Source organism: Babylonia areolata, chromosome 16 (genome assembly GCF_041734735.1).
Source record: "Babylonia areolata isolate BAREFJ2019XMU chromosome 16, ASM4173473v1, whole genome shotgun sequence".
Classification (NCBI taxonomy): domain Eukaryota; kingdom Metazoa; phylum Mollusca; class Gastropoda; order Neogastropoda; family Buccinidae; genus Babylonia; species Babylonia areolata.
In genome coordinates, this window is record NC_134891.1 from 10,083,526 (window position 1) to 10,151,609 (window position 68,084).

Consider the following 68,084-nt stretch of genomic DNA (forward strand, 5'->3'; position numbering starts at 1 on the left):
TTGCTTGATTTTTATCAGCTGTTAATACCGTGGGCCGGGAATCGCTTCAATTCAAGACTTCACTGAGTCAGAACACGATATTTCAATCTGAGAGTGAAGTACAAACCCTTTCTTTTTGATCAAATCGATACTGTGCCGAACCAGACGTACACCTACCCGAGATTCATCCGCATTATGTATGTATTGCCGGAAATATTTAGCCCCCACCCCCCTCCCTCCCCACCCGCTCCCTCCATACGAGCGTGCGTCCCACCCCAACCCCCACCCCTCCCCTGACTGACTGACTACGAGGTGAAGACCATATTTGTTTTGTATTTGTATTTGTATTTCTTTTTATCACAACAGATTTCTCTGTGTGAAATTCGGGCTGCTCTCCCCAGGGAGAGCACGTCGCTACACTACAGCACCACCCTTTTTTTTTTTTTTTTTTTTTCTTTTTTTTCTGCGTGCAGTTTTATTTGTTTTTCCTATCGAAGTGGATTTTTCTACATAATTTTGCCAGGAACAATCCTTTTGTTGCCGTGGGTTCTTTTACGTGCGCTAAGTGCATGCTGCACACGGGACCTCGGTTTATCGTCTCATCCGAATGACTAGCGTCCAGACCACCACTCAAGGTCTAGTGGAGGGGGAGAAAATATCGGCGGCTGAGCCGTGATTCGAACCTGCGTGCTCAGATTCTCTCGTTTCCTAGGCGGACGCGTTACCTCTAGGCCATCACTCCACATCATATGGAATGACGAGAACATTGCACTCAGCTCCAAAATGATACTGATGCGTTCCTTGGTCATCTCGACCTTCCTGTACTGGTACGCATGTGAAACGTGGACTCTAACGGCAAAGTTAGAAAAGAGGACACATACCATAGAAATGAGATGTAGAAAAGAGGACACATACCACAGAAATGAGATGTAGAAAAGAGGACACATACCACAGAAATAAGATGTAGAAAAGAAGACACATACCACAGAAATGAGATGCAGAAAAGAGGACACATACCACAGAAATGAGATGTAGAAAAGAGGACACATACCACAGAAATGAGATGTAGAAAAGAGGACACATACCACAGAAATGAGATGTAGAAAAGAGGACACATACCACAGAAATGAGATGTAGAAAAGAGGACACATACCACAGAAATAAGATGTAGAAAAGAAGACACATACCACAGAAATGAGATGCAGAAAAGAGGACACATACCACAGAAATGAGATGCAGAAAAGAGGACACATACCACAGAAATGATATAGAAAAGAGGACACATACCACAGAAATGATATAGAAAAGACACATACCACAGAAATGAGATGCGGAAAAGAGGACACATACCACAGAAATGGGATGCGGAAAAGAGGACACATACCACAGAAATGAGATGTAGAAAAGAGGACACATACAACAGAAATGAGATGTAGAAAAGAGGACACATACCACAGAAATGAGATGTAGAAAAGAGAACACATACAACAGAAATGAGATGTAGAAAAGAGGACACATACCACAGAAATGAGATGCAGAAAAAAGGACACATACCACAGAAATGAGATGTAGAAAAGAGGACACATACCACAGAAATGAGATGTAGAAAAGAGGACACATACCACAGAAATAAGATGTAGAAAAGAGGACACAAACCACAGAAATGAGATGCAGAAAAGAGGACACATAAGAGGACACATACCACAGAAATGAGATGTAGAAAAGAAGACACATACCACAGAAATGAGATGCGGAAAAGAGGACACATAAGAGGACACATACCACAGAAATGAGATGTAGAAAAGAGGACACATACCACAGAAATGAAATGCGGAAAAGAGGACACATACCACAGAAATGGGATGTAGAAAAGAGGACAAATACCACAGAAATGACATGTAGAAAAGAGGACACATACCACAGAAATAAGATGTAGAAAAGAGGACACATACCACAGAAATGAGATGCAGAAAAGAGGACACATACCACAGAAATAAGTTGTAGAAAAGAGGACACATACCACAGAAATGAGATGTAGAAAAGAGGATACATACCACAGAAATGAGATGTAGAAAAGAGGACACATACCACAGAAATGAGATGTAGAAAAGAGGACACATACCACAGAAATGAGATGTAGAAAAGAGGACACATACCAAAGAAATGAGATGTAGAAAAGAGGACACATACCACAGAAATAAGATGTAGAAAAGAAGACACATACCACAGAAATGAGATGCAGAAAAGAGGACACATACCACAGAAATGAGATGCAGAAAAGAGGACACATACCACAGAAATGATATAGAAAAGAGGACACATACCACAGAAATGATATAGAAAAGACACATACCACAGAAATGAGATGCGGAAAAGAGGACACATACCACAGAAATGGGATGCGGAAAAGAGGACACATACCACAGAAATGAGATGTAGAAAAGAGGACACATACAACAGAAATGAGATGTAGAAAAGAGGACACATACCACAGAAATGAGATGTAGAAAAGAGAACACATACAACAGAAATGAGATGTAGAAAAGAGGACACATACCACAGAAATGAGATGCAGAAAAAAGGACACATACCACAGAAATGAGATGTAGAAAAGAGGACACATACCACAGAAATGAGATGTAGAAAAGAGGACACATACCACAGAAATAAGATGTAGAAAAGAGGACACAAACCACAGAAATGAGATGCAGAAAAGAGGACACATACCACAGAAATGAGATGCAGAAAAGAGGACACATACCACAGAAATGAGATGTAGAAAAGAGGACACATACCACAGAAATGAAATGCAGAAAAGAGGACACATACCACAGAAATGAGATGCAGAAAAGAGGACACATACCACAGAAATAAGATGCGGAAAAGAGGATACATACCACAGAAATGAGATGTAGAAAAGAGGACACATACCACAGAAATGAGATGTAGAAAAGAGGACACATACAACAGAAATGATATAGAAAAGAGAACACATACCACAGAAATGAGATGTAGAAAAGAAGACACATACCACAGAAATGAGATGCAGAAAAGAGGACACATACAACAGAAATCAGATGTAGAAAAGAGGACACATACCACAGAAATGATATAGAAAAGAGGACACATACCACAGAAATGAGATGTAGAAAAGAGGACACATACCACAGAAATGAAATGTAGAAAAGAGGACACATACCACAGAAATGAGATGTAGAAAAGAGGACACATACAACAGAAATGAGATGTAGAAAAGAGGACACATACCACAGAAATAAGATGTAGAAAAGAGGACACATACCACAGAAATGAGATGTAGAAAAGAGGACACATACCACAGAAATAAGATGTAGAAAAGAGGACACATACCACAGAAATGAGATGTAGAAAAGAGGACACATACCACAGAAATGAGATGTAGAAAAGAGGACACATACCACAGAAATGAGATGTAGAAAAGAGGACACATACCACAGAAATGAGATGTAGAAAAGAGGACACATAAGAGGACACATACCACAGAAATGAGATGCAGAAAAGAGGACACATACCACAGAAATGAGATGTAGAAAAGAGGACACATACCACAGAAATGAGATGTAGAAAAGAGGACACATACCACAGAAATGAGATGTAGAAAAGAGGACACATACAACAGAAATGAGATGTAGAAAAGAGGACACATACAACAGAAATGAGATGCTTTCGAAGACTCTTGGGCAACACGCATAGGGGTCACATAACCAACGAGGATGCTGAGGAACAGAATCAAGCAAGCCATCAGGCCCTATGAAGATCTTCTCACCACTGTGAAAAAAAACAAAAACACCGCTAATTATCTATCACAAGCGTATAATTTACGCCAGAAAACACTGATCATCTCATCAAACTTGATGTAATACCTCCGATATCCATACTTGCTGTACGTTGTGATGTTTGTCAATGTATTGGATGGTCGCGTAGTTACTCGTTTGTTTATTTGTTTATTTAATTTTTCTTCTTCTGTTGATGTTTTATCATAATTGATATGTGGATTCAGTTATGTTGCCTTTTGTGTACGATACTGATTTGTACCCCCGTGACAGAAGGGCTATTTGATGTTGTCAATAAAAAATATGTCAGTGTCAGTGTCAGTGAAAAAAACGCAAATTGCGGTGGTATGGGCACATCACAAGATCAACAGGACTTGCAAAGACGATCCCGCAGCGCACTGTACAATGAGGGAGAAGGAGAGGCGGACAGAAAAAGAGATGGGAGGACAACATCCCAGAATGGACAGGTCTGAGGCTGAGCGAGGTCCTTAGGGAAGACAACACCCCAGAACGGACAGGTCTGAGGCTGAGCGCGGCCCTTAGGGAAGACAACATCCCAGAATGGACAGGTCTGAGGCTAAGCGAGACCCTTAGGGAGGACAACATTCCAGAATGGACAGGTCTGAGGCTGAGCGAGGTCCTTAGGGAAGACAACACCCCAGAACGGACAGGTCTGAGGCTGAGCGCCGGAGACCCTTAGGGAGGACAACATCCCAGAATGGACAGGTCTGAGGCTGAGCGAGGCCCTTAGAGAAGACAACATCCCAGAATGGACAGGTCTGAGGCTGAGCGCCGGAGACCCTTAGGGAGGACAACATCCCAGAATGGACAGGTCTGAGGCTGAGCGAGACCCTTAGGGAAGACAACACACCAGAATGGACAGGTCTGAGGCTGAGCCCCGGAGACCCTTAGGGAGGACAACATCCCAAAATGGATAGGTCTGAGGCTGAGCGAGACCCTTAGGGAAGACAACACACCAGAATGGACAGGTCTGAGGCTGAGCCCCGGAGACCCTTAGGGAGGACAACATCCCAGAATGGACAGGTCTGAGGCTGAGCGAGGGCCTTAGGGAAGACAGCACCCCAGAATGGACAGGTCTGAGGCTGAGCGAGGCCCTTAGGGAAGACAACACCCCAGAATGGACAGGTCTGAGGCTGAGCGCCGGAGGCCCTTAGGGAGGACAACATCCCAGAATGGACAGGTCTGAGGCTGAGTGAGGCCCTCAGGGAAGCAGGAAACAGAGAAGGATGGAGGAAGGTGGTTGACAGGTTGTGCCCCCAAAAGATCATCCAGACTAAGGGACTGAAGTGAAGTGACACTGACGGTTGTACATTTCTGGAATCACTTTCAGTCAGGCCGGTCGCCATTCTACTGACACTCGCACTGACAAACGGCAGCTGATCCGGACACTCCATGAGACTTGCTTCAAAACCATAAAGGCACAGAAATTGGCCATGGGATTGGTACGCTGAATTTGAACTGCATGAAAGGTTAATGAAACGTGGGTGTGTATGTCATTGCAACTGAAGTGCACACAAGAACACAGCAATGCCACACGTGCGTCCCGGCGAAGCACGGGGACGGAGGGGGATGTCAAGGTCAAGTGCGAAGGGGTGTGGGTGGAGGGGGTGGGGGGTGGGCGTAGGATAGGGATGTGTGTGACACTCCAAAATGAACAAACTGAAACCTTTACAAACCTGTGGCCCGACAAAGAGACAAGTATGGACAAGACAAATGAAAACACACACATACGCACGCACAGACACAAACACACACACACACACACACACACACTGTCACCTGAACTTCACGTGACGAACAACATTACATCCTCAGTACAACAGATGTCCCAGAAAAAAAAAAAGTGAAGTGAAGGGGGGTTGGGGAGGGGGGGGGGGGTAGAGAGAGAGAGAACAAACTGGAGAGATAGAGAGGGTAGGGAGGACACACACACACACACACACACACACACAAGCCAGTTGGTAGGTAGGGACAGAGGGTGGAGTGTTTGGTGAAGTGGAGGGGGGTGGGGGGAGCCGAGGGGACTCGAGGTATAGTTGGTGGCAGGTATAGGTTTGCCGGTGAGCAGAGATGCTGCTAACAGACTGATCATCAACTGGATGCGGCAATCAATGCTTATTGTTTGTCACTAACTAACGAGAGACCAGCGCGGCCCCTAGTCACTTTCCATACATGTACAAGCTTCAGCGCTCCGGCGGGCCGCAGTCACTTGAGTGTGAACGTTTCTGTCCGTTTTAGTGGCGGATGACGATGACGATGACGATGACGAGGAGTGTGTGGTGGTTGGTGGTGGTAGCGGTGTTTGTGTCTGTGTGTTGGAGGGTTTGTTCGTGTTCTAACACAGAGGCGGCGACGGGTGTCGACAAAGGTAAATGGGGAAAAAAGTTTTAGTTTGGTGTGTGTGTGTGTGTGTGTGTGTGTGTGTGTGTGTGTGTGTGTGTGCGCGCGCGCGCGCGTGTGTGTACCGGAGGGGGGTCAGTGGGGGGGGAGAATGTGCCACTTCAGTGATAACCGTATGCGTGTTTATGTGCATCAATCAGAAAGAGAGAGAGAGAGTGTGTGTGTGTGTGTGCCAGTGTGTGTGTGTGTGTGTGTGCTAGCGTGTGTGTGTGTGTGTGTGTGTGTGTGTGTGTGTGTGTTTGTGTGTGTGTGTGTAAATATTTGTTCAGTTTATATATGTGTGTGTGTGTGTGTGTGTGTGTGTGTGTGTGTGTGTGTGTGTGTTAATATGTAAACGGCGCTTGCGTGTTAATGAATGTACGATGAAAATATTACGTAGACCTACTCAGTTGACACTTCACGGGGTAGCGCTATGATAAATTCTAACGTTTTGCCTACCTGAAACAAACTGCAAAAAAAAAGTTGTCAATACAGAACTACATTATTCCCGGCCGAATACAAATAGCCCTGTGTATGTGTTGATCGATTGCTTGACAATCAATTTCAGTGTGCATTACTGATCAGGCTATATATAATTATGGAAGCGTGAAGGCCGCCGATGTGAAACTGACAGGTTTCAGTGTGACTGAGAAAGTAAAGGGAATTATACAAAACTTCCGCACTTGGAAATGTGCAGGAAGCCAGTTTATAGTGATCGACGGCCAAACGGACTGAATCGCAAGGTCACTACGCACACACACGGATATACTCTCTCTCTCTCTCTTTCGTTCACAAGCACACACACTACTACACACACATACGCGCTCACACACACACACACACACACACTCAGCTCTACCCCCACACACACACACTCACACACACACTTAATTGCTCACTCCCGGCAGTGCTGAGCGGGTAGACTGCTCTTTAATGTTCGCCATCGTTCTCTGCGGGTAACTGTGGGCACTTAAAAACGGCCAAGGCCGCTGAAAACAGTCACACATGGGGTAATGATATGATTATAGATACTGATAACCGCGGGGGCGGGGGTTTGGGGTGGGGGGGGGGGGTTTGTGTTCGGATGGAGGGAGCAAGAGGGGCAGTGGCCGGGTTGGGGTAGTGAGGTTGGCTTGCTTCAAGTAGAAAAAAAACCCATCAATATATGTAACTTATATGAACTGAAATGGCAACTATATAGAATAGTAACAGATTTCCTTTAAAAAAAATCTTCTGTTTTGTGGTTTCTTGGGTTTTTTTGTTTTTTGTTGTTGTTTTTTTTGTTTTGTTTTTTTCTGCCCCATCATCTGCACCGTTTCAGTGGCATTACTCCCCCGCCGCTCATTTAGATTCCCCCATACAAGGCCACACCCGGGTTCGTCCGTTGCAGTTCCAGCGTCGGCAGTCCACAGGGAACCATCGATGTTAGGTCGCCAGGAGTTTTCTTGTTTCTCACTCAGGAAGTTTTTTGTTGTCCCCTGTGTGTGTGCGTGTATGTTTTACGGTTCGAAAGTCTGTTTCGCTATATTTTACCGTCAATCGATTCGACGAAGTCAGTTTTCTCACTTTACACTTATTTTGTGTGCCAGGAGTGTGTGTGTGTGTGTGTGTGTGTGTGTGTGTGTGTGTCTGCCAGTGTCTGTGTTCACTAACAATTACACTATGATTAGACAGCGTGGGTTTGTGCGTGCGAGTGTGCATCAGTGTTTCAAGTGTTGGTGTGTGTCACGGTATGTTTTTGGTTGTCAGTTGGCATGTGTGTCACTGAGTGTGTTGTGTGTGAGTGTGTGTACAGCTATGGGGGGAGGGGTGGGGGGCTAGATTTTTTGGGTTTTTTTTTAGTTATCTTTTTTTCTAATCTTGATCACCTTATTCCAGCGCAATGAATTTTGACACACATCATTGTGAAATGAACAGTTTTGTGTGAAAAACCTGATTAGATCGAATTTCACAACCAGCACTGAAAATTATGTCAGAGTTGTGACTAGAGAAAAGACCAATCCCGGCATCCCAATCCAGTCCAATGCAACACGACTGACACAACACGACACAGCCGGACTGAAGAAAATAAAGGCCACAATCAGATGGTCTGACGTCAAAATGTAAAGAGACCTCACGCGCTATCTGACCATGAAACAATTCTTAAACTATTTGACGGCGGTTAATCATTTCATCTCCTGGCCTCATTGTCTGTTAATTTCCAGTTGAAAAACCACCGAGGCTACCATGTGTTTGTTCTGTATTGTCCATGTGTTCTGTGTGGCTTGTTCAGGATTAAATAAAAGCTTATTTGTGTTTGCACATTTCTTCTGTCCTTACTGCTGTGTGCACATGTCAGATGATCGGTATAAGGACAGGCCCGGCGCTTCCTTTTTCGAGGAAGTGTCTGGGTTTGTTCCAATGTACCCGGTTTTATTTACCTGTGTGCTAGCTGAATCGGTAGCGTAAGCAGCTCTGACTTGACTTCAAGTTGTGTACCATGTGAATGGAGAGAGTTATTACTCTTTACTATTTGTTAATCATTTCATCTCTTGGCATCATTGTTCGTTAATTCTTTAAACATGCAATGCGGATGAATCGTTGATACATCCGGCTGTCTCGGTGTATACCCACTGATCCTCCATTAAAAAAAAAAAAAAAAAAAAAATTTAAATCTTTTTTCAGATTAGTGGTGTCAGTGTACCAAACGACATATTTCCCTAGCAGATCTAAATAGGTTAACGTGCATAGGCTGTATTTACTGCAGCTATGAAGCGCCAGGATACTCTTTGTAGTAGCCACATTATTGGCTGACGAATTTCAACAAAAAGGAGATTGTTTATTTTCTTTATTCATCTCTATATTGCAAGTTGCAAAAGGGCGATTGTGCCGTGTGCAGCGATATACCAACATGGCTGTCACTGAATGAACAGCAAGTTCACTGGATTCGCGAAAGCGACTCGATTCATGTTCTTGCTGATGTCAGTATTTTGTTCAAAGGCAAGTCTGGGAATAGTCGCACATTAGCATCCTAAATTCAGCTCCAGGAATTTAGGATGCTGTACTTGCGACCTGACACACTTACCGTTCATTCCGTCCCCGCCACTTTAGAATCCTAAATTCAGCTTAAGTGCGACATCAAGTTACCGCAAGTCTGTACATACAGGTTATGATTTATATATGGGAGCCAAATTCTTTTGATCAAGTTGACAGACTCTTATCCAAGTGCGCGAGTTGCATAAGAATATGAGCCTCGATTGATCAGATTACGTATTACATTTCGCTACGAGATCTAAATGGCGTGTGTGGAAGTCATGAAAATAGGTCAGGGACGTTTGGCTGATTGCAGCATTCCGACATTTTATTTCACCAAATGGTGCAGATTCCTGACAAAAGACTTTCTGGTTCTTGTCCTCTGGTGTCACTTCATAGATTTACCCCCGTCTTCATTGTTCGAAACGCCATGTTAGGATGCATGCACGCCCATCGTCAACATCATGCAGACACCAGGAATTTTGCTGTATTGATGAAGTCACCTGGATTTCATTATTCTTGGCCGTCTGAAAATGTGATGCACTTTCAAAGTATTTTAGCCTTTTTTTGTGTGAGTTCAGCGGATGGTGATATTGAGCTTCCCATATCATTGGTTGCTTCTCTTCTGAACGTTCTTTTGAAGTATTGCCCCCCCCCCCCTTTTTTTTTATACAATAATAACTAAAGGATACCAGATAACATTGTCATAATTATAGGGCCTATAACAACAAAAACAATAATAGTGATGATATAATGATGATACTAGGAATGATGATTATGATAATAACAATAAAGATGATACTACTGCCACTACTACTATTAATGATAATAATAATAATCTTTACAGTGACCAGGCTGACAGTGTCCGCAGGGGACAACAAAGAACTGCAACTTCCAGAAGAAAATTCAGCCATCTTGTCAGCCTTTGCTCTGCCGCAGCCTGAGGAAGGCAAGTGTCTTATGTGTGTGGTCATTATTATCAAAGACCTTCCATACCGGATAACAGTCTTTGGTATTATGGACAGCTTGGACAATAAACTGATAAAATAAAATAGAACAAACAGGTAGAGTTGCGTTTAATGACCTATTGGCTTGTGTCCAAAAAATCAAGTTGTTAAGTTCAGTCTTGATGTGAAGGTTCTGTGGTGTTCCAAGGGGTGGGGAAAGGGAGTCATGGTGGTGCCCGTCAGGGTGGGAGATACATCTAACGTTCCAAGGGAGAGATCTGGATGCTCAGTAAAGAACTCATGTCTGTTTTACCAGTAAGTGCATATAGAGCTAAAACTAAAAGCGCTACAGATGGTCAGAGATGGATTGAAATGTGCACTTCTAACCATCTGTTGTTGAAATGCCCATTCTGACCACCTGCTGTTGTGTTTGTTATTTTATTTTAACCCTTTCACTGCCAAGCTCACATTTATGCACAGGCATGGTAGAGGACCCATGTCACTGAAAGGTGAACATTCATTGGTCTGTTATCCATGAACCTACTGCTCTTAATGTTCGGTGTTAGGATAGGCAATATTTTCTATACATCGCAGGGGGAATCCCCAGCTATTCTTAGCCACTGTCTTTTCTGTGTTTATACCACAAGAGAATTGTTTACTCTAAATTGACTGGCGGTGAAAGGGTTAAAAAAAGAATTTTGTTGTTGTTGGTATAATCAGATAATTTAGGTGGTTTATTTTGAAACAGAAGAACAAATATAAAGAAGGAATGTCACAAAATAGCCCCTCTCTTTCCACCCTACCATCTCTTTCCATGCAGTAACAGGAAGAGAGGGACTGGGGGAATTATTTCACACTTAAGCAGTCCAAAGATTATCAACTTCAAAACGCACACAGGCAGATGTTCAGACACACACACACAAACGCACACACACATGCACACTCACACACTCTCTCTCTCTCTCTCACACACACACACACACACACACACACACACACACACACACACACCAGAAATTGTCATGATATCAACATCAAGTCAAAACCAGCCAAACCAACAAACACAAAATCAGCTGAATTTCCTTTTTCTGTGCCTCATCCGAATCGGCTGTTACATTATTTTACTACAATTATAAAAAATGATCCAGTTTTCTCATGTGTTACTGATTTGCTTTCATGTCCTCATTTTGTCACTTTAATGACTGTATGATTTTTGTTCCCCAGAGTTTGATTTTTTTTTTAAACAAAATATATATATATATATATGTGTGTGTGTGTGTGTGTGTGTGTGTTTTGGGTTTTTTTCCCAGCGTCAATACACATGATGACATAATTTTCTTTCTGTTATTTTGACTTAAAACAAAGTGTACCTCATTGTAATGAAACGTGTGAAATGTGTTACTTGAATGATATGCTTTTTTGTTTGTTTGTTTTCTGTTTTTTGCTTGTTTGCTGTTTTTTTTGTGTGTGTTTCTCTGTCCTAAAAAAAAAAAAAAAAAAAAAATTGTGATGCATGTTTTTATGTTGAGAAATATAACCTTCTGTGCAAGGGGGAAAAAAAAGCATGACACACTATATTGCTTGGCACTCTGAAATAGCCCAATAATGTTTTGATGTTGGCTACAACTGAACCACAGAGGTGCCCAAATTAGAAAGAGAATAATTTGAACATGACAGCAGGTGTTGGTGTTAGTACATGCACAAACAGAGATGGAAATCTGAAGGTGTTTTTGTTTGTTTGTTTGTTTTTAATGTGTACAGTGATGAAACGGTAGGCCTATGCTATGGCCCAGTCCACACACATGCACAATGGAACTGGTTATCTTTTTTTCTTTGACACTGGGGTACACAGACGGGTTAGCCAATCAATATTGATCCCTTTTGTACCTGCAGGGTCTGAGTGAATTAACGGGCACTGAGCAGGTGATGTAGTGTCATGTCATCTGTCAGCTGTCAGTGAAAGTGTCACTGTGCTTGTTCAGTGGTGGCATCTGTATTGCTGTGTGTTCTGTTATTTGTCACCAGGGCAGTGTGGTGTCACACACATCTGTTTGCCTGTGTGTATGTGTGTGTATCTCTCTCTCTCACTTTCGAAAATTCTGCATGTAACTTACACTTATGCATGCACATAATCGGGTACACACACACACACACACACACACACACACACACACACACACACCTTTATGACACCTGTTATCATTGTTTGATATTAGCTGGTTGGTTAGGATATATTTGTTTGTTGTTGTTAAGAATTGCTCTTATATTCCATGTTTTTCCTTTGAGTTTGAGAACACTTTTTCCACACAAACAAAAATGTACGCACACACACACACACACACACACACACACACACACACACACACATACATACATACAGATGTTCGAAAAAGGGATGATTAAACAATAAAGGAGTGACAAAGAAGAAAAGATGATCACAATGGTGGCAGTACAGAAGATAACATGAACAGCGAGCGACAGATGGTGTGCGTATGGCTGTTCAACCAAACATACTGATTTATGATATGTCTGTCTCATTGAAATGCAACGCATATATGAATGTCGCTCCCTCCGTGGACTTGTAAAACAATCCGTTGCATTAGTTTATAAAATAAGATATATAAGAAGGGTTCTTATCAACGCCATTCAAACCCACCTGTACACTAATGGATTTAAAAAAAAAAAAAAAAATTCTTTGTTTTGAGTGAGCTTACACAAACAAAAAGAAAATGGCAAGGGGGCTGTTTGTTAGCCTTTGAATATGATAATCAGAATGAAATCATTCACATAATTGTTGAATTGACTGTCAGTGACGGGCGCAATAGCCGAGTGGTTAAAGCGTTGGACTTTCAGTCCGAGGGTCCCAGGTTCGAATCACGGTGACGACGCCTGGTGGGTAAAGGGTGGAGATTTTTACAATCTCCCAGGTCAACATATGTGCAGACCTGCTAGTGCCTGAACCCCCTTCGTGTGTATATGCAAGCAGAAGATGAAATACGCACGTTAAAGATCCTGTAATCCATGTCAGCGTTCGGTGGGTTATGGAAACAAGAACATACCCAGCATGCACACCCCCGAAAACGGAGTATGGCTGCCTACATGGCAGGGTAAAAACGGTCATACACGTAAAAGCCCACTCGTGTGCATACGAGTGAACGCAGAAGAAGAAGAAGAAGAAGAAGACTGTCAGTGATTTCAAAGAACAATCAAAGCAAAAAAATATTCTTTTTTTTTTTTTTAATTTTAAAGAAAAGGGTTCAGGGTGGGAGAACAACAGTGAGAGAAAGAGAGGGGGTGGCAGACACAGGCAGAGAGTCAGAGGTGAGATTTGGACAGAACTACCAGTCAGATGACAGATTGTTTAACAACCAACCAATTTCCTGCTCCATCTGTCTGTTTCTGTACACATGGGGAAAAAAAATGATACATGCGTGTATGTATGTGTGTGTGTGTGTGTGAGTTTGTATATGTGTGCATGAGTGTGAGTGTATGTCACACTTTGTCTGAGTGTCTGTGTGTGTGTGTGCAGTGTGTGTGTGTGTGTGTGTGTGTGTGCATGTGTATTAGTTTGTATCTATATGTGTGTGCATGCTGTGTGTGTGTGTGTGTGTGTGTGTACATGTGTGAGCTTGTATGTATATGTGAGTGTATGTCACAATGAACATGTCTGTGCACGTTTGCATGTGTGCGGCTGTGTGTGTGTGTGTGTGCATGTTGTGTGTGCGTGTTTGTATGTGAGCATATGTGTTTGTGTGTACATGCTGTGTGTGTTCATGCATGCATGTTTGTGTGTGTGTGAGTGCATTCTGAATTGTATGTATGTGTGTGTGTTCCACAGGGGAGCAGTACCATTATGTGTGGACACCAGTCAGCCAGCCTGAGGGGTCAGACCAGTTGGCCACCATGCAAGGAGCCAACAGCGACACTCTCACTCTGTCCAATGTCAGTTTATACTGTCTGTCTGTATCTCTCTCTCTCTCTCTCTCTCTCTGTGGGTCTCTCTCTGTCTCTCTGTCTAATATCCCTCTGTGGCATGTGTCAGTGTGTACGCTCACTCACTTGTGACAAATGCATTGTTCGGGTTTGTGCTTTGCAGGGTGGTGGTGGAGGGTGGGAAAATCCTACCTTCCCTATCACACACACACATCCTGCAACTGGTATGGTCAGTGATGCTTGTTGGGAAAAGGGGGGCTTGGGTTTGACAAAAAATGAGAGGGTGTGGGAGGAATGAAAGAAAGCGGAGGGGTGTGGGGTGGGTTGTGAAAGTGAGAGTTAACAGGAGGGGAAGAGTGGTGGGGAGGGGGGGTGTGGAGGGGGGGGGGGGGGCACAGACCACAAACCGGCATCATCAAACCACATACACACAATGTACATGATCTGTGGCTGGTAGGGGAAGGACAGTAAGAGGAGTGAGGGAGACTGGGCGCAATAGCCGAATGGTTAAAGTGTTGGACTGTCAATCTGAGGGTCCCGGGTTCGAATCACGGTGACGACGCCTGGTGGGTAAAGGGTGGAGATTTTTCCGATCTCCCAGGTCAACGTATGTGCAGACCTGCTAGTGCCTGAACCCCCTTCGTGTGCATATGCAAGCAGAAGATCAAATACGCACGTTAAAGATCCTGTAATCCATGTCAGCGTTTGGTGGGTTATGGAAACAAGAACATACCCAGCATGCACACCCCCGAAAACGGAGTATGGCTGCCTACATGGCGGGGTAAAAACGGTCATACACGTAAAAGCCAACTCGTGTGCATACGAGTGAACGCAGAAGAAGAGGAGTGAGGGGAGGGGGAAATGAGAGGGAAGAGGGGTGGGGGGGGGAGTCTGAGAGAAGGAGGGGAGTGGAAGGAAAGGGTGTGCTGCGTGCCTGCCTGCCTGCATGGCTCACTTGTTCAGTTTACTGGATAGTCGAGTCAACTGCGGTCAAAATGTTGTGTGAATTTGAATCACACAAACACACAACACTTGAAAACCAGCAACAACAACAAAACGTGGATTCCCAGCTGCCTGATGGACATGTTGTGTCATAGTTCTCTCATGGTGGTGTCAGAACAGTGTAGTTGTGTAAGATATAGGTTCCTTCCTGCACAGTATATCATTTTCTTGGAGTGGCTTTTTTTTTTAAGTCTTCTGTCGGCCAGTGATAACAGTTGAGGTGGGTTGAGTCAGGCCGGGTGGAGTCTGCTGACATAGGTCAGTCACATTGAACCCCGAATGTAATGTCCAGTTGAGGGAACGGGTCACCAACTGAGTTACCTCAGTGCCCTTGGTGCCAGTGACTGAATATCGATAGAAAAGGGGGAAAGGGTGTGGAGGAGGGGAAGAAGATTGTGTGTGTGTGTGTGTGTGTGTGTGTGTGTGTGAGCCAGTGCGGTGTCAGTGCCATGTGTGTGTGTGTGTGTGTTACACAGTACATACCAATGTCAGTATGCAAGCACACATGTACATACTGAAGTGTTTGTGTGTGTTATACAGTACATACCAGTGTCAATCAGTACACGCGATTGTCAGTGCAAGCACACATGTACATACTGATGTGCGTGTGTATGTGTTTTTGTGTGTTATATAGTACATGGAATTGTCAGTACGCATGATTATCAGAGCAAGCACACATGTACTTACTAATGTGTTTGTGTGACGTGCCGTGCGTGTGTGTGTGGTTAGTATGTGTGTTAGTTGTGCATGTGTGTGTGTGTGTGTGACTGAGTGTGTGTGTGTGTGTGTGTCCACGTGTGCTTGCAGCTTGTGATAGCAGGTGTGTACAGACTGAAGGTACAAGTGACAGGAGACAACAAGTTGGGAGAGGCTGACGTCAATGTCACCGTGCTGCCACGTCAGTATATATATATATATATATATATATATATATATATATCCTTCCTCCATTCCATCTCTTCTTTTCTTCGTCTTTCTAGCTTTTCTTCTCAGTTGTTCATCTTGACAAAGGACCAGGATTTTTTTTATCCGCACTCCTCACCCCTGCCCCTTCCATTACTGAGTCCTTGAGTCAGTGGGCAATAGTGCTTCAGGTGCTAGTCTTTTGCTGATGGGATGACTGCCTGATAAGGCCAAAGGTGGCATATTTGTATTTGTATTTCTTTTTATCACAACAGATTTCTCTGTGTGAAATTCGGGCTGCTCTCCCCAGGGAGAGCGCATCGCTACACTACAGCACCACCCTTTTTTTTTGGTATTTTTTCCTGCATGCAGTTTTATTTGTTTTTCCTATCGAAGTGGATTTTTCAGCAGAATTTTGCCAGGAACAACCTTTTGTTGCCGTGGGTTCTTTTACGTGTGCTAAGTGCATGCTGCACATGGGATCTCGGTTTATTGTCTCATCCAAATGACTAGCGTCCAGACCACTACTCAAGGTCGAGTAGAGGGGGAGAAAATATCGGCGGCTGAGCCGTGATTTGAACCAGCACGCTCAGATTCTCTCGCTTCCTAGGCGGACGCGTTACCTCTAGGCCATCACTCCACATCAGCATGCACTTAGCTACAAGGTGTAAAAAAAAAAGAAACATGGCAACAAAGGGGTTTTGCCTGGAGTAATTCTATAGAAAATTCCTTTTTGATAGTGAAAGTAAAACCCATTCAATTGCAGATAGAAAAAAAACAACATGTATATATGTATATACACAGGCCTATTGGTGGCACAGCACAGTGGTGATACGCTCTCCCCGTGGAGAGCAGCCCTGATTTCACACGTAGAAATCTGATGTGACAAAAAGTAATACACTGTGGGTATGATGCAATCATGTATTGTTAATTCTCTTCTGTTTAAAACATTTACAAAATATGTTGTTGCTCTTATATGTTTTTTTTTTTTGGGGGGGGGGTTGTTTTTTTTTTAAGTTGTTAAATTTCCTGATGTTAGTGTACTTGTTGTTTTTCTTTTCTTTCTTTTTTTCTTTCTTGATGTCCTCCTTTTTGGGTTTTTAAATATTTTTTTTATAATTTATTTTTTATAATTTATTTATTTGTTCAGTCCTTGTTTTGTGGCAGTCGTCACCTCTGGATCTCTCAAAGTTAAACAGACAAATAAGATATGCACATGTGATACAGTCTTCAGGCATCTTACACAAGGTGTATTTTGTGCTGTCTTCATCTCTTCCACCTCCTCCCGTCAGGGAGAAACGCGGCAGACTGGTTGAGGCGCTTATCTCCACACACAGTGTCCATGAGGGTGTGGGTTCGATTCCAGCTCTCATCCTCTCTTCCAAGGTTGACTGGAAAATCAGACTGAGCGTCTGGTCACTCGGATTTGTATTTGTATTTGTATTTCTTTTTATCACATCAGATTTCTCTGTGTGAAATTCGGGCTGCTCTCCCCAGGGAGAGCGCGTCGCTACACTACAGCGCCACCCATTTTTTTGTTTATTTTTTTCCTGCGTGTAGTTTTATTTGTTTTTTCTATCGAAGTGGATTTTTCTACAGAATTTTGTCAGGAACAACCCTTTTGTTCTTTTACGTGCGCTAAATGCATGCTGCACACGGGACCTCGGTTTATCGTCTCATCCAAATGACTAGCGTTCAGACCACCACTCAAGGTCTAGTGGAGGGGGAGAAAATATTGGTGGCTGAACCGTGATTCGAACCAGCGCACTCAGATTCTCTCGCTTCCAAGGCGGACGCGTTACCTCTAGGCCATCACTCCACTGATGAGACGATAAGTCAAGGTCCTGTGTGCAGCTTGCACTGGGCACACGAAAAAGAACTCATGCAACACACATGTTGCCCTCTGGTTAAATTCTGTACACTCTGATAGGAGCAGAAACATGATTATATACAGGCATGCATTTGAGGCCTGACTAAGCCCATTGGGTGATGCTGCTGGTTAGTTATCTGCCCAGCAGATGAGGCACGTTCATAATTTAGTGTCATATACTGTACCATGTCAAACTGCTGCAAATCGGGGCTGTTGGCCATACAGGGGTGTGCACCTCATGCATTCTGGGTTGCCGGGAGGGTTGGAAATGACCCCAGGTCCTATCCTCCGCAGACAGCCCTGCACCCCTTACCAACTTGTGACATCCTGGTGCCCCACTGGGGATGTGCACTGTTTCTTCTTCTTCTTCTTCTTCTGCGTTCGTGGGCTGCAACTCCCACGTTCACTCGTATGCACACGAGTGGGCTTTTACATGTATGACCGTTTTTACCCCGCCATGTAGGCAGCCATACTCTGTTTTCAGGGGTGTGCATGTTCGGTATGTTCTTGTTTCCATAACCCACCGAATGCTGACATGGATCACAGGATCTTTAATGTGCGTATTTGATCTTCTGCTTGCATATACACACGAAGGGGGTTCAGGCACTAGCAGGTCTGCACATATGTTGACCTGGGAGATCGTAAAAATCTCCACCCTTTACCCACCAGGCACCGTCACCGTGATTCGAACCCGGGACCCTCAGATTGACAGTCCAACGCTTTAACCACTCGGCTATTGCGCCCGGCGTGCACTACTTCAGCTGGAGGGACCAAGCTGGTGTCGGTCAGGGTGACCTACGTGGTCACCAGTGCATCCCACTCTGGACATAGCACCTCTGGGTTAGTGTGCCCAGGCTGGGGAAGCTGGCAGTCTCCGCTCCCTCAGTCATCAGTTCTGTCAGGAGATCAGTGGGTGTTGGGGCCCTCTTCTCATGAGGTGTAAGACTGATACGTTGGGTTTGCATCAGGTTGACAGCATTTGACACCAAATTATGGTTTGGTGTGGTATACTGTGCCTTGTCAAACTGATGCGAACCAAGCCTATCTGTTTGCTCTTCTCAGCCAAAAATTTTTGTGGCAACTCAAGTGATGACATCTCACCATTATACCACCATCTGCAAGCCAATGAAATGCCGAATTACGGATGTGTCTGAATGCAGTGACGCTTTCTTGAGATGACATCTCACCATTATACCGCCATCTGCTAGCCAACGAAATGCTGAATTATGGATGTTTCTGAATGCAGTGACGCTTCCTTGAGAAACTGAAACTGAAAGTCTCTCGCCTTTTCTTCCCTCCCTTTCCCTTCCACTCATGTGTTGGACACAACCAGTTCAGCGCTAGCAGCTTACCCGTAACACCAGCCCAGCTGTGGCCACCATCCTGAGGACTCCCCCCTCCCTTCCCTCTCTCTCACAGTGTGTCAATCTGATGTGATGTTCTATTTGCGCCAAACTTCAAACCCACAAGCCTTTTGTTAGGGCAGTGATAGGTTCTATCGCTTTTATGTCTCTGTCTCTTGTGTTTCACTTCCATGTGCCGACGGGCACAATAGCTGAATGGTTAAAGTGTTGGACTTTCAATCTGAGGGTCCCAGGTTCGAATCACGGTGACGGCGCCTGGTGGGTAGAGGGTGGAGATTTTTCCGATCTCCCAGGTCAACATATGTGCAGACCTGCTAGTGCCTGAACCCCCTTCGTGTGTATATGCAAGCAGAAGATCAAATACGCACGTTAAAGATCCTGTAATCCATGTCAGCGTTCGGTGGGTTATGGAAACAAGAACATGCCCAGCATGCACACCCCCGAAAACGGAGTATGGCTGCCTACATGGCGGGGTAAAAACGGTCATACACGTAAAAGCCCACTCGTGTGCATACGAGTGAACGCAGAAGAAGAAGAAGAAGACTTCCATGTGCCATTGATGTATAGGATGTATAGTCACCTACATACCCATGCATGTATGGACACGTATGGATACATCTGGATAATGGTTTCACAAAGTTATCAGCTTTCGCCTTATGTGGGTCTGTGCCAGTCATCATTTTTATGTCAGTATTCGTCTCTTATGTTTCTCCCATGATATACTAGCACGTCAAGATGTGCGGTATGTCTTGGAACACTGAAAGGTGTGTACCCACTCTCTCTGGTCTCCGGTTGTTGTTGTTTTTTTTTTTTTGTTCTTCTTTCTCTGTCTGCATTACCCACCCACCCACCCTCCAGTTCTCCATCCCTGATCTCTCTCTCTCTCTCTCTCTGTGTCTCACTCTGTGTGTGTGTGTGTCTGTGTTCGTTCTTTAGTTTAACGTCTTTTCTCTGTAAGTGATATTAGACGAGGGTATGAAAAAAAATCGAGGGGGTGGGGGAATTACTGTGTATGCATGCGAGTAAGTGAAAGTGTGTGTGTGTGTGTGTGTGTGTGTGTGTATGTGTTACTCTGTCTCTCTCTTTTTCTCTCACTCACTATATTTATATGCGTACATGTTTGTGTGTCTCTTAGAACAACGGCAGATGTGTAAGTCGTCCAAAGTGCTAATATCTTCACCGTTGGAAAATAAAGATTCATTCATTCAATTCATTCATTCATTCACTCAACAATGGTCTCTCCCACTCTCTGGTGTAGTGTTGTTTGTTCTTCCTCTTCTCTCTCAGTCTGGGTCCCCACCCCCGTCCTCACACCACCCAACCCTTCACATCCCCAGATCTCTCTCTTCTTACCCCCATCCTCACACCACCCAACCCTTCACATCCCCAGATCTTCTCTTTTCTTTCTCTCTGTCTGTCTCTTCTGTCTCCCTGGGCCCCAACCCCCATCCTCACACACCCAACCCTTCACATCCCCAGTCTCTCTTCTTTTCTCTCTTTCTCTCTGTCTGTGTCTCTCTGTCTCTCTGGGCGCCCCACCCCCATCCTCACACCACCCAACCTTCACATCCCAGATCTCTCTTTCTTTCTCTTTCTCTCTGTCTCTGTCTGTCTCTCTGGGCCCCACCCCCATCCTCACACCACCCAACCCTTCACATCCCAGATCTCTCTTCTTTCTTTCTCTCTGTCTGTCTCTGTCTGTCTCTCTGGGCCCCACCCCCATCCTCACACCACCCAACCCTTCACATCCCAGATCTCTCTTCTTTCTCTCTTTCTCTCTGTCTGTCTCTCTCTGTCTCCCTGGGCCCCCACCCCCATCCTCACACCACCCAACCCTTCACATCCCCAGATCTCTCTTTCTTTCTCTCTTTCTCTCTGTCTCTGTCTCTGTCTGTCTCTCTGGGCCCCCACCCCCATCCTCACACCACCCAACCCTTCACATCCCCAGATCTCTCTTTCTTTCTCTCTTTCTCTCTGTCTCTGTCTCTGCCTGTCTCTCTGGGCCCCCACCCCCATCCTCACACCACCCAAACCTTCACATCCACAGATCTCTCTTTCTTATATCTTTCTCTCTGTCTCTGTCTGTCTCTCTGGGCTCCCACCCCCATCCTCACACCACCCAACCCTTCACATCCCCAGATCTCTCTTTCTTTCTCTCTTTCTCTCTGTCTGTCTCTGTCTGTCTCTCTGGGCTCCCCACCCCCATCCTCACACCACCCAACCCTTCACATCCCCAGATCTCTCTTTCTTTCTCTCTTTCTTTCTCTCTGTCTGTCTCTCTCTGTCTCCCTGGGCCCCCACCCCCATCCTCACACCACCCAACCCTTCACATCCCCAGGTCTCTCTTTCTTTCTCTCTTTCTTTCTCTCTGTCTGTCTCTCTCTGTCTCCCTGGGCCCCCACCCCCATCCTCACACCACCCAACCCTTCACATCCCCAGATCTCTCTTTCTTCTCTCTTTTCTCTGTCTGTCTGTCTCTGTCTCTTTTGGGCTCCCACCCCCATCCTCACACCACCCAACCCTTCACATCCCCAGATCTCTCTTTCCTTCTCTCTTCTCTCTGTCTGTCTCTTCTGTCTCTCTGGGCTCCCACCCCCATCCTCACACCACCCAACCCTTCACATCCCCAGATCTCTCTTTCTTTCTCTCTTGTCCTCGTCTGTCTCTGTCTGTCTCCTGGGCCCCACCCCCATCCTCACACCACCCAACCCTTCACATCCCCAGAGTCTCTCTTTTTTCTCTCTTTTCTCTCTGTCTGTCTCTCTCTGTCTCCCTGGGCCCCACCCCCATCCTCACACCACCCAACCCTTCACATCCCCAGATCTCTCTTCTTTCTCTCTTTCTCTCTGTCTTGTCTCTCTCTGTCTCTCTGTGCCCCCACCCCCACCCTCACACCACCCAACCCTTCACATCCCCAGATCTCTCTTTCTTTCTCTCTTTCTCTCTGTCTGTCTCTCTCTGTCTCTCTGGGCCCCCACCCCCATCCTCACACCACCCAACCCTTCACATCCCCAGATCTCTCTTTCTTTCTCTCTTTCTCTCTGTCTGTCTCTCTCTGTCTCTCTGGGCCCCCACCCCCATCCTCACACCACCCAACCCTTCACATCCCCAGATCTCTCTTTCTTTCTCTCTGTCTGTCTCTCTCTGTCTCCTGGGCCCCACCCCCATCCTCACACCACCCAACCCTTCACATCCCCAGATCTCTCTTTCTTCTCTCTTTCTCTCTGTCTGTCTCTCTCTCTCTGTCTCCCTGGGCCCCAACCCCCATCCTCACACCACCCAACCATTCACATCCCCAGATCTCTCTTTCTTTCTCTCTTTCTCTCTGTCTGTCTCTGTCTGTCTCTCTGGGCTCCCACCCCCATCCTCACACCACCCAACCCTTCACATCCCCAGATCTCTCTTTCTTTCTCTCTTTGTCTCTGTCTGTCTCTGTCTCCCTGGGCCCCCACCCCCGTCCTCACACCACCCAACCCTTCACATCCCCAGATCTCTCTTTCTCTCTTTGTCTCTGTCTGTCTCTGTCTGTCTCTCTGGGCTCCCACCCCCATCCTCACACCACCCAACCCTTCACATCCCCAGATCTCTCTTTCTTTCTCTCTTTCTCTCTGTCTGTCTCTGTCTGTCTGTCTCTCTTTCTCTCCAGTGATGTCTCCTGTGGTTCACACTGCTTAGTGTGGGAACATGTCACCTTTGCCCCTACCCCACCCCCTCTCCCTCTCCTCTCGCTCTCTCCTTCTCTCTCTTGACCTCTTTCTATCCAGTGACGTGCTCTGAACACGTTTCAGCTAAGGGCCAGAACCAAGTCTGGTGTGCCCCCCAACCCCACCCAATCTGTCTCTGTTTATACTTCTTTGTCTCCGCCTCGTGTGTCTGTCTGGCTGTCTTTTCTGTCCGCTGATGTGCGCTCACTAAACGTGTGTCACACAGCCAAACACCAGAACCAGCCTCCAGTGGCAGTCATCACACCTTCCTCCCAGCGGGTGACCACTGGACACTCTTTTATCCTGGATGGCTCAGGTACTTCTTTTTTTTGTGTGTGTGTGTGTGTGCATGTCATGTGAGCATGTGTATGTGTGTGCGTGAATGCAAGCATGTGTGTGTGTGTGTATAAGTGTTCTTGTAATTCTTAGAAGAAGACAAACAGAAAGGATTGATAAAATGATATTGCATTGTATTATATTGAAAAGTATGGTACTGTATGGTATGGTATTGTAATGGTGTGATAATTCGTGCCTGTATGTTTTTATGGTTAGTGTTTCTGTGATTCTTAGGAGCAGACACAAAAATTTTGAATTCCCCGGTGAGAGATTAATATGAAAAAGGGATATTAGGTAGAATGTTGAATAGCATTGTATTGTAAGATATTGTACGGTAAGGTGCTGGATTGTATGGTGTGATATTATGTATTGTGTTGAACAGTATTGTGAGGTATTGGATGGTATGATATGATGCTGTATTGCATGGTGTGTTAATGTATTGCATTGTGTTGAAGGGTATTGTAAGGTATCGTATGGGATAGTCTAATACTGCATTGTATGGTGTGATAATGTATTGCATTGTGTTGAAGAGTAGTGTAAGGTATCGTATGGAATAGTCTAGTACTGTATTGTATGGTGTGATAATGTATTATGATTGTGTTGAGCACTGTCGTAAGGCATGGTATGATATGGTACTGCACTGTGTGGTGTGATAACGTGCTGTGTGAGAACAGAGAGTACTGATGATGAAGGAATCACATCCTACCACTGGGAAGAAGCAAGCGGCCCTCTGCAGGATCACCACACTGATAGCAACACACAGGTCTTGAAGCTGAAAGACATGGCCCCTGGACACTACATCTTCACGTATGTGCTTGAAGGAGGGAGAGAGACAGATAGGGAGAGAGAGAGAGACTCTGTGTGTGTGTGGTTGGGGTGTGGGAGTCTTTATATGTGTGAGTCAGTGTATGTCTGTGTGTGTTTGTGTTCAAGCGAGTGTCTGTGTGTGTGAGTGTGTACACATGTGTGCAAATTAGTAGCCTAAGTGGGTAGGTGCATAAAAATGTGCATCTCCGCATGAATTAATGGGTGTGTGTAAATGTAACTGAGTGAATGCATGCTTGTGTGTGTGTGTGTGTGTGTACGTTGCCCATGTGTGAGTGTGTATGTGCGTGTGAATGCAAGCATGTGTAAGGATCTATTATGTGAGTTTCTCCGCTGAAGGACTATTGTTGGTTCTGTTAATCAGAAAGATGATATTTTCGTTGGGTCATGGTGCTTAAAAAAAAAAAAAAAAAAAAAAAAATCATCATATGATTTCAGACTGACAGTTACAGACACAGATGGCACCACCAATTCCACCTCTGCTGACGTCACTGTTGTCAAAGGTAAGGAAGATCCACAGCTTGGCATCCACTTACATTTTTATCCGCATCTTATTTTGGTTGCTTGATCCATTATGAGATCGCTGTCATCACTTTAGATGTTTGTTCTGTGACCGTTTGTTGTGGGGGTTGAGGTTGTGGAGGACATTATTATTATTGTATGGTTCAGTTTTCTGTTTTCTTCCCATGAATGTGTACATTATTATTGATGGTTTGTAAATATCTGGTGTGTGTTGTAACAACAGTTCTGTTTCCGTTTCTTCTGCTTCTGCTTTTATTGTCGTTGCTGTTGTTAGAAAGCGATAGAATCTGACTGCACTGGTTCGAATCCCACGTCAGTCATTTGGATGAGATGGTAAACCGAGGTCCCGTGTGTAGTATGCACTTAGTGCACGTAAAAGAACCCACGGCAACAAAAGGGTTGTCCCTGGCAAAATTCTGCAGAAAAATTCTCTTGGATAGGAAAACAAATAAAATTACAGGCGGGGGAAAAATACAAAAAAAATGGATGGGGCTCTCAGTGTAGCGACGCATTCTCCCTACGGGGAGCTGCCCGAATTTCACACAGAGAAATATGTTGTGACCAAAAGAGTAATACCATACCATACAATACAATACTGTACCGGACCACACACGTTCATCAGAACCCAGTGCAAGCCAAAGAAGAAGAAGAAGAAGAAGAAGAAAACACTTGACACTTATGTGCACACAGAAGCAAGCTTGTGCAGTATAGCAGGGTACACAGGCCTCTGACGTGATGCCAGTGGGTTGGTGTCCCCCAGAAATGGACTACCCCCCAGAAGCGAACGCAGGGTCCGACGTGATCGTCCACCTGCCTCAGAACTGGGTGGTGCTGTGTGGCAACGGCAGCACAGACGACAAGGCCATCGCCAGTTATGAGTGGATCAAGACGTCTGATTCTCTCACTGCCGACATGACTGTATGTACCTTTTATTTGTTTGTTTGAGATTCTTATATCAAAACACAGATGCATACAGAGATACATACACACACACACACACACACACACACACACACTCACACATATACAAGAACACAGACATACACGCCTTTGTATATATATATGTGTGTGTGTGTGTGTGTGTGAGCTCAAAAGCGTAGGAACTTGTGCAGCAAAGTTCTTTGTGTACGTGTGTGCATGAGTATGTGTCTATTTTGTGCATGTCTATGTGATTTGTACACACACACACACACACACACACACACACACACACACAAGAACACAGACATGCACACATGTATATGTATATATCTATCTGTCTATCTATCTATCTATCTATCTATCTATCTATATATATATATATATATATATATATATATATGTGTGTGTGTGTGTGTGTGTGTGTGTACAAATCACATAGACATGCACAAAAATAGACACACACTCATGCACACACGTACACAAAGTAACTTTGCTGCACAAGTTCCCACACTTTTGAGCTCAGAGTGTGTGTGTCTGTGTTCTCTTTTTTCACTTTATGCAGCACCACCATTAATATTTTTATTTTTATGTGTCTGCAAGTGTATTTGTTTTTTACAGTCCCAGAATATGTTTCTGCAGGATTTTTGACAGGGACAAGTCTTTTGTTGCTGTGGGTTCATTTAATTGCACTGCCTAAGTGCATGCCGTACACAAGACCTTGCTTTATCATCTCATAAGAAAGACCACTACTCAAAGTCTAGCAGTAGAGGCTTGGACAGTTACAAAAAAAACCCCACCACAGTCCATAATAGGACATGAACATGTGGATGCTGGCTTCCTTGTCAAGCGCGTTACCACTATAAGCTGCCGCTCTACTTCTACTTCATATACCTGTGACATTGAGAGCGTTGATGTTTTTTTCAGGGTGTGAGGACAAAGTGTCTTCACCTGAGCAACCTGGAGCTAGGAGATTACACCTTCACTCTTCAGGTGGAGGACACAGGGGGCAACACAGCCTCTGCGGACGTTCATGTCTACGTGAAGCCAGGTGACGAAAACGTTAGGACTGGATGAAATAAAATGGTAGAGCTAAATGACCTGTACCTGTTGGTTTTCGTCCTTGAGGTCAAGTCATTCGGTGCTAGGGGGATCTTGGAGCTGTGAAGGTTTTGATGTCCGAGGGATGTTGAATCCTGGAAATGACGGGCGCAATAGCCGAGTGGTTAAAGCGTTGGACTGTCAATCTGAGGGTCCCGGGTTCGAATCACGGTGACGGCGCCTGGTGGGTAAAGGGTGGAGATTTTTCCGATCTCCCAGGTCAACATATGTGCAGACCTGCTAGTGCCTGAACCCCCTTCGTGTGTATATGCAAGCAGAAGATCAAATACGCACGTTAAAGATCCTGTAATCCATGTCAGAGTTCGGTGGGTTATGGAAACCAGAACATACCTAGCATGCACACCCCCGAAAACAGAGTATGGCTGCCTACATGGCGGGGTAAAAACGGTCATACACGTAAAAGCCCACTCATGTGCATACGAGTGAACACAGAAAGAAGAAGAAGAAGAATCCTGGAAATGATAACGAAATGAGCTTGGTTTGTGTGTGGGTCATTGTTCAGTGTTGGTCAGCCAAAGTGGGAACTGGAGGCAAAAATTAAGACAAAAAAGTTTCCACAAGTTCATGTGTGTGTCCACAATGCCACAGTCCTCTCCCCCCCCCCCCGCCCCCCATCCTCCTTTATCACCCACACATGAGCACCCAGAAATAGAAACAAAAAAATCCCCCCCAAAAATCCCTAATCAAATGCCTACACAGCAGAGAACCCACACCCACAACCACTGCGAACACCCCACCCCCTCCACACATACATACCTGTACACAGAGGGAGAGATAAACCATTATTGGAAATTTGTCTTTGAGTATAACGTAACAATCAACAAATTTATCAACATTTTTTTTTTTTTTTTTTTAATTTCACACACTTTTTATATTTTTTTTAGTTAGGTGGTGAAACTCCGTGTTGATAGAAAAACCTTTCAAAATTATTAAAGAGCAAAGCGTTTCACTTGATTGTTTTTGCTAATGAAAGCCCATTGAAAGACCACCGCAGTGCCTTTTGGAATTGCCCTCTGCCTCACCCTACCCCTCTCTTGCTCATTCTCTGTTCCTCATTCTCACTTTAGTTTTTCTTTTTTGTTTTCTAACTGAATAATTAACATTCACGTCTTAATTCCACAACTGAAAACTGTGACATTTTGAGTGTAGACTTATTACAAACCTGAATGAATAGATTATTTGTAAAATTGATCAACTCACTTTTGGTCTGTATTTCTTTCCCTCTCTCTCTCTCTCATTCTCTAACTCTCACTTTGCATTCTTACATCTGTTTTGCATTTCTTTTATATTTCTATATATTCATTGACCTTTGATGCTTTTACCACTGTCACAAATCAAACACTTGCATCAAAGACATCTAAGGGTATGATGCATACTTAGCTGAAATAGACTGTATCTGTATGAGAGACCTCGCAAAAGGTTTTCAGTGACTACTGTTTATATCATCCAGTTTCTGTTCCTCCAAAGTGGAGGCCACCAAAACCACTAGGCCTGGCAACAGATGTTTCATTCTGTACATATATATATATGTACACCCACAAAAGTACTGAAAGGGCAGTCCGCATAAACACACAGCCATGTGACAGTTGTTTCACTCTTTGAGGAAAGAATAAAAAGAAAGATATGGATAAATAGATAGATAAAAACACAAGAGTGATAGTGGAGGAAAAACGATTAAAGCTCATACATCATTAACAAATGAAGAGGCCAGCAAAACTGCCTGGCTGTCGACAGATGTTTTGATTTGAAAATAAAAGAATGAGTGTATGTTTCGAGGTCAGCTAAACCGTGCAGGCAAACGACAGCTGTTTCACTCATTTATTGGAAATTATAAGAAAAAGATATGTGTGTGTGTGTTTGTGCGTGTGTGTGCGTGCGGTAAACAACACTTCCATCTTCTTCTTCTTCTTCTTTGTTCGTGGGCTGCAACTCCCACGTTCACTCGTATATACACGAGTGGGCTTTTACGTGTATGACCGTTTTTACCCCGCCATGTAGGCAGCCATACTCCACTTTCAGGGGTGTGCATGCTGGGTATGTACTTGTTTCCATAACCCACCGAACGCTGACATGGATTACAGGATCTTTAACGTGCGTATCTGATCTTTTGCTTGCGTATACACACGAAGGAGGTTCAGGCACCAGCAGGTCTGCACATATGTTGACCTGGGAGATCGGAAAAATCTCCACCCTTTACCCACCAGGCGCCGTCACGGAGACCCTCAGATTGAAAGTCCAACGCTTTAACCATTCGGCTATTGCGCCCGTCAACACTTCTATCCATCACTGACAAATGACTTTACAAAAAACAATTTTAAAAAGAAAGAAGAAAGTGGAGATTGTGGTGTGGAGGAAGAGTGAATTCTGCATGGCGGAAAGAGCCAACCGTATGATTGGAGATATATGTATGACTGCACTTTCGTCAGCTTAGGATTTGTCGGATATCTCAGCATTGGCAGTGGACTACCCCTTACAATAAGTGATGTGGAGGTCACACGCATGCACGCACACACGCACGCACACACACACATACATACACACACACACACACTTTTCAAGTTTCAAATGTTGATTATCCTTTCACTCCTATTGGAATAAGGAGGATTACTACAAAATAATGTTTTCATGCCGAGAACAAACATTTCCAAATATACAATAATGTCTCATAAAAGTTGAGAAAACACAAATGTCTTTTAACCCCAAGTGTAGCTGGGCAACAGTTGCAAATTTAATCATTTTACAGCTAAAATGACTTTTCTGCCTCCTTTGAGCATATTACAAAAATTAAAAACTGATTTTGGAGACAAATATTTTTTAGGAACATATCTGTTTCACAACTGATCGTAATTGGGACACTCCATTATAAAAATGGAACTCATCCCCAATCACCGACATGTCACAAACCTTACAAAACCGTAACTCTCACGGTATACCTTTGTGTCTCCCTGTTTCTATTTCTAGCTTATGATTACTACTTCGAAATTTGAAAAAGCTAATAACGTAATTGTCAGGCATTTGACTTATATATTTTTCTCTACCAAATTACACATAATATATAACAGAAAGAGAGATATTTAAGGATGGAATCTCTTGTCAACACAACAGATGAAGCTGGCTTCATCTTTTACCGAAGTGGCTCCTACTCTGGATGAACACAACTGTCCACAAACATTTTCTAGAGAAAGGGAGTCTTCTTTGTACCTGTTGAAAGGTTGTCCTTGGTTGTATTGTATTGTATTGTATTTCTCTTGTTATCACAACAGATTTCTCTGTGTGAAATTCGGGCTGTTCTCCCCAGGGAGAGCACGTCATTACACTACAGCGCCACCCTTTTTTTTTGTATTTTTTCAAAGTGGATTTTTCTACAGAATTTTGCCAGGGACAACCCTTTTGTTGCCTTGGGTTCTTTTACATGCGCTAAGTGCATGGTGCACAAGGGACCTCGGTTTATCGTCTCATCCGAATGACTAGCATCCAGACCAACACTCAATGTCTAGTGGAGGGGGAGAAAATATCGGCGGCTGAGCTGTGATTGGAACCAGCGCGCTCAGATTCTCTCGCTTCCTAGGCGGACGCGTTACCTCCTGGCCATCCCTCCACTTGTGAGTACCATCCTTCAGCTTGTTTACTCTCTGTACAGTCACATTTTTGGGGGGGTCCTTGGTTGAATGGGTTAGGCGCTGGACTTAGGATTCAGCGTTCACCAGTGGTCAGGGTTTGAGGCCCTGTTTTGGCAACGTGTTGTGTGCTTGGGGGGAAGGCTCTTCACTCCTGATTTTCCGTCCTCCACCCACAGGTGTGAACAGGTACCTACCTGACTTCAGTCGGGGATGGTTAGAATGGCAGGAGGAGGGGATTGGGGTCCCACATCAGTGATTGGGGTCCCACATTAGTGGAAGGAGAGGATTGGGGTCCCACATTGGTGATTGGGGTCCCACATTGGTGGAAGGAGAGGACTGGGGTCCCACATTGATGATTGGGGTCCCGCATTGGTGGAAGAAGAGGATCGGGGTCCCACATTGGTGATTGGGGTCCCACATTAGTGGAAGGAGAGGATTGGGGTCCCACATTGATGATTGGGGTCCCACATTAGTGGAAGGAGAGGATCGGGGTCCCACATTGGTGATTGGGGTCCCACATTAGTGGAAGGAGAGGATTGGGGTCCCACATTGATGATTGGGGTCCCACATTAGTGGAAAGAGAGGATCGGGGTCCCACATTGGTGATTGGGGTCCCACATTGGTGATTGGGGTCCCACATTAGTGGAAGGAGAGGATTGGGGTCCCACATTGGTGATTGGGGTCCCACATTGGTGGAAGGAGAGGATTGGGGTCCCACATCAGTGATTGGGGTCCCACATTGGTGGAAGGAGAGGACTGGTGTCCCACATTGGTGATTGGGGTCCCACATTGGTGGAAGGAGAGGATTAGGGTCCCACATCGGTGATTGGGGTCCCACATTGGTGGAAGGAGAGGACTGGTGTCCCACATTGGTGGAAGGAGAGGATTAGGGTCCCACATTGGTGGAAGGAGAGGATTAGGGTCCCACATTGGTGATTGGGGTCCCACATCAGTGGAAGGAGAGGATTGGTGGAAGGAGAGGACTGGTGTCCCACATTGGCGGAAGGAGAGGATTGGTGGAAGGAGAGGATTGGTGTCCCACATTGGTGGAAGGAGAGGATTGGTGGAAGGAGAGGATTGGTGTCCCACATCGGTGGAAGGAGAGGATTGGTGTCCCACATTGGTGGAAGGAGAGGATTGGTGGAAGGAGAGGATTGGTGGAAGGAGAGGACTGGTGTCCCACATTGGCAGAAGGAGAGGATTGGTGGAAGGAGAGGATTGGTGGAAGGAGAGGACTGGTGTCCCACATTGGCGGAAGGAGAGGATTGGTGGAAGGAGAGGATTGGTGGAAGGAGAGGACTGGTGTCCCACATTGGCAGAAGGAGAGGATTGGTGGAAGGAGAGGATTGGTGGAAGGAGAGGACTGGTGTCCCACATTGGCGGAAGGAGAGGATTGGTGGAAGGAGAGGATTGGTGTCCCACATCGGTGGAAGGAGAGGACTGGTGTCCCACATTGGTGGAAGGAGAGGATTGGCGGAAGGAGAGGATTGGTGGAAGGAGAGGATTGGTGTCCCACATCGTTGGAAGGAGAGGACTGGTGTCCCACATCGGTGGAAGGAGAGGATTGGTGGAAGGAGAGGATTGGTGTCCCACATTGGTGGAAGGAGAGGATTGGTGGAAGGAGAGGATTGGGGTCCCACATCGGTGGAAGGAGAGGATTGGTGTCCCACATTGGTGGAAGGAGAGGATTGGTGGAAGGAGAGGATTGGGGTCCCACATCGGTGGAAGGAGAGGATTGGTGTCCCACATTGGTGGAAGGAGAGGATTGGTGGAAGGAGAGGATTGGGGTCCCACATCAGTGGAAGGAGAGGATTGGGGTCCCACATCGGTGAAAGGAGAGGATTAGGGTCCCACATCGGTGGAAGGAGAGGATTGGAGTCCCACATTGGTGGAAGGAGAGGACTGGTGTCCCACATTGGTGGAAGGAGAGGATTGGTGGAAGGAGAGGATTGGGGTCCCACATCGGTGGAAGGAGAGGATTGGTGTCCCACATCGGTGGAAGGAGAGGATTGGAGTCCCACATTGGTGGAAGGAGAGGATTAGGGTCCCACATCGGTGGAAGGAGAGGATTGGAGTCCCACATCAGTGGAAGTAGAGGATTGGGGTCCCACATCGCTGGAAGAAGATTGGGGTCCCACATCGGTGGAAGGAGAGGATTGGAGTCCCACATCAGTGGAAGTAGAGGATTGGGGTCCCACATCGCTGGAAGAAGATTGGGGTCCCACATCGGTGGAAGGAGAGGATTGGAGTCCCACATCAGTGGAAGTAGAGGATTGGGGTCCCACATCGGTGGAAGGAGAGGATTGGGGTCCCACATCGGTGGAAGGAGAGGATTGGTGTCCCACATTGGTGGAATGAGAGGATTGGGGTCCCACATTGGTGGAAGGAGAGGTCTGGTGTCCCACATTGGTGATTGGGGTCCCACATTGGTGGAAGGAGAGGATTGGGGTCCCACATCAGTGATTGGGGTCCCACATCGGTGGAAGGAGAGGACTGGTGTCCCACATTGGTGATTGGGGTCCCACATCGGTGTAAGGAGAGGACTGGTGTCCCACATTGGTGATTGGGGTCCCACATCAGTGGAAGGAGAGGACTGGTGGAAGGAGAAGACTGGTGTCCCACATTCCTGTCTCGAACCCTAGACACAGTGGATGTGAACTGGCTGCCCCGATGGTCATGAAAGGCTGTGGGTACCTTTTCCCTTAACCAATAACAAAACGTTCATTTATTTATATACCTATTAAGACATCTTGCTGTAGCGCATGTTCTTGAAACTCTGTGTACTTCACAAACAGCACTATGTTCATGGCTGCAGAAGCACAGCAGCCCCCAGAGGCTCACACGGCAGGACAGATGACGGTCACCCTGCCCCTGAACAAACTGATTCTGGATGGTCAAGGCAGCACGAACCATGGTGACGGGCAGTTGACCTACATCTGGACGCAAACCGGGTGGGTGGGTGTGCATTGATGTGATAAGGCACAGGTTTTGTTTGACTGGTTTTCTGTTATGTGAAATAGGAAGTGAGCTATGATTTTTTTCTTTTTCTTTTTCTTTTTTTGACTCACTTGTGTAAACAAAGTGAGTCTATGTTTTAACCCGGTGTTCGGTTGTCTGTGTGTGTGTGTGTGTGTGTGTCCATGGTAAACTTTAACATTGACATTTTCTCTGCAAATACTTTGTCAGTTGACACCAAATTTGGCATAAAAATAGGAAAAATTCAGTTCTTTCCAGTCATCTTGTTTAAAACAATATTGCATCTCTGGGATGGGCACAAAAAAATAAAGAATGAAGCCTAATTATATGCAAACTGCATTTACTGTTATATTTATATTTTTTGTATTCTCTAAACTTGGCACTTTGACCTCTTATTCTGACACAACAACAAGAGGAGTCATTATTATCATTTTTTGTTCAAACAGGAACTTTTGTTAAGCATGGAATTTTTATTTATTTTGCAAACGTTTTGGTGCAGATAGTAAAAAAGGGAAATTACTCTGTAATTAATGCTAGGGGACTTAATTTATCACAAGTGAGTCTTGAAGGCCTTGCCTCTCTTGTTTTTTTCTTTTTTTCATGTATGGAAGGGGTTGAACGCAAACTGGGTGGGTTTGCATTCACACAATAAAGCATGGGTTTAGTTTCGTTGGTCTTCTGTTACATGAAATAGGAAGTGAGCTATGACTTTTTTCTTTTTAATGTGTGGAAGGGGTTGAACACAAACCGTGTGGGTGTGCGTAGATATTGTAAAGCATGGGTTTAGTTTTATTGGTTTTCTGTTACATGAAAAAGGAGCTGAATTTTGATCAATTTAACCAACGGGCGCAATAGCCGAGTGGTTAAAGTGTTGGACTGTCCTGGGTTTGAATCACGGTGATGGCGCCTGGTGGGTAAAGGGTGGAGATTCTTACGATCTCCCAGGTCAACATATGTGCAGACCTGCTAGTGCCTGAACCCCCTTCATGGAAACAAGAACATACCCAGCATGCACACCCCCGAAAACGGAGTATGACTGCCTACATGGCGGGGTAAAAATGGTCATACACGTAAAAGCCCACTCATGTGCATACGAGTGAACGTGGGAGTTGCAGCCCACGAACGCAGAAGAAGAAGAAGAGATCAGTTTAATTTTTTTCATGTATGGAAGGGTTTGAACACAAACTGGGTGGATGTGCATTGACATGATAAAGCATGGGTTTACTTTCATTGGTCTTCTGTTACCTGACAGAGGAACTTCATTGTTGATTGATATCACATACTGCCCAGTGCCCTTGTGGCATAGGCCAGCAGACCCCCTCCTATATCCTGCAGTCCTGCCCCACTCTTCGATGCTCTGAGACACCAGGCATGGCCCAGCCCAGCGGAGCTCCAAGAGAAACTATAGGGACCGGAGGGGTCCCTGCAATGGACCACAGACTTCGCTGTCCTGACTGGGCTGAAAATCTAGCATGGCCAGGGAACACGGAAGAAGAAGATTGATACAATTTTTTTCATATATGGGAGGGTGGGGGAAGTTGGGGTGGGGGCTGAGGTGATGGAGGATGGGGGAGGGTGCGTATTGTGCTTGAACAGTTATAGATTTGTTTTTAATATCACGGGAAGTCTGAATAATCGATGGGGTTGGTGAATGATGAGCATTGCCCATATATACAGCAGAATGCAATAACTTTTTTTTTTTTCTTCTTATTTTTATTAGAAGCAACGAACTGATTTGTTAAAAGGTTAGGTAACTAAATGTTTGTTCAAAGATGACAGTAGCACCTATGTTGTATCAGAATATGCTTCAGTTCATGTAATGTTCATTCATTCTGTAACTAAGTGGTAGCTACATGTTCCTATGGGCTGTTTTGGCCACACTTCACGTGGCTGAAACCACTCCACTTCATGGCTTGAGAACGACTGTGAAGGAAGGAAGGAGGGAATTCTGATAAAATACCCCATCACACAAACTGATGATTGTAGGTATCTAAATTAAAAGTATCTTCTTCTTCTTCTTCTTCTGCGTTCACTCGTATGCACACGAGTGGGCTTTTACGTGTATGACCGTTTTTACTCTGCCATGTAGGCAGCCATACTCCGTTTTCGGGGGGTGTGCATGCTGGGTATGTTCTTGTTTCCATAACCCACCGAACGCTGACATGGATTACAGGATCTTTAACATGCGTATTTGATCTTCTGCTTGCATATACACACGAAGGGGGTTCAGGCACTAGCAGGTCTGCACATATGTTGACCTGGGAGATCGTAAAAATCTCCACCCTTTACCCACCAGGCGCCGTCACCGTGATTCGAACCCGGGACTCTCAGATTGACAGTCCAACGCTTTAACCACTCGGCTATTGCACCCGTCAAAAGTATCAATTTCCGCATTTGAAATGTATTTTTCCACATACGAATGTCCTCATTGAATAAAAATAAAGTAAAACGTTAAAGGGGGATGGAGAGTTGGAATTTGGGGAAACCAGACAGATGGAGGGTGTAATCAGAGGTGACCATTTGAAACCAGCAGGAGTGCAGTTAAAGAGTCACTGAGCGACATTCCCATCATCTTCTGTTTTGCAGGGGACCAAGCTCTCTGACCTTGACCCACAGTGACAGGGCTGTTGCCAAGGCAACAGGAGACATTGTTGCGGGTGACTACGAGTTCCAGCTGACCGTCAGCAACAGCAAGGACCAGACTTCTTCCGACACGCTCAAGGTTCATGTTAAGACAGGTGAGTACAGGTGCTCCAGTGTAATTTGGGTGATTGAGTATTGTATTGTGTTGTGTTGTATCATATTGTATTGTTTTACTTTCTGTCACAACAGATTTCTCTGTGTGAAATTTCTGGCTTACCCTCCCAGTGAGAGCATATCACCACCACAGTGAAGCACAACCCATATTAAAAAAAAAAAGAAAAGAAAAAAGAAATGTTCTGTATGTATGTGTGTTTGAGTTCCTATCAAAGTGAATTTCTCTGTAGGTTGTTTTTTCCCCCAGGGACAATTCTTTTTGTTGCTACAGGCTTTAAAAATAAATTACATGTGTTCAGTGCATGTCATACGACATAACACCCTCTCCAAAACCATCCTGCAAGGGACTGTAGAGGGAGGGCGCAGACGGGGGCGGCAGAGAAAGAGCTGGTCCGACAACGTCAAGGAATGGACCAAAATGACGATGCCAGATCTCCTCACGACAGCTGCCAACAGAACGGCGTGGCGAGCTATGACATCTTCCTCATGTCCCCCCAACGACCCCAGCGGTCGAGGGAATGAGAAGAAGAGAAGAGTGCATGCCGCACACAGGATCTCACTTTTTTTGTGTGTGTCAACAGAATAACTAGCACTCAAATCATCACTCAAGGTCTGGTGGAGGGGAGTAGATATCCCGGTCCATTCATGGGCATGGAACACGTGGACTGTCACTTCCCAATCAAGTGCAGTATAGTGGAGTGATGGCCTAGAGATAACGCGTCCGCCTAGGAAGCAAGAGAATCTGAGCACGCTGGTTCGAATCACGGCTCAGCCGCCAATATTTTCTCCCCCTCCACTAGACCGTGAGTGGTGGTCTGGATGCTAGTCATTCGGATGAGACGATAAACTGAGGTCCCGTGCGCAGCATGCACTTAGCGCACGTAAAAGAACCCACGGCAACAAAACGGTTGTTCCTGGCAAAATTCTGTAGAAAAATCCACTTCGATAGGAAAAACAAATAAAAATGCACGCAGGAAAAAATACAAAAAATGGGTGGCGCTGTAGTGTAGCGATGCGCTCTCCCGTGGGGAGAGCAGCCCGAATTTCACACAGAGAAATTTGTTGTGACAAAAAGAGAAATACAATACAATACACTACAGTTGGCCACCGCTGCACTTTAATGGAAGGGAGATAACCCAATTCACATCAGGTGTATAGAAATGTCCACACCCCATCCTGGACTATTTGTCTGTAGAATTATTGTTGGGGAACACGAAGCTGTTTTATTTCAAACATTATCAGTATCACCTCACTTGTCTAACAAGCTAAGATGAATCAGCCCAACTCCACAGACAAGAACATAACTAACATATGTACACCACCAAAAACAGAGTATTGTTACAGAGTATGGTGGGGACAAAAATGGTCACGCATATAAAAGCTCACCCATACATTGGAGTGAACATGGGAGTGACACAGCCCACTAACGCAGAAGAAGAAGAAAGATCACAGTGTTCCTCTCTCTTCATGCAACTCAGACAGACAGTGTTACGTACTATGTCAAAGCTTTGCCTTGGTAAGTCGTCTTTTTGTATCTCCCAGGTCAACAGATGTGCAGACCTTTCGTTGTCTGAAACCACCCTTTGTGTGACTACACATGGCAAAAGATCAAATAAGCACATGAAAGATCCTGTTATCCATGTCAACATTCGGTGGGTTATGGAAACAAGAACACACAACATGCGCACATCCCTGAAAACAGAGCATTGCTGCCTACATAGCACGCTAAACATGGTTTTATGCATAAAATCCCATTCATACTCATGAGTGAACATGGTGTTGCAGCCCTTAAACGCAGAAGAATTAATTTATCATATCATGTGCAATTGATAAACTAAATTGCCATGTACACATTTTTTTACCCCCATCATTCTGCAGAGGAGAATCTGGCACCAGTAGCCATGGCTGGAGGAGACAAGACCGTGCATCTGCCAGCGTTTGTGGTGACACTGGACGGGTCAGGGTCCTACGACGATCGAGGCATCGTGTCCTACCTGTGGGAACGCGACAAGGCCAGCCTGGCTGCTGGGGTCAGTGGGCGTTTATTTGTTTAATTTATTATTATTATTATTATTATTATTATTCATTTAAGGTTGTTTCTGTAGTACGAAACTGCAGAGCACTACATCCTTTACAACGTCACAAGGAAAATTTAAGCATGCATTTATAAAAGTCGACTCAAAGATAAGAGCAATGCTCCTATCTGAAACACAAGAACATGCACGCATAGTCCCATCAAAAAAAAAATTACCCAGGCACGTACGTGCGTGTGCACACACACATACACAGTTCAGATGCATGCGTGCGCTCATGCATTTGCACACTCCCACGCATGAAATCCCTTGGCACAACATGGTAAGGAAGTATGCATGCATGCATTTGTGTGTGAGTGTGTGTGTTTATTTTTGCATGCATGTGTGTGTGTGTAAGTATCGTGTATGTATGTGTACATGTGTGTGTAAATTTGCATGCACATGTATGTGTGTGTTGTGTGTGTGTGTTTATTTGCATGCATGTGTACATGTGTGTTATGTGTGTTTATTTGCAAGCATGCGTGTGTATGTGTGTCTATATGTCTGTTTATATGTGTGAGTTATGTGTGTGTTTATTTGCATGCATGCGTATATGTGTGTGTGTGTCTATATGTCTGTGTACATGTGTGTGTGTGTCTGTATGTCTGTGTACATGTGTGTGTATGTCTGTGTACATGTGTGTGTGTGTCTGTATGTCTGTGTACATGTGTGTGTGTGTCTGTATGTCTGTGTACATGTGTGTGTGTGTCTATATGTCTGTGTACATGTGTGTGTGTGTCTGTATGTCTGTGTACATGTGTGTGTGTGTGTCTGTATGTCTGTGTACATGTGTGTGTGTGTCTATATGTCTGTGTACATGTGTGTGTGTGTCTGTATGTCTGTGTACATGTGTGTGCGTGTGTGTCGAAAGGATGTGGTGAAGCAGAGTGACCACCAAGCAGTGCTGCAGCTGGTGAACATGGTGGCTGGCCGCTACCTCTTCAGGCTGACCGTCACTGACCAGCAGGGACTGACCAGCACCGACACCGCCTCCCTGCTCGTCGACTATGGTCAGGGTTTGCGAAAGCTGACAATGGGGATTGGTGGTGTGGAGGATTGGCTGGTTGGGTGGTTGCTGGGTGGACAAAATCATGCACATTTGCTTGCTTACTTCATTAAACCACATTGCCCTAGCTAAATGAAATAAAGTTTCTTTTCATTCATGTGTTCCATTGCTGGGTGGCCAGGTGTGTGGGGGCAGTGGCGGTGTGAGTTGGCAATGGGTGGGTGAGTCAGTGTAGGAAACAGTGATGGCCTAGAGGTAACGTGTCCACCTAGGAAGCGAGATAATCAGAGCGCCCTGGTTCGAATCACGGCTCAGCCGCCGATATTTTCTCCCCCTCCAGTAGATCTTGAGTGGTGGTCTGGTCGCTAGTCATTTGGATGAAATGATAAACCAAAGTCCTGTGTGCAGCATGCACTTAGGGCATGTAAAAGAACCCACGGCAACAAAAGGGTTGTTCCTAGCAAAATTTTGTAGAAAAATCCACTTCGATAGGAAAAACAAATAAACTGCACGCAGGAAAAAATACAACAAAAAAAGGGTGGCACTGTAGTGTAGCGACACGCTCTCCCTGGAGAGAGCAGCCCAAATTTCACACAGAGAAATCTGTTGTGACAAAAAGAGAAATACAAAATGGCAAATCTGGGCGCAGAATATGACCAAGAGGAAAACGCAGTGACATGGAGAGATGAGGACCACTTCAAATCTTCCCTCCCAGCCACAAAACAGCAACCGCCGACTGTCCAGACCACAGCATGTGGCTACCTTTCACCTGTAGACAGGACACATTGAATTCAACAACCACATACCCCCGAAAAATGGAGTATGGCTGCCTACATGGCGGGGTAAAAACGGTCATGCACGTAATAACCCACTTGTGTACATACGAGTGCGCGTGGGAGTTACAGCCCACGAACAAAGAAGAAGAAGAAGAAACAACCACATGCACTAATGCTTCCACATGCCTTAGCCTTTGTGGAGAAGCAGACCAGACCACTGAACGTATTTTCCAGGACTGCGTACAGGTCTCAGGGAGGAGATCTGACCAACGCCCAACACACTACAGGACATGCTGCATTGCTGTATGAAAAGTCTCCTGAACACCACCCATTTCTTCTTGAAGGCTAATCTTCAGGTGTAAATGGGGAAAGAGGAGAAGAAGAGTGAATCTGTATTGGGGTGGCTGTACCTGTTGGAGGCGCTGTGGCAGAATCTGTTGGGTGTTCAGAGATCAGGTTGGGTTCAATAGACAATAGGTCATATGACCGGAAGAACATAAAATTAATAGGTCATTTTGAAAATCAATAGGTCAAATATCACCCGTCCCGTCCCGGGCTTTTTCAAACTTTAATAATGCACAAATGAAAGGAAAATGTAATACATTGGCCTTTCTGGTCATTCATTGACTAGAAAAAAAAGAAGTTAAGAATGTCATTGATTTCTGACAAGAAAATGCAATGTTCTGGTCTTCTGCGTTGACCAGAAAACATATACGACTGGCTCATTTACTGCTGTCAGGCGATTATGCCTTGCGGGAAGATGACGCAAGGACAACCCTTGGTTTTGCAGTTTTCCCGGAACTGCACTCGGTTAATGCAAAAGTGGGAACGCCAATTCTTCTCGCCGAAGCTCGCGAAAGGCAGTGATAAAGATTCATTTCAGATTTCGTTTCGTCACGGATCCGTATTTTAATAAACCAGTTTATAGTCATTTCCTGTAGGAGCAGACAACAAAGCGATCGCGATCGTTGAGAGAGAGAGAGAGAGAGAAATGGTTACTTTGGTTGACCGACTGGTCATAAAAACAATAAGTCATGTGACCTGGCAACTTGAAAAACAATAGGTCATTTCAAAATTAAATGCGTCAGTGACCGATGACCGATGTCGAACCTGATCCCTGGGTGTTGAACTGGATCCAGTGTTCATCAGTGATCAGGGTTCGAGGCCACGCTTTGGCATGATGTTGCCTCGTTCTTCATTTATCAGATGGATTCCCCCGTCACCTTGACAAAGGCAGCAGTACGTCGCAGGTCCTCCTGTTCTAGTCTGGCAGGACTCCACTGGTAGAGCACCATCTCGAAAAGATTTGAGATTTTCCATACGTGACGTAAATGCGTTGTACTGCCGTAACGTGCCAGGGGCCCAGTACATCCATCTTCGGTGTTCGTTTTCTTGTCCGAGTTTCCCTCTCGTAGGCGACTTGCTTACCAAGGCTTAAGGGCATCCCCTACCCTGGTTTGTTTCTTCGAGGTTTTCCTTCCCTAGGGCTAGAGGTTTTTATGCGCCTCTTACTCGCATGATGAACCCGTCATAGGACACATGGAGAATTTGATATGGTGTAACAGTGCCACCTGTTACCCGCACCCCGTCCTGGTAGAAACATCGCCATTTGGTCCAGGACTGCTTATTCGACCAGGCAAGCCTGACTTATATCGCAGCTAACCCTCATATCTGGGGGCCGTTCCCCAATCCGCCACCTGGGGACCCGCCGGGTTGGGGATAGTCGCCCCGCCCAGATGCTTTGGCATGATGTTGGGTCCTTCAGAAAGGCACTTCGTTCTGATTTTTCTTTATTTGACCCAGGTGAGAATGGGCCTCAGACTTGGGGTTGGGGATAGGCTAAAGCTGCGGAAAGAGAGGGTCAGGCCCTGCCTTCCGGTGCAGAGCCATTGACATGGAGAATATGAATTCACTACCCCCATGGCCATAAAAGGCTTTGGGACCTGTAGCTGTTATGTATGGATAGATGGGTGGTGGTACCTGGCTGATGACAGGGTGGGTGGATTGATGGATAGTTGTCAGCTTGGATGGGTGGGTGAGAAATGGTTGAGGGAGTGGGTGTTGGGTTGTTTGGTTAGACAGGTGGTGGGGGTGGATGGTAGGGTGGATTGACCAGTAGGAGGGCACATGCATAGATGGGTGAGTCGGTTTATGTTTTGTTTTCCTTTCTGTCTGTCAGTCATGTTTACTTGATTCTTCAGACATTTTCCTTTCCTCCCCCTGCATACCTTCCAACATCAAACATAATTGATTGGATTATTTTTGTTTGTTAATGAATGGTTATCTCTATTCTATGATTAAAAAAAATTGTGCAAGAGATTAGGTAAACATTATTTAGTTAAAAAAAACAAAAAATGGTTAAGGAGGGAAAATTGGGTATGTTTGTGTATGAGCGAGGTTTGGTATGAGAGTGTCTGCATCTAAGGGTGGGTGTATGTGTGTGTGCGTTTGTGTGTGTATGTGTTGTGTGTATGTGTGAGCGTGCATGAGTGTGCACGTGTATGTGCTTGCATGTGTTTGTCAGTGTGTGTATTTGTGTGTGCATGAGTGTGTGTGTGAGAGTGCATGCATGCATATGTGTGTATCTGTGTACATTGTGTGTGTGTGTGTGTGTGTGTGCAAGCATGTGTGTGTGTTTATGCAAGTGTGATTTCAGTGTGTGTGTATGCATGTGTATGTTCATTCATGTGTGTGTGTGTGTGTGTGTGCGCGCACTCACAGGCCAGAACTACAAGGACCTTGTGGAGTTGGTTCTGGACACAGACATCCATCACTTCACTCAGCAGGACAAGGTATGAATGCCACCACTCTTCTTCCTCTACTCCTCCTTCGTCTTCTTCTTCTTCTTCTCCTGCATTCATGGGCAGCAGCTTCCCGCGTTCACCCATGTGTACGGATGGGCTTTTATGTGTATGTATTGGGGAGTGTTTATGGCTGAGCATGTTTTTGTTGCCATAACACCCTGAACGCTGACGTTGGTTATGGGATCTTGAATGTGCGTATTTGATCTTCTGCATCTGTGTATACCAATAGGGGAGGGGTGGAGTGGGGGGCCGGGGGGGTGGGGTGGGGGGCGGGGAGGGGGAGTAAGGCATAAGCAGGTCTGCACATCTGTTGACCTGGGAGATCAGAAAAGTCTGCATGTTTGAGCATGTCCGAATGTCCTGTATGTTCTTCAGTTGTTCAGTGTTATTTTTGTGAATATTCAGATTTCATTTTCTCTTTGCCCTGAGAGCTGGATTAAAAAAAACAACATATTCATACTTTTTCCACTTCCCTCATTCAAAATCATTTGTTCATTCATTTGTCCTCTCTCTCTTTCTCTTGCTTTTTCTCTGTCTCTCTCTCCTTCTTCTTCTTCCACTTAACAACCGACATCAGTATGCTGATGAAAATTGTCGTGTTGTGGGAGGTTGCTGTTGGGCGTAATTTAGCAGGGCTACCGAGGGATGTTCTGTTAGCTGATCGGGGAGATGGGGCGCAGTCCACTGGTGTGTTTGCATCTCCAGCTAGGCCAGTCCGGCTACTGTAGCGGTCCCCGGGAATACACCCGACCGGCACAGCCCTAGCCTTCTACGACACTACGTAACTCACTCACTCACTCTCTCCTTTGTGACACATATCAATTATAAACCAAAAAAAATCATGTATAGATTGTCAATATATATACGCCTCTCTCCTCCCCTGTCAGTCTCCATGTCTCTCCACTGTCACTGTCACTCTATCTGTCTGTTGTCAGCCTCCCCTGCCTTCTTTACTCTTCCCCTTGTCCATTCTTCCTTCCGCTCTCCACCACGCCCCTACCCTGTTGTCCTCGTTGTTATTCATCTATCGCGATATTGTATTGTACATAAGTTCTATGTTTATGTTTGCACATGCTTATGCAATTTTGACGTTGGTGTTGTGAATTGACTCTTGCTTTTTTTTTTGTTTGTTTGTTTGGGTTTTTTTCTTTTTTTTGTTTTTTGTTGTTACTTTGTTGCTTTTTTTCCAATTATTATTTATGCTGTGACGTTTCAGATGAAGGTTGTGAGGCAGCTGGAGCACCTGATCCATCAGTCCCCACAATACAATGGCACAGTGGTACAGACCCAGTCCCTGCAACAGGAGCTGACCAATGGGCAGTGAGTGTGTGCATGATTCCGTTTTGTGTACTTCTCTGCACGTTGTATTTGTATTTGTATTTCTTTTTCTCACAACAGATTTCTCTGTGTGAAATTCGGGCTGCTCTCCCCAGGGAGAGCGCGTCACCATACTACAGCGCCACCCATTTTTTTGTATTTTTTCCTTTGTGCATTTTTATTTGTTTTTCCTATCGAAGTGGATTTTTCTACAGAATTTTGCCAGGAACAACCCTTTTGTTGCCGTGGGTTCTTTTACGTGCGCTAAGTACATGCTGCACACGGGACCTCGGTTTATCGTCTCATCCGAATGACTAGCGTCCAGACCACCACTCAAGGTCTAGAGGAGGGGGAGAAAATTTCAGGGGCTGTGCCGTGATTCGAACCAGCGCGCACAGATTCTCTCGCTTCCTAGGCGGACGCGTTACCTCTAGGCTGTGATGCTGTTTTTGTGCACTTGTGTGCACCAGTGTGCACATGTGTGTGTGCTTTTGTGTGTGTGTGTGTGTGTGTGTGTGTGTGTGTGTGTGTGAGATAAATAGTGGAAGACAGAGGGAGGAGAGAGAGATAGAGAGAGAGAAAGAAAGAGAGAAGGAGAATATAAGTAAACAAATGTTTCATAAAGAATGTTTCTTTATCTGTTCTCAGTAGTGCTTGCATCATTTACTTCTTTTTCTGGGACAAAAATGATCTCGTTGTCCTATATCTGAACTTTTGTTTCTTTATAATTTATATTCTCAATATCAACTTGCATGCATGCATTCTTTTACTTCTTTTTCTGGGACAAAGAATTATTTCATACTCCAGTATTCTGAATTTGTGTTTCTTTATGTGTTCTCAGGACTGCTAGCATGCATGCATTCTTTACTTCATTTTCTGGAAAAAACAACAACACGATTACATACTCCTGTATTCTGAGCTTTTTTAACGCGTGCTCTCACTCATGCGCATGCCTCTTTTCTTTCTTATTGTTGTGGTTGTGTTCAGTAACAAGAAGTGATGATGAGAGAATAACGTTGTATCAGCGATGATGAGAGAATTGCGATGATGAGAGAATAACGTTGTATCAGCGATGGTGAGAGAATAGCGATGATGAGAGAATAACGTTGTATCAGCGATGATGAGAGAATAGCGATGATGAGAGAATAACGTGTCAGCGATGATGAGAGAATAGCGATGATGAGAGAATAACGTTGTATCAGCGATGATGAGAGAATAGCGGTGATGAGAGAATAGCGATGATGAGAGGAGAACGTTGTATCAGCGATGATGAGAGAATAGCGATGATGAGAGAATAACGTTGTATCAGCGATGATGAGAGGGTAACGTTGTATCGTCAGGGTACGGCTGGTGTTTGTGGTGAGGACGAGGGAGAGGACGACGGTGAATGGGACGGTGGTGGTGGAGCTCCTGCGCAGCCGCCTGGGGAATTTCACCATCCTGACTTACCCTGTGGCCTCTCTGGACACTGTAGGTCAGTGGGTGTCCTTGCTGTTCCGTGTGTGTGTGCGTGCTTGTGTGTGTTTGTGTGTGTGTGTGTGGATGTCTGTGTCTGTATACAGGGGAGCAGTGGCCTCATGGTACTTGTGACAAGGTAGAAAGCGAGTGTCCATGGGTTCAGTTCCCAAATTATACAGACCAGGATTATTACTCCCCCCCCCCTCCCCCTCCTGCACTCCCCCCCTCCCACACACACACACCCCGTTCCGTTACGCCTTGAGTGGTGGTCTGGATGCTAGTCTTTCAGGTGTGATGATAAATTGAAGTTCCGTGTGCAGCATGCATGCAGTGTGTGCGTAAAAGAACCCACGGCAGTAAAAGGGTTGCCCCTGCCTCAGCTGTGCAGGAACGCCCACTTTGATAGTACAAAAAACAAATAAATTTGCAAACAGGAAAAAGACCCCACCAAAAAATATATGGGTGACGCTGCACTGTGGTAAAGTGCTGTCCCTGGGAAGAGCAGCCTGAATTTCACACAGAGAAATCTGCTGTGACAATACAATACAATACAATAATAAAATGATAATAATAATGGTATTTATATAGCACTGAATCTTATGCAGAGACAGATCAAAGCGCTTTTGCACCAGTCATTCACACGCATGCATAATAACTCTAAAACTGGAGAAACTGAAGACGAGGAAGAGGGCAGGGAAAGGGAGGCTATTTTGGGAAGAGGTGGGTTTTAAAGCCAGACTTGAAAGAGCTGAGTGTGGAGACTTGACGAAGCGAAAGAGGAAGTTCATTCCAATCGCAAGGTCCAGAGACAGAGAAAGAATGGCGGCCAGCAGTCAAGCGTTTGAATCTGGGTATGCGTAAACAGAGTGGATCCGAAGCCGATCGTAGTGAGCAAAATGGAACGTAGAGGTGAAGGCAGCCACAGAGATAGGAAGGGGCAGATTTGTGAATACATTTATAACATAGAGTGCTGATCTTGTACTTTATTCTATGTGAGACAGGGAGCCAGTGGAGATGTTGCAAAAGAGGAGTGATGTGCTCAGATCTTTTCTTTCTGCGGACGAGTCAGGCAGCAGAGTTTTGTATGCGATGAAGAGACTGAATGGATAAAGCAGGCAAACCAGACAATAGAGAGTTACAGTACTCAAGGCGAGAGACAATGAGAGAAACGACAAGTCTAGATGTTGCGTCAGTACAATACAATACAATACAAAAGTGTTTGTAGTTGGGTGTGTGGATTGCAGAATTTTACGAATCTGACCTTCCCCTTTGACACTGTAGGTCAGTGGTGTTCTTGCTTGTTTAGCTGTAGTGTTTGTGTGCATGGTGTGTGTCTGCGCATGTGTGTGGTTGGGGGAGGGGGATACACATGAACGTGAGGGCGCTTGCGCGCATGCGGCCATGTGTTGTAAGTGCATACTTGTTCATGTGTTGATGGATGTGTGAACTGATCATCTGCATTTGACTGTGCCTGCACATGTGTAGCTGTGTGTGTGTGTAATAGTGTGCCTGCACATGTGTAGCTGTGTGTGTGTGTAATAGTGTGCCTGCACATGTGTAGCTGTGTGTGTGTGTAATAGTGTGCCTGCACATGTGTAGCTGTGTGTGTGTGTAATAGTGTGCCTGCACATGTGTAGCTGTGTGTGTGTGTGTAATAGTGTGCCTGCACATGTGTAGCCGTGTGTGTGTGTGTGTGTGTGTAATAGTGTGCCTGCATATGTGTAGCTGTGTGTGTGTAATAGTGTGCCTGCACATGTGTAGCTGTGTGTGTGTGTAATAGTGTGCCTGCACATGTGTAGCTCTGTGTGTGTGTGTGTAATGCTAACGTCCATATTCTAAATATATTTCTGTTTAATAATTACGATGTAATAATTAATTGCAATGTTTTTAAAAGCGAATATGTGAAATGCTTTTATTTGAGAACATATGTTTATTACTCTTGTTTAATCACGTTATCCGCGTGTGTGGGGTGGGGGTGGGGGGTGGGGTGCGGTGCGGGTGTGTGCTAATTATCTGGTTGTGGTTTTCCGCAATTCATCTTTATTCTTATCTTATCTGTCTATTATAATCAATGTGCAGTATAGTAGGCTATGTTTATAATTATATTCAAATAATGTTTCTTAATTCTTTCTGTTTTTACATTAAGAATACTAGTTATTACCTGCAGTGTGTGGATGTATGTATGAAACGATGTATGTGATATTTTTTACATTTGTATCTTCGTAATATTTGTTGGGGCTGTTGTTGGCTTTTACAGTTATGGTCCCCATGTTGTTTACTTGTCTATGTTGTGATAATGCACCTGACCAAATTTCTCCAGTTGGAGATAATAAAGTTATTCTTATCTTATCTTCTTATCTTATCTTATCTTAATAGTGTGCCTGCACATGTGTAGCTCTGTGTGTGTGTGTGTAATAGTGTGCCTGCACATGTGTAGCTGTGTGTGTGTGTGTGTGTAATAGTGTGCCTGCACATGTGTAGCTGTGTGTGTGTGTAATAGTGTGCCTGCACATGTGTAGCTGTGTGTGTGTGTAATAGTGTGCCTGCACATGTGTAGCTGTGTGTGTGTGTAATAGTGTGCCTGGACATGTGTAGCTCTGTGTGTGTGTGTGTAATAGTGTGCCTGCACATGTGTAGCTGTGTGTGTGTGTAATGGTGATCTGCTGTTCATGATTTTTTTACGTGTTACATGTTTGTTAAACCATGGTCTGCTGTTACCAAATGTGAACCTTTGTGTTGTGTGTGTGGGTGTGTTATATGTCTGTGATACTGTTGTCTGCTATTACCAAGTGTCAACTCTTGATGGAATGTGTGTGTATGTTTTGTGTGTGTGTGTTTGTGTGTGTGTGTGTGTTGTCAGTGTGTCAGAACACGTGTTCAGGACGTGGGCAGTGTGACCAGCGGAGCAGAAGATGTGTCTGTGAGCTGTTCTGGATGCCGGACCTGTTCCAGCTCTTCTACGCCCGTCGCTCCAACTGTGGTCTGTGCTGCACACACACACACACACACACACGCATGCATAGTACATACACACACTCACGCATACACTCACACATGTACAGCATGCATACATGCACACACGAATACACCTGCTCATACATAACATACACACTCACACACACACACACACTCACACTTTCTCTTCCTCTCTCTCATTGCACTACATATATACATCTATCGTAAATGCAAGTATTATGATTATGTACCTGTAAATGTTTTCTGTGCATTTGAGTGCTTTTGAATGTCATGTTTGTATTTCTGTAACCTTTTGTTATTTTGTGAATATTTTCATTTCATTTCTCTGTGCCCAGAGGATTGGATGTGAAAAAGCATATGCATGCTTATTCCATTTCGTTCGTTTGTTCGTTCATTTCTCTATCTATCACACTCACATGCATACTGACTTGATCACAAGCACTCACTCCTTCACACACACACACACACACACACACACACACACACACACTTTCACACATGTACATGCACTCACACTCATGCGCATGCACACACACACACACACACACACACACACACACACACACACACACACACACACACACACCCTCTCATACACTCGTCTAATATCACTTTAAGTGGAAAGACGTTAAACTGAAGACGAACAAACATCTCACACACACACACACACACACACACACACACACACACATTCACTCACTCAGACACACACATTCGCTCTCTTTCTCTCACAGACACATACACACACGCACTAGACATCAGACATCAGAGACATACTTACTTGCTGGTGCATGGTTTCATTATCTGTTGAAATATGTTGACAGTTTTACATATTCAGCTGGATTCAAGCCATGAGCCAAAAAAACCAGACTGTGGAAGAAATTTGTTTGTTTCACCTGTAAGGTGACACTGGGGATGATCTTATAATCCATGTTCATACAGGTATTGTATTGTATTGTATTGTATTTCTTTTTATCACATCAGATTTCTCTGTGTGAAATTCAGGCTGCTCTTCCCAGGGTGAGCGCGTCGCTACACTACACACACTTTGCATATGCATGCTTATTCCATTTCGTTCGTTTGTTTGTTCATTCATTATCTATCTATCCCACTCACATACATACTGGCTTGATCACAATCACTCACTCCTTCACACACACACACACACACACACACACACACACACACACACACACACACACTTTCACACATGTACATGCACTCACACTCATGCACGTGCACACACACACACACACACACACACACACACACCCCTCTCATACACTCGTCTAATATCACTTTAAGTGGAAAGACGTTAAACTGAAGACGAACAAACATCTCACACACACACACACACACACACACACACACACACACACATTCACTCACTCAGACACACACATTTGCTCTCTTTCTCTCACAGACACATACACACACTAAACATCAGACATCAGAGACATACTTACTTGCTAGTGCATGGTTTCATTATCTGTTGAAATATGTTGACAGTTTTACATATTCAGCTGGATTCAAGCCATGAGCCAAAAAACAAGACTGTGGAAATTTGTTTGTTTCACCTGTAAGGTGACACTGGGGATGATCTTATATCCATGTTCATACAGGTATTGTATTGTATTGTATTGTATTTCTTTTTATCACATCAGATTTCTCTGTGTGAAATTCAGGCTGCTCTTCCCAGGGAGAGCGCGTCGCTACACTGCAGCGCCACCCATTTTTTTTTTGTATTTTTTTCCTGCAGGCAGTTTTATTTGTTTTTCCTATCGATGTGGATTTTTCTACAGAATTTTGCCAGGAACAACCCTTTTGTTGCCGTGGGTTCTTTTACGTGCGCTAAGTGCATGCTGCACACGGGACCTCGGTTTATCGTCTCATCCGAATGACTAGCGTCCAGACCACCACTCAAGGTCTAGTGGAGGGGGAGAAAATATCGGCGGCTGAACCGTGATTCAAACCAGTGCGCTCAGATTCTCTCGCTTCCTAGGCAGACGCGTTACCTCTAGGCCATCACTCCACTGCTGTGTGTGTGTGTGCACGAGCTTGCATGTGTGTGTGTGTACATGTATATGTGCAAGCATGCATATGTCTGCATGTGAAGTGCCTGTGTGTGCATGAATGTATCTTAACGAAACTGGATGCGTGTCTGTATCAGTGTATGTATGGGTGTGTACGTTTGTGTGTAAGCATCACCTTTGCAGTGTTGTTTCTATTTCATTTTGTCTTATCATTATTGCATGCATGTGTGTGTGTGTGTTTGGTTTAATGGGGGTTTTTTGGTGGTGGTGGTTGTTGTTTTGGGGTGTTTTTTTTTGGCTGCCCCATCATCTGCACCATTTCAGTGGCATTACTCCAACGTCACTCATTTAGATTCCCCCATACACGGCCACCACCTGGGTTCGTCTCTCACAGTCCCACCGTCAGCAGTCCGCAGGGAACCATCGATGTCAGGTTGCCAGGAGGCCACACACCAGAGAAGACCCTGCACTGCTGCTGAGTCACTTTGGTGGTGTTCAGTGGTGCCTGTTCTGATTCACTGTACTTAGGACACTACCTACTAAGCCCCTGCTAATGACAGTAATGGCTTAGTTGCAGAGCCAGACTGAGTGAGCGTCCCTCCCAGAGTGGAGACCGCCACCATGTCCCTCAAACAACAGCCCCCCATGAATCTGCCGACACTGAAGACATTGACAGGACTCACCCTAAGCACAGAAGTGGAGGGGTATCGAAACTGAGGTCACCATGAGAACAGGGCATGAAAGGACACAGAGTTTGAGACTGTTTTGTTTATACTGATGATCAGTGATGGAGGAGGACGATGACGATGTTGATAGGGAGGTCCATTTTGGTTTGGGACTGCGTGACAAAGCTATACTCTACGCTTCTTGTCATAATGATATCTCGGGTGTTAACCAGGTCCAAGAGATACAGACACTTGCAGTGTTGGTCAGGTAATTAGAGCAACACACCCAAAGGTGCATCCTTGAAGTGGATGACACTCGACTGTGTGGTCCCAGTCTCCCCATTTAAGCCCACAGCACACTCAACTCTGGGTAGGAGCTGGCCATGGGCCGAAAAATCCACGTCCGCTGGGATTCAAACCCGCATCCTCACAGCCATCAGTCCGCGACGCTAAGTGTTTAATGTTTATTGTAAAGCGCTTTAAGCTCCCTTACAGGGAGGAAAACGCTCAACAGGTACCTATTATTATTATCATTATTGTTATTATATCACTTAACTCACTCGGGATGGCAAGTTTTTTCTCTTGCTTTTCCCCTCAGATGGCCCATTTGTAAGGGTTTGGAAAAAAAATTACTAAAAATACAAAATACAGAGTAAGGAAATGAAACTTTCAGAACTGGTGTATTACGTGTTGGGCTATTACATATTTTAAAAAATCAAATATTTTTACAGTTTTGCCATTATGTAGAAAATAATGCCATTTTTTTACCCCGAATCACCTTACCCATGCTTGCTTTGTGCACTTAATTCACTTTCTTCTTCATCATCATCCACCCACTTCTTCAATGTCCGACCCTTCAGTTTGTAGCATTTCAAGTACTTCAGCAGCACTAAAACGTTGCTGTCGTTGCCTTGTTCGCACCGCGACATTTTGAGAAGAACCCGCTTCAGACGCCACTTTGTTAACAGGCTGGCATGCGAGCAGGCGACCGGTCAGTGACATTGTCAGCATGTGTGCGACACAGGCCACATACGACAGGCTGGCCAATCGTACCATTCGGTTGTGGAGTGACCCAGAATAGTGCACTCTGCTTGGCTAATCACAAAATCATGTCTACAGCGCATGATGGATTTTTATTTTTGGAAAATGCTATTCCATTCTGTCGTCCGAATCCGAAATACATTTTATGTAGGAATGCTCACGCATTCCGTCATCCGGAGAGAGTCAGTGTTCATATATCTACACAAGCTCACAAGGTCTTGTCACTACATTGGGTTTATACAAAGGTCAGTAATCTGCACCTTTTTTTTTGTTGTTGTTGTTGTTGATAAACACCAGATGTGGTGTAGCATGTATGGATCAGTCCACACCTCCTTGACAGTAAAACTGAAACTTGTTTGTTTCCGTGCTGTTTCAGCGTGGAGCGTGATATACTTTGTGGTGGCATGCCTGGGGGTGGTCGCAGGGCTGGCTGGGTGCGTGTGGGCTGTGGTCTGCTGCTGTCAGGCCTGCAGGTAAAACGACAGCCCCCAGCTTTTGCTTCAGTGTGACGGGCTTTGGAGCTCAGAACCCTCAGACTGTAGGCCAAACACTTGAAAAGTTTTAACCATTCAGTTTATTGCACCCATCACACACGCACACACACACACACACACACAGATATAGATAGAGCTTCAAGAATATGCGCTGTAGCAAAACGTCTTACTAGAATTAATAAATAAATGTATATATTTGTGTGTGTATGTGTGTGTGTGTGTATATATATATATATACGCACAAATATATACATTTATTTATATATACATATATATGTGTGTGTGTGTATACATTTTTTATTGTTTACTTTGTACAAGCATGCATCCTTCAGTCTTGAAAGAAGAGTTGTTGTCTGGGTAATGTTTCTGGCACACTGTTGGTTGCGGCTTAAAACAGGCCTGCTCGTGAATGACAGGCAGTCTCTGTTTATTTATTCCTTTGTTTTCAGTTTGTCTGTGTGTTCATGTGTGTGTGTGTGTGTGTGTGCATGTGATTGCAGGGTTGGAATTTAGCGGGTGCCCGGGGGCAAATGCTACGAAAAGTTGACTCAGGCACGCAAATTTTCTGTCGAAAAGTGCCCAGTTGGCACTCAAAAACTGATACAGGCAAAAGAAAATCAATTAAAATGCACACCAAGAAAGGAAGCCTGAATGCCATCACTCCAAATGTAAAGTGTCGTCTGCTGCAGCTCGCTTCGCTGAGCAGCATGTTTGCGTGTGCGCGATCAGATGTTGACGCTAGTGGCGCATCAGCGACGAACGATGTTTCCCATCTTCAGTGTTGAAAGAAAAGCTTCGAAACAGTGACGAAAGCTCAGTGTGACAAAAAGAATAAACAGCAGGAGTACGAATCAAATCGCCAGCACGTGTACAATGAAGCCTGGCAGAAAGACTTTCCTTGGCACATTTTATTTCGTTTTATTATGCTGGCACCCAGACCCACAATTGGGCACTCAAATGTTTTGTCCAGAGTGCCCGACTGGCACTCAAAAAAGAGAGTTAAATTCGAACGCAGGATTGTGTGTGTGTGAGAGAGAGAGAGAGAGAGAGAGAGAGAATGTGTGTGCATGTCTTTGGGAATGTTTTGACATTTGTGTGTCAGTACATGAGTGTGTTTGTGTCTGTGAGTGAGTGCATCATATTATGTGCTGTTTTATTCATGGTCAGGTGAGGGACTTGAGTATTAGTATGCATGTAATTTCAAGCGGAGGACAGATATTTATGAAACTGAACCTTTTGCGGCAGTGAAGCCCGATGGATCAAGTCTGAACACTTTTGAAGCTGCCTTGGGGTTTTGGTGCAAGTTTTATTGTGACCAGGTCTCAGGTGATGTCGGCAAAGATCAGGAGAGTTCTGAAGATTCTGAGGTTGTACAAACACTAGCCAACAGAGACTTACACCACACCGCCTGATTCGCAGCCTTTATGATGGATATCACTACGGGTTATTACGAGGCTGCAGTGCAGATTCAAACAAGGATGTTCGACGGGCGCAATAGCCGAGTGGTTAAAGCGTTGGACTGTCAGTCTGAGGGTCCTGGGTTCGAATCACAGTGACGGCGCCTGGTGGGTAAAGGGTGGAGATTTTTACGATCTCCCAGGTCAACATATGTGCAGACCTGCTAGTGCCTGAACCCCCTTCATGTGTATATGCAAGCAGAAGATCAAATACGCACGTTAAAGATCCTGTAATCCATGTCAGCGTTCGGTGGGTTATGGAAACAAGAACATACCCAGCATGCACACCCCAGAAAACGGAGTATGGCTGCCTACATGGCGGGGTAAAAAAAATGGTCATACACGTAAAAGCCCACTCGTGTGCATACGAGTGAATGCAGAAGAAGAAGAAACAAGGATGTTGTTGGCACTGTTCTGCATCATTTTTTTGCCAAAGATGGCTGTTAGTGGAGTCGACTATCTCTCACAGTCACACACACACTAGTGCAGACATGCACACACATAGATACCTTTCCAGTTGTCTTCCAAAAAAGACCCACAATGCACAGACAGTGAAACACTACTAAATGGGCACTATAGCGAATACAGGTCTTAGGGACGTGAGAGGTAGATAGGGGAGTACTGCTGTTTACTTGAATCAAAATCTAACAGTTTTTTTTTTTAAGTCTGCTGTCATGGAACTACACTTAAACCATGCATCTTTGCAGATGTTCAGAAAAGTCTAAAAGACGACGTGACAGACGTCGCTACGGGTTATTACAAGACAGTGATGACGAGGAGGATGAAGAAAAAGACATCATGGAACTTCTTCCAAGAGGTGAGAGACCCCTTTACTTTCTTTCGTTGGCATGGCCCACCCGTTTCTTCTTCACCACACTTGATTTCACCAGTGAGCTTTTGTCGGCCTGTGGCCCAGCTTTTTAGGCAGCCATACTCTGTTTTCAGGAGGTTGGTTCCTGGCTGTTTACGTAAGTTAACGAAATCTACAAATCAAATCACAGAGTCGAACTTTGTCGCTGGAAGGAGTTGTGTGTGTGTGTGTGTGTGTGTGTGTGTGCATCAGTGCTTGTGAACATGTGCATTGGGATGTGTGGGTGTGTGCACAAATGATCAAAGTCTGTGTCTTTCAACAATATAAAACCAGTAATTAGCTGTTACATCAAACTCAGTAAACTGAAAATACGGTATAGTTTTATTCCAGGTAGTCATTTTTTTCTATTTCCTTTAATTCTCTTCTGTATTTCTTTCTTTCTCTCTACCTTTCTGTCCTTTTTCTGTGTGGGATATTTTTCTGTGTCAGTTTTTTTCATTTCTGCCTGTCTTTAACACTTTGAGTGCCCCAAGACGAACATTTCCATCCATGTCATTGTAGGAATTTTCCTATCATAAAATCATTAGATTCATGTGAAATGGTCATAACTGAACAGTGTGTTCATTTCCTTTCAGGAAAGTTTAGTTACATATACTTTCTTTCAGTAGATTACATGCTGGAATTTTTTTAAATATAATTTATTACCCTCTGTGACCAAAACATCCCGTGGCAAATACTTAGCACTGCGAATGATATAGGCATGGCACTGAAAGGGTTAAAACTATGCATGCTGAGCTTCAGAATGATGTGGGAAAAGTTTTAGGAAAAAGTTTTGAAATGGTTCAAGAAATGGAACGAAGAAGCTTTCATTGCTGCTTTCAAACCGCAGGAAAAGCCCACAAGAGCATCATAATGATGTCGGAGTCGGACTGGTCGAGCGAGGAGGAGACGCTGTTCGTCACCAAGAAAGTGAGCAACGGTCATGTCAAAACCGACAGCAGTGGTGTCACAGCCAGCCAGCAACAGAGCGACAAGCAGGGCACATAGTGACTGGGGTTTGTTTTTGTTTTTTTTGTTGTTTTTTTTTTCCATCAAAGCCATTATTCAGTTTGTCTGTTTATTTATCTGTTTATTCATTTATGTCTTTGTTGATGTGATGACTGGTATTGTATGGCGGTCTGTCTGTCCTTTGACATTGGTTGGGGTTTTGCGCTGAGAGGGAGAGAATGAGGAAAGGACGTAAAAGAGCGGATCAAAGAAATGGACATGCACACATATTCACAAGCTTGGCGCGCATGCACGCAGGTGCACACAGGGTGAACACTCAGAAACGTGTGCACGCGCGCGCACGTGCACACACACACGCACACACACACACATGACAGACTTAACCCTTTCACCGCCAGTCGGTTTAGAGTGCAAAATTCCCTTGTGCTATAAACACAGAAATATGGTGTCTAGGAATAGCTGGGGATTCCCCCTGTGATGTGTAGAAAATATGGCCTATCCTACCACCGAACATAAAGAGCTCATGGATAACAGACCCATGATCTGGTCACCTTTCAGTGACTTGGGTCCTCTACCTAGCTGCTGTATAAATGCGAGTTTGGCAGTGAAAGGGTTAAGTCAAACTCCAAAGGTACTCATTTGCTTTGGAAACAGTAAACGAAACAAAACTGGAGGCGATGTTCACTGATAAGCTCTCGTAAGCCCTTTCGCTGGTGAAAAAAAAAAAGAAAAGAAGAAAAAGATAGAATTGGAACTGAAGGAGGAAAGAGTGATTGTTGTCAACCAGTGAAACATGTGAACAGTTGTACATGGTGTTTTGCAGTAGGATTGAAACAGGTGCGTGGATGTGTGTTTGCGCGTGAGTTGGTGTGCGTGTGTTTGTGTGTGTGTGTGCGTGCGCGTGTGTGTGTGTACATGCATGCATGTGTGTGTCCATTTGAAACAGTATATACATGTATTTGCTGGTTCAAGTTTATCAAAGAAATGAAGGGTAACCCAAACATGCTCACTCACTTATGTGAGTATATTAGTATGTGTGTGTTCATGTGGTGAGAAAAGCTTAATATTTTTGACAAGTGTGTGCATGCATGTGTGTCGGTGTGAGTTTGCGTATGCATGCATTATGATAAGAAGCAATGGAAAATCAAATAAACAGTATTACTAGTTTTTGTGATACCAGTCAACACAGGAAGTGTAGCTTTATCACAAGCCATCTGCCACCCATCGCTGTTGTTGAATGTCATAATGATATCAGTTTTATGTGCATTAACTGTATGAAACAGCAGTACCAGTCTATGACCTCTCTTGGACTTATGTGCTGGTTACATACATTGTACAGTTTTCTTCTTCACGAAGAGGATATTCTTTTAACATTGCCACTTTTGCTGGCTTGGGGCAGATCTATGTGTCCTGTCTTAATGGTAAATGTTAGGGTGAGGTTTCATATGTCACTGTAAGAAAAAAAGGGAATTGTTTTAGAGCTATGCAATTATTGCTATATGGTAATGTTTTGTTTATAATGTTGTATAACAATCTCTGTGTTTATTGAGACCACAAGCTGTCTTTTTTTTTCTTTTTTTCCCCTCTCTGTAACACACAGAGCTCTACAGGGCAAGAAAAAAAAAGATGCACTTGCTGCCTAAAGGGAGAATTGATAGACAGGGAGTGACATTTACATGACAGCCTCTTTCCACCCCAAGTATTATAAAGAATGGCACTGCCACAAGTCTGCTACTGCCATCTCAGTATTAAATCGCAACACAGTAATTGGTAGACCTACCTCCAGTAGACCTATCTCCAGTTTGACCTTAGTCAGTTTCTGCGTATTTCTGTTTCTCCCACCCATCTCCCAGTTTGTACAGGAGAGCAGACGAAACAGATGTTAGTTTATAGTCACGATGATGGATGAAGTTAACTTCTCACAAATGAAGATAACTATGACAAGAGAGGCAAGGCCTTCAAGACTCACTTGTGATACACTTTTAAAAAAAAAACCCAAGCTTTTTATGTATTGAGTATAATTACAAAATGTAATGTTTAAGATGAGAAAGATCAGTTTAAAGCAAATTAAGTCCCCTAGCATTAATTACAGAGTAATTTCCCTTTTTTAACTATCTGCACCAAAACGTTTGCAAAACAAATAAAACTTCCATGCTTAGCAAAAGAAGTTCCTGTATGAACAAAAAATGAAAATAATGACTGCTCTTTTTGTTGGGTCAGAATATCAGATCAAAGTGCCAAGTTTAGAGAATACAAAAAATATAAATATACATGTAACAGTAAATGCAGTTTGCATATAATTAGGCTTTATTTTTTATTTTTTTGCGCTGATCCCAGAGGTGTAATATTGTTTTAAACAAGATGACTGGAAAGAACTGAATTTTTCCTATTTTTATGCCTAATTTGGTGTCAACTGACAAAGTATTTGCAGAGAAAATGTCAATGTTAAAGTTTACCACAGACACACACACACACACACACACACAGACAACCGAACACCGGGTTAAAACATAGACTCACTTCACCATCTTCACAGGCTCTTGAGCAGGTATGGACTGGACCTGTGGTTACCTGGCTGCAAAGCACCTTCCTCACTGTTAACAAACCGGCTCACTGACAGTTTTTTTTCCGCTTTAGATCTCACCGCGTACACCTTGGCCCACCTGTGATATGATCATTTTGTATATTCAATGCAAGCACCACTGTGTGCACATGAAATCCAATCAGTTTGTTCCGTTCATGATCACTGTTTGTTCTGTTCGTGATCACTGTGAAGTACATTATCCATCAAGATTTGAAGTTCAGGATCTGCAATTTTCTAGGGTGCTTTCAGTCATGTTGCAAAGACTGACGTACATGTGCATCGCCCCCTCTGGACCATGTTGCTGTTCTTCTTTGTGTCTTATGTGGTGTTAACTCACTCCGGACGACTAGTTCTCTCCCTTGCTTTTCCCTACAGATGACCCATTTGCTAGGGTTAGGAAAAAAAATCACAAAAAATACAAAACGTAAAGTAACTGAATGAAACTCACTGTACTTGACTCACTGACCCCTCTCCTCACATCTTGTGAACGCCCATCTCCCTCCCTCTTCACTGCTCTCAGAAGCTGAATCACAATCAGTACCTACTTGCTGGCAGCTTTCTTCACTACAGATACTTTATTCAAAGTCTTCATCATCCTCGTCGATGTCGAAACCTTCAGTTTGAAGCATTTCAGTCACTTCAGCAGTGGTAAAAGCCGCTGTCATGATCTAGTTTGCTCCAAAAATTTCCACTTGTATCGCCTGCGACGCCATTTTCAATACGTGTGCAGATTAGCTTGTCGTGTGGGGTCCTGAACTCGCTGGCTCGCTGTGGAGTGTGTTGTTACGGAATCTCATTAAGAAACTTTCCATTTGACCCTTGACACGTTCGCATGCCCGGTGTAGCTGCAATTTTTATGCTACCCCATGAGGAAAACGTGGAAAAAATTTTAATTGTCGAAACCGCTATAGCGTTCCATCGTCCGGAACGCTACCTTACGTCAGGAACTCTATAATGTTTCATCGTCCCGAGTGAGTTAATCTCATTACATTGATAAGCCCTGAAGTGTCCTTTGTCGTCAGCTGAGTGACAAAAAACACTGCTGATTAATTGTATTGATTATATGGGCTGGGGTTGTTGTTGGTTTTTTTGTTCTCCGGCCCTGTGTATTTTTTAATCACTTAATTTTTTGTTGTTTTCCAGTTGTTCTCTAACCCAGCTGGTTATTGTTTTGAAACTGGTGACTGTCCATGTGCTTCATCAGTAAAATCCATCTGGTGATTGTCATTGTGCTAGCTGACACAATAGTTGATCTATTGTATGAAAATGTAACTGATTTCACTATCATTATGCTTATTAATGTTGCGGTTGAACTTTTGTTTGAATGTGACTTCCTTCACTGTTACCATGCTGATGGATATGATGGTTGATCTTTTCTTTGAATGTGACCTACCTACATTATTATTATGCTAATTGACATGATGGTTTATCTTTTGTTTAAATGTGACTGCCATTGCTGTTATAGTTGATGGTCAAACCACAGTCCACAGTATAGGGCATATTTTAAACCAGTATGTCTTCCACATTTTCGGAAATGTATTGTTTCCTGTTTATACATGAACACATGCAATTTGTTTGGATATTATTTATCTCATTCATGTTCAGACCTATATCAGCTGCTTATGTGCCATCAGTGTGTTAAACCATTATGTTATCAAGCTGATTTCTGAATTCTGTGTCTGTTGGCTGGATGACTGGCTGATTGATTGGAAGACTGTGTGGGAGTGGGTGTGGTTTGGGGTGGGTGGTGCATTGTATGCAGGTTAACTCACTCAGTACGGCCAGTCCTCTCTTCTCCTCTACACAGACCCTTCAGATGTCCAGTGGGTGTCTGAATGACCCAACCTTTAGCTTCCGTCATCAGAATTGTGGTATTCTTTGTCAACATTCACCTCTTCAGTATAAGAGCCTTCCGCTTGCAATATTTTGATGATGGTAATTGGCGTGAAACGCTGTTAACGTCGTCTCTTTCGCCGTTCGTATGGAGAGAGTTAAGGTTGTTTTTGGAGAGCACTGGGCTGTGCTTTCTTTCTTTCCATCTTTCTTTTCGGTTGTCTTCTTTCTGCCTTGTGGTTTTTTTCTTTCCTTTTCATGAGTCTGTTCCTCTGGGCGCTCAGGAAAAAAAAACAACAGAAGAAGATAATAATTATGTTAGATCCTGTGTTTTTGGATGTATGCATGCAGGCAATAAAGGTTTGAACATGTCCTCACAAACTGAAGCGTTGTTGATGGTAGTGGGTGATGGAGTTAGTGTTAACGTTTTATTACAGAAACTGTCTGTGTAAACACTCTCTTAGTCACTGATTTATTTGTATCATTTATGGCTGCATCTCACAGCTTAGAAACATATATATATATATGTACATTGCAAGACCTCACAATAAAATTTCAGTGTGTGTGTGTGTTTGTGTGCATGTTTATGTCAAATCTGCCATAAGGCTCAACACTCAGCTTATATCAGTGATTGACAGAAGTTTACAGTTTGTCCAACATCAAGGTGAGAGCTCCATGATCCATGGTTTCTCCACTGCATTGGGAATTTGTTTTACGGCTTAGTCTTTTGTGGAGGACTTTGACTCTCAAACAAGGAGGCAAGATTGCACTGGCTCTTAGTGCTGCAGGCTTGGGGGCTAGCTGGCCTTTGGGGACCATCCCAGTGCATACTATCCTAAAGCCCCCTTGGCCAAGAGAGTTGGGATGTAACTTGTAAGTTAAATAATAGCTGTGTAAATGATGAAACTGTTGGTACTCCATGTACAGTTTCCAAGTAAGTAACCTGATGAGAATTTTCTGGCACAGACACCCAACCACAAAGACAGGCAATGTATCCATCCGTTGATTAGTCCATCCAGTCATGCATCAATCCTTACATACCCACATATTAGCCTACATGTATATATGTGCAGATTTGGCTGTGTTCTGATGGATTTGATGATTGACGTGAAGGTAGACAATCCTACTGAGATTGCCAAAAAAAAAAAAAACACCCACAAATGAACAAACAAAACAAATAAATGAATTTGCCTTTTTTCTGTTGTAACATGCAATAATAATAATGAAAACACTGCTATATGTGAAAACCACTCGGGCTAATCAACGCAACAGTTGGCCCTACACACAAATATTATTATTTTGTCACTCAGTACTCGCATAATTTCTCTCTCTCTCGCTCTATGAAACAAATCAAGAATAGAATAAGCAAAAAGCTTACTGACACACACAGGGTCACACAATCTCCATCGCTCAGATGTACCTATTTCTCATTGTTACCTGAGTGAGTCATAGTGAAAGAGAGATGTCGGTGAAAGCTAATCAACACATAACATGGTCTCATATTGACATTCAGTGTTTGCTCATTGCTTGCTTCAGACAATAGCTACCTCAGCGACTATAATCTATGCACAGCAACTGCACCAATTGGCTGTATGCTTTAAGAGGTGCACCGCAAACGTGTTTGAAGGTGAGAACACATTAGAACTGGTCTATGTGCCAAAGTTCTGATTGACTGGTGCATTGATTTTGCAAATCAGTGGAACAAACCCGGACAAGCAAAGAAAACAGTGCCTACCAGAATGTTGCGGGCATTTGAACACTGTCTAGCAATTCTTCAGCCCTTGTCAAATACCCAGATAACAGGTCTGGTGTGATGATAGTACCAGCACATTAATGGTGTTAGCCTTGCCACAATGATATTTTAGCACTGGCATGATGATGTTAGCACTACCAATGTAGTGATGTTAGCACTGTCACAATGGTGTCAGCACTGGCACAGTGATGGTGCTAACACTGACATGCTGTTAGCACTGGTGCAGTGATATCTAGCAGTGCCACAATGATGATATTAGCGCTGCAATTATTGTGTTTGCACTGCCACATTGATGTTAGCACTGCTGCAATGATGGTGTTAGCACAACTGGTTAGCGCTGTCACAAAGATGTTAGCACTGCCACAATTGTGTTAGTATTGCCACGATGATGTTAATTAGAACTGTCACAATGATGTTAGCACTGCCACAATGATTGTGCAGAATGATGATGTCAACACTGCCACAGTGATGTTAACACTGCGACAATAATGATGTTAGCACTGCCAAAATGATGATGTTAACACTACCACAATGATGATGTTAACACTGCCACAATGATGATGTTAGCACTGCCTCAATGATGATGTTAACACTGCCACAGTGATGATGTCAACACTGCCACAGTGATGTTAACACTGCCACAATGATGATGTTAGCACTGCCACAATGATGATGTTAGCACTGCCATGTTAGCACTGCCCCAATGATGATGTTAGCACTGCCAAAATGATGATCTTAGCACTGCCACAATGATGATGTTAGCACTGCCACAATGATGATGTTAGCACTGCCACAATGATGATGTTAGCACTGCCACAATGATGTTAACACTGCCACAATGATGATGTTAGCACTGCCACAATGATGATGCTAGCACTCCCACAATAATGATGTTAGCACTGCCACAGTAATGATGTTAGCACTGCCACAATGATGATGTTAGCACTGCCATGTTAGCACTGCCACAATAGTGTTAGCACTGCCCCAATGATGATGCTAGCACTGCCACAAATGATGATGTTAGCACTGCCACAATGATGATGTTAGCACTGCCACAATGATGATGTTAGCACTGCCACAGTAATGATGTTAGCACTGCCATGTTAGCACTGCCCCAATGATGATGTTAGCACTGCCAAAATGATGATCTTAGCACTGCCACAATGATGATGTTGATGTTAGCACTGCCAAAATGATGATGTTAACACTGCCACAATGATAATGTTAACACTGCCACAATGATGATGTCAACACTGCCACAGTGATGTTAACACTGCCACAATGATGATGTTGATGTTAGCACTGCGACAATGATGATGCTAGCACTGCCACAATGATAATGTTGATGTTAGCACTGCCAAAATGATGATGTTAACACTGCCACAATGATAATGTTAGCACTGCCACAATGATGTTAGCACTGCCACAATGATGGTGCCAACACTGCCACAGTGATGTTAACACTGCGACAATAATGATGTTAGCACTGCCACAATGATGATGTTAGCACTGCCACAATGATGATGTTAGCACTGCCACAGTGATGATGTTAGCACTGCCACAATGATGATGTTAGCACTGCCATAATGGTGTTAGCACTGCCCCAATGATGGTGCCAACACTGCCACAATGATCTTAACACTGCGACAATAATGATGTTAGCACTGCCAAAATGATGATGTTAGCACTGCCACATTGATGATGTTAGCACTGCCACAATGACGTTAGCACTGCCACAATGATAATGTTAGCACTGCCACAATGATGTTAGCACTGCCACAATGATGGTGCCAACACTGCCACAGTGATGTTAACACTGCGACAATAATGATGTTAGCACTGCCACATTGATGATGTTAGCACTGCCACAATGACGTTAGCACTGCCACAATGATGACCCATGTTAGCACTGCCACAATGATGATATTAGCACTGTCATAATGATGATGTGAGCACTGACACGGTGATGTTAGCACCAGAACAACGATTGTTTTGCAACACTAAGATGAACACAGTTGAGGTGAGTTCAGTGATTCTCAGTTTTCTATAAGCACAATAACAAATCATTTAGCAACACTGGTTGAGTTGAGTGGGGAGTGAACAAAGTTGACTCTTTTGAGTCATAAAGATGTAGTGACAGACTCACATTGCTGAAAAGAAACAAACAAGAACATAAAACAATAACAATAATGATAAATAAAAGGAGTGGAAAAACAAAGCGGTAAGCGATAATTTATCAAACGTTGATTCGTCGATTCTTTACCAACATCCTGCTGAAAAAACAACAGGCCAAATGATAAGTGATCATTCTCCATGGAAATTGTTTCACTGACACCAGAACCAATGACACTGAAGTACTGATGGTTAAGTGAATTCACCTGGCAAGCCCGTTATACAAGTGCACATTAATTGGACTGAACTGGTTCTTGATTTAGTCTACCAAGGTCGGCACTCGGACAGGTACTCCGAGCACTGATTCCGCACTGGAACATGGAATTGACAGTGCCACACCATTAGGCCTGTATATACTTGTTCCAATCTTGTGTGCCCCCTCGTGTACTGTACAGCATATATAGTGGTGCATCTGATCTTGCTGTACAGGATCCTCTACGAACAATCATCACATGATCACCACTGAGGGATATCGGCCCGGTCCGTCGACTCGGCTGTCAATTCCTGTTGTGTTCAGACCCAGCAGCGGCAGTTGTTCTTAGAGAGCCATACTGTACTGTCAATGCCAGATCGCTCTGAGGATTAACCCTTTCACCGCCAAGCTCGCATTTATGCACAGGCATGGTAGAGGACCCATGTCACTGAAAGGTGACCATTCATTGGTCTGTTATCCAGGAACTGGCCTGCTGCTCTTAATGTTCGGTGGTAGGATAGGCCGTATTTTCTATACATCGCAGGAGGAATCCTCAGCTATTCTTAGCTACTGTCTTTTCTGTGTTTATAGCACAAGGGAGCAGAGACACGGCAGCCTCAACTTTGTTCTTTTTTTTCATGACTGAGCATATACTGGGCATACATTATACACCAAGACAAGTTGAAAAAGGTAGAAAGAATAATAAAGAATCTGCACGCTGAAACTGAGTTGCTTCGGTGGTGCCGGCTCAGAGTGGTATGGGTGCCTCAGTGTTCAGATTTAGCATATAATGCAGGGCATCGCCTACTGTAAGCCTCAGATAAAGACCCACCGCCCGCCATACCCCCTCCCCCTTCCCATTAACTTTCCATCCATCCCCCCCCCCCCCTTTCGCCTCCACCCCACTTCATTTTCCGGACCCCCTGAGCTCCTCCCCGCCTCTCAATGCTCTGACGACATGGGGTTTTTCAGTCAGTCGCGGAGTCCGACCATCGACATGCACGTTGCCATCTCCGTCCCAGCCGGCCCCCTAATAACTGCCACCTCCCCTCCCCCCACCCTTCCAACCCTCGATTCCCTCTCTCTCTCTCTCTCTCTCTCCACACACACACACACACACATTGGTTAGGCGATCACTGACCCAGCTATAAGAAATGTATCGTATTTTCTGTGTTTATCTGTCTCTGTATCAAGATGTAACGATTTGCCTGCAAAGGTCCCACGATTGGAGTCAAAGCCGGGTGCATCAACCAATTTCAGTTTCTACTTTCTAATAATTTTGTCTTGTAATCCATATACGTATATGTTCGTCACTGAGTGTTTCTCGCCACAGGGTGAGTGCGGGTTATTTCTATTTTGTTGTTATGGAGTTTATATTTTAGTTCTATTCAAGTTTGCTATGTGACACCTCAGTCGGTCAATTTTCAACAAAATCTGTACTCGGCTTGTTTAGCCTGCGTAAGCTGAGAAATGAATCAATGTTAAGAATTAAAAAAAGAAAAAAAAAATGAAAAGATAAAGATCAGTAAAACTGAAAACATGAACAGCAAACATTCAAAGAAAGAAACTGATCCGTCAACGTTTGGAAGAAAGGTTTATGGGTCGTGCAAAATCTGAACGCTGACGGTACACTTGACTCATACACAAAAAAATATTCAGTTCAACTGACCGGCGGCTGAACAAACGATCAGAATTACGTCTTCAGTCAACTTGAAAACTTAATGACTAATACTGAAACGTTTCGATCGGTCCTCAAGTTGTTTTGTAAGCTGCATGAGAAATGATTTAATGTTTAATACAATCAAATTGATCAAATGATGTTCAGTTGTAAGCCAAAACATCGGCAATGTATGTTTTAAAACGTTAGCCTACCAACTGAATTACTAACGCTGGTCATCACTGAGTGTCAGTGATAACACTGAAATGTTTTTAAACGTTTGACAAAACTGACTACGCCAACAACAGCACAGTTAGGCAATGAACGTCTTCAAAACTGCTATAATGTGATCACGTTAATAAATCGGAACCTTTATTTCAGTAACAGTTTAAACTGACACCATGATTTATTTCACGGTTCAGTTAAACTGACGCCGCAGTTTAACCGCCGAAATAACAGTCCGTCAACAAATGAGTATACGTCTTCAAAAATGCTATTATTTGATCACTGACTGACGTTAATAATTCGGAACCCCGTAATTTCAGTATCGTTTTGAGAAACGCCGTAGGTTTAGAATAATGTGACATCGAGGTGAACCGACTGACCTGTCTCGGAACCGATATGATATATTAAGTTTTACTCTGAAACAGTTGACTGATGCGCACACCCGGTGGCACAACTTGAGCCCGGGCACACACCCACACACACTGCACACGCACACACACACACACACTGCACTGCACTGCATGGCACCTGACACCACTGCCAGACGCCGGTTCCAACAAAATTCTCAATAAGCACTCAGTGAAAACTGTTACCTTCGTAAGGCACTTGGCCGGAGAACTGACTAGGGTCATGTTCGCGTTAACAAATGCACAACGTTTATGTACTGTAGTCCGCGTTTCAAACTTTAATACCAAGCATAGTGTATATTATGTGTTAACATTTTAGAACTATTGTAAAAGTGAAGAAATATCAAGTTAAAGAGAAATAACAAACAACAACTATAAGAACGCTTCAACAAATGAACATTTTAATTCACTAGTTATGTCTACAACAATTATGTTTACACGTTCAGTGATAAAACGTAACCTGCAAACATTTTAAGAAATATGTGAACAGGCTGATTTTCATCAGCGCGCGGAGCTCAGTGTTCATATGACCCTGACGTTGAATGCAAACATTTTCATACTGATTATATAAACACAGTGAGCATTATCATATCTTGTCAAACATTTGATGTGAACTGAACATCGGCAGATGGAACGTATATAACCTGTAACCGGGTTTAACTCTTTCCATACGAACGGCGAAAGAGACGACGTTAACAGCGTTTCAGCCCAATTACCACCATCAAAATATTGCAAGCGGAAGGCTCTTATACTGAAGACGTGAACGTTGACAAAGAATACCACAATTCTGACGACGGAAGCTAAAGGTTGGGTCATTCAGACACCCACTGGACATCCGAGGGGTCTGTGTAGAGGAGAAGAGAGGACTGGCCGTACTGAGTGAGTTAACGAAGACGTTTTATAAACCGGCAGAAATGTTTTCCGCATGCTAGCAACCCGCTTCATGTACACTGAACAATGTGCGACTCGGACAAGAAAACATACACGACAGTCTGACAACTGATGAAACGAATGCCTGTTTTATCACTTCTGTATGAAGACCGGGGGGGGAAAAAATCCAGATGGCGAATCACTGAGTGTTACATTCAGTGTGAAGCCTAGTTGGGATGTTTTGCTAATATAGAAACAAAGAAATAAATTATTTCGTACGTGTTAAAATATTATTATATGCATAACCTTCTGTGAAAATTAACCCGTAACAATCTGATGGGGTTGTGGGAGTGATACTGAGGTAATTGAATTCGACAGTTTCGGGGAGAGAGAGAGAGAGAGAGAGAGAGGTTATGTGTATAGTATTGTCGAGATAATAGTCTGTGTTTTTTTCTTCTTTAAATTTAAAA

General features: G+C 44.2%; 1 protein-coding gene across 1 annotated transcript; it reads left to right on the top strand.

Moving 5' to 3' along the window:
- Window positions 1-5,845: 5,845 nt before the first annotated feature.
- Window positions 5,846-60,666, top strand: LOC143291128 (dyslexia-associated protein KIAA0319-like). Its single transcript, XM_076600768.1, has 20 exons — window positions 5,846-6,180; window positions 10,051-10,152; window positions 13,989-14,092; window positions 15,893-15,983; window positions 23,153-23,242; window positions 23,937-24,069; window positions 24,526-24,590; window positions 25,370-25,527; window positions 26,455-26,578; window positions 33,085-33,220; window positions 35,832-35,983; window positions 37,881-38,032; window positions 38,946-39,084; window positions 42,578-42,648; window positions 43,877-43,980; window positions 45,318-45,451; window positions 48,296-48,415; window positions 52,527-52,623; window positions 54,809-54,918; window positions 55,802-60,666. Exons 1-20 carry the CDS (start codon window positions 6,057-6,059, stop codon window positions 55,957-55,959), a joined length of 2,364 nt encoding a protein of 787 aa, XP_076456883.1. The 5' UTR covers window positions 5,846-6,056; the 3' UTR covers window positions 55,960-60,666.
- The last annotated feature ends 7,418 nt before the right edge of the window (window positions 60,667-68,084 follow it).

Excerpts from the sequence above, each read along its gene's own strand:
- LOC143291128 (XM_076600768.1), top strand. The coding sequence starts at position 6,057 with ATGACGATGACGATGACGATGACGAGGAGTGTGTGGTGGTTGGTGGTG. Across the intron at positions 14,093-15,892 it reads ACACTCTCACTCTGTCCAAT|CTTGTGATAGCAGGTGTGTA; the intron begins GTCAGTTTATAC and ends GTGTGCTTGCAG. Across the intron at positions 39,085-42,577 it reads CTCCCTGCTCGTCGACTATG|GCCAGAACTACAAGGACCTT; the intron begins GTCAGGGTTTGC and ends GCGCACTCACAG.